Below are 72,089 nucleotides of genomic sequence, written 5' to 3'. Positions count from 1 at the left end.
TCGTACAACATCAAGATGCAATCTGTCACCTAATCGGTACAACAAACAACCAAACTAAAGAGATTGCTAAGCAAAGCAAAAAACTCATCCGGCAAAGAAAATCAAAATTTGAAAAAGCTGCTGTGTAACTAATCAAAGGTGGCGGCTTGAGTTCAATAAACCAATACTTTCCTCAAACCAAACCGATTAAAAAGGCCGTTTAGTGTCTATAGTAAATATTCTTAACGGAACCATGAAATCGGGAAAAAGATTAAAACAGAGAAATGACATGACATGCGAGATAATAAATTCACCGAACCGGTCAAAAACAGGCGAGTTCCTTTTTTTCACCGACTTGGAGCTCTGTGTTTGACAAATGAATAAAGGATATAGTGCAAATTTATCCATCAACGTTTGATACACAAATTTGCATTCATCAACGGTCGGCGCCCGGACACTTTTTTGTTTAAGTTGAAAGTGTCTTCTCGTAAAATTGCCTTTGTAGATACCCAAGTTTGCAAATACACTCGTTGTGTTTTAAGCCAAAAGTGGAGTGTTAGTATACTCAATTTAGTAAGCGAGTGTGCGACATAACTTTTGAAAGTGTTCATTCAGTCGACACAACTTAAGGTTCCAAGACAAGAAATTGACCTTTTAAAACTAACAATTCTCTAGTGTTTAATAAGCTCAGAACCCATATAATTATATATTTCGGAAAGCCCAGATATAAAGAAACGTTTTGGTTACCATAGTGTCACCATTGTTTACATAACTATCACGTGACAGGTAATTTGCATAACCTTTCAAAAATTCGGTTTTCCTTATGTTTTGTTTCAAAGCTTTCAGATAATGGGCTGAAATTTGTGTGAGTGGAAGCTGTCCTATAGATCTTCCAAAGCATGTCTCAGAATTTTTTTAAACGTTCTTAAACAATTTTGATGCCAGAAAAACTTTCAGAGCGGTGAATTTAATCATAGTTGATTTCTTTAAAATTGTGCTCAAAAACAATTAAGCAAGATATAAAAAATGTGAGACACACTTTGGAAGAGCGTTTTGACAGCTTGCATTCCAGCAAGTTCGATTTATATATTTGAAGTATTGAGATAAAACATAGGGAAAACCGATTTTTGAAAGGTTATGCAAATTACCTGTCACGTGATAATTATGTAAATAATGGTGACACTGTGGTTGCCAAAATGTTTCCCTATATCTAAGCTTTCAGGAAAAGTATACTTTAAAGCTGTTCTGAGCTTAATAACCATTAGAGAATTGCAAGATTAAAAAGGTCAATTTCTTTTCTTAGAACCTTAATTGTTATCATCGCAGAAATATCTTGAAGAAAACACAGTGTTATACATGTACTGTTATTTTACGAACTATTCTGTAAGTTTAGTTTAGCACTGACGCGTTCATTCTCTGTCATACTTCACAATTTAAATTGCTGCATAATACTAGCTACCTCGTGTTTTCTTTTCGTTTTAATTAAGACATGAATTGCAAACCACAACTTGAACTCCATCTGAATCCATTTATTTTGTTTCGTGGGTCTTTACGTTGGCAGCGCACTCTCAGCTTACGTTTTCAATATATGGGAGACTGTGAAGACAAGTGAGATGAGTCATTCCCACATGCGTTGTATCGGATGTCAAAGGATTTACCTAGAAGAGTCCGGACATTACATTAGCTTCAAAGATTGCCAATAGCCTTTGTAATTTATTTAAACTAGTTTCTTTTATTGGAAACTGATGTATATAAATAAGCAATTAATTTTGTTTGAATTCCACATTGTCTGTAAGGCCATTTTATTTCATTTTCAATGGATCAAGGTTGTCGTGGTAGTTTTGACAAATCTATTTTCCTAACAGTGAGTTAAAATAACTTTTGAGGATTTCAAAGGAAATGACCTAAAAATTACGATCGATGATGAAATTAATTGCATAGTACTAGAAATTTCATAGCAAGTACCTATAAAATGTAAATTCAGTAGCGGGTCCTGGTAAAATTAACGTAAATTTATTGAATGAAGGTACGCTTTGCATACAAAACGATGTCAATATTCTAGCTTCGACTTGGTCAGTTCAACGCGATTCGTATGTTGAATTGGGTGGCTTGCGACGACAACATCAACTAGGGCTCGTGGAACATGAGCGATGGTCTGTGGCAAGGCTGGTGTACGACAATATTCCCTTCGTGGTTTCCAGTCCGTATTGGGTTTCTCTCACTGTTTTCTATATCAGTTCCTTCCCGTTTCTTCATGCTCTGACTGATCAGAGTATATAAAATGAATGACTATATAACCTTACCTAGCCATTTGATTTATGTTACACTCCATTACAAGGACGTCTATATCTCATACAAATGTCTTGTAATTAATTAGTCAACCCAACTAATTATGCTAATCCGTTGACTTATCAGGAATTTTATGGGTTGGTCAACATTGCGAAACGAAACGTTATAAAAATCTTGGGAAATGTGTGCGGGGACGTCCGTAAACCTAGTGGACGCTAATATATTCATGATATGCGTAAACAAACACTGCTCATTATTCAAAAACAAAAAGGAAGTTGGATCGGAAAGAACTCTGGAAACTCGCATGGTTTCGTTGCCAAGCTTACGCCAAATTCACACATAACTAAGCAGACATGGCCCTACTCGATGTAGGGTTTAAAGTTGCGACTAGTGTAGTCGCATAGGCGACCGAATTTTACGAGGTTGCGACTAAAGGAGTTAGGTTAGTTGCATTTTGCGACTAAACATTTTCAAGACATTCTCCGTACGCGACCTAATTCAATAACATGGAGTGTGCATGGACGTTCAACCATGATCTCTCTAAACTTTTGAGAGCCTCATCGTAGTCTCAAAGCTGTGTAATTTCTTTGTGAATGTCTCGCTACTAATACACGTTTGCCTTAATCGTTCGTGGAGTGTTGCTACTTTGAGAAAAACATACTGCTAATTTACTTAATATTGAAAGCGGTATATTCAAATACGTGCATGAGATGAAAGGGACAAAAAAAACTAAAATAGTTGAACCTTTTTTGCAGTCTCGCCATTATATCAAGTTTATATTGTTGCATCATAGCTTGACTGAGGGAATAAATCAGCTGAACATCAAATGTCCTATAAAAAGTCTCGAACTTATAGGTATATGTGCTTGCTATAATTCACACATTGCTCTTCACATGCCAGTGCTATTATTGTAGCAAAACCCAAGTACACATAAAGGTAAAGTATTACTTTAGACTTCGAAAACAAGGAGGGAGTCTATGGCAGTGAATATATCTGGGCTAAGAGTAACTAAATAAATCGTTCGGAAAGGAAACTTACCGTCGAATGGGACAGCAAAGCTTACACAATCAGGAAGTTGGGTAAACAGCACATGGCTGCTGTGTTGGCTGACGAAAAGAACACCGTCTAGGGTAAGTTGTTTTATGGTTTTTAGCATTCGATTGATGTGTTATGCCAGTTTCGTGGCACAATAAATGAGAGAGCAAAAATATTTGTAAGTCTGTCACTCCTGTTGCAGCCGACAGCGCAGCGTTCGTCTGCGCGGGGAGAGGGTTGAGGAATTGCTGTTCCGCGAAACAATTGTAGACGAAATGCAAATCCATGTAAACACTTTTGCCGTTGCAAACTGCTTTGCTGTCTGTCCCATGTAACTGCTATTTCAAATCACACTGAATCATGCAAAATTAAATTTCGAAGTTTGTACTTCATACAGGGGTAGCAACCTACCCGTTGCCGAGCACACATTCCTGCTTTCAAAGGGCACGTACAGGGAATTGCCCTGCAAATGAGAACACAACGTCACTTATCAGGATTGTACCATGGAAACTTTGACACTTTAAAATCTTCAGGTGAGTGCATGGTTTGATTCAGTTTTTTCGCATGAGAATATAGCGAAACATTTCATTTTAAACCAGACTTACTGACGCCTTTACAGCAAACGTTAGTGAAGTCAGCTTGCTATAAATAAGACATCTAGTGTTTTGAGATAAGCTTACGTGAGGTCACATGCCATTTCGTCAGGGCTGAGAAGACGCATTTCTAGCGGTTTAGTGCCCAGGTTTCGCGTACTTATATACCTGTCAACGTAACGTGTGCAGCCTTTGCACTAAACTGTGCTGGTATACGACGTGTAATTTAGGCATCTTCCTCAAAACTTTGTTTTTAGTGTTTTGTAAATTGTTGTCAAATGCATATGTTTTTGGTTTGCTCGAGATTTATTCAGAGTTGGTGTACACTGCTCTTCGACGGCTCAAATGTATTTTGGTTAATTTTTTTCTGTGGCGTTGTATACTTGACTTGACCTCATGTCACGCTTTCACAACCGGCTATTATATTCCTTCCTATGATGTATTCACTGGAAGCATAAATACACTGTCAAAATTCCTCTATCATCGGACTTATTGTACGTCTATGCGTTTTGTATGAAATGCATTGGAGTGTTAAAAAACAGTTCTGAGTAAACTTTATTTGTTATGAAGGTAGGAAGAGCACTGAAAATACGATGCTTCGAGGAATGAAAACTTGAAAAAAAACAGAAACCGACCAGACTAGCGTTTGCTATTTTTCCGTCTCCCATCTACTCTTGACTCTCACTGTATTGTACACGCATTTCTGATGTGTAGGACTTACCATAATTGAGAGTAACAAACACTATATAATAGTAAACAATATTAGTATATTGATTCATTGTCGTCTCTCGGCGAAGAAAAATGCGACCCTCTTCAAGAAGACTGTCTAGGTCAGTCGTATTCTGTGAGGATGCAGCATACCGTTCTTTGGGAAAATATTTTGTACCAGAAATATTGGCACTTTTATGGCGAATTGGATACCCTTTGTTCGAGTGACCCTCTTTTGTTGACGTTTGAATTAAAAATTCGCGCATGCGCGAAGCAAATGGTCCGAATATTAAATACGTCCTGTTCTTTCATTCTTAAGGTAAGCTAACGATAAGTTTAACTTTTTACGTGACAAGTCAGATTATGATAATGGCTTTCGTATGTGAGTGGAACTTGCTGTATAAAATATTAGACGCTTGATTCGTGAGATTTAAAATTTCCTTCGAAGTATTTTCGTTATTTTGTAATATATGGCACATAATTACGAAGTCATAAACATTAACCCATTGTGTGTGCGATCGCGACGAGCTGTTCGTCGACGTGTACTCCATTATTTGATCATGATATAGGTGAAACGACGAGGCCAGCGAAGGATATTATACCAAGAAGTAACCCGCCTTTTAGTAAGAAACTGGCCGTCTTTTATACTGAATTTTTTGTTCAAATCTTGATTCATCGTCGTTTCGATTTTGAACATTGTTGCCATGGTTGCAATGTTTGTGCGCCTGAGCTGCGAGGCTTTCGAAACTTTTAAATTTTCGTGCCAACTTCATCGCAAAGGCGGGAAGTAATCTCGGATCTACTTCACCTAATTTTAGTTCTGTCCTGTAACCTTCTTTCCTTGCAGGTACGGCTTATCTGTAATTTTGTTTTCGTCCCTTTCACTTGGAAGTTAATCTTACCGTGATACGTGATTTCAAATTCCTGATCACGCATTCTTAAAAAAACACTGAATATGCAAAACTTTCCCGGAAGCACTGGGACATCTGATTTCTCTGCAATTTTCAATGTAAACTTTGGGTATGGGGTAAGTTTTGGTCATATTTCATGAATACTATACAAGATATTGCATGTTACAATATGTTATCTTAAAGAAGAATAAATTACCTTTCCAATGGTACCTAATAAGTTAGATTATATACAAAAACAAGCTCAGCAGATGACTGATAGGAAGACAGCTTTAACAAAAATGCATGCAAATCTGCAACACTGTGATATTGCGGTATCCTCCAAAATATGACTGTTACAGCTGTAGAGTCCCAATATTTTTTCTGTTAAAAGTTTATTTCATATTTCTGACATGTCCCTGTACCAAATAAAACCAATTTCATACAAAGCATTGCATTTTTTATTATGCCTAGCTAAAAAATTGGTAGAATTTGAGATTTACTGTAATTTGCAATGTTAAACTTTGGGGTATGGGGTAAGTTTTGGTCATATTTCACAAAAACTGTAGAATATATTGCATATTGCAATATGTCATCTTAAAGACGAATAAATTGCCTTTCTAATGATACCAAACAAGTGAGGTTATGTTAAAAATAAGCTCAGCAGATGACTTACAAGAAGACAGATTTGACGAAAATGCAATTTGGTTGCAAAATCGTGATTTTGCAGTACCCTTCAAAACATGACCATAACAGCTATTCCATCCCTATAGTATTTCTGTTAAAATTCCATTTCGTATTCTAGGGATCCCAAGGCTTCTGAAAAATACAGGTTTGTTATCCTGTGGGAGGGGTGCACGTAGACCCCCTCTAGCCCACGGACTATGTCCCTCCACAAACTGGCCTACATCATGGATGTAAAAAATAGACATCCATGCCTAGATAAGCTCACTCTATTAGCGAATATAGGCTACAGTAGAAGTCAGGTCTCGCTGCCACTCTCTACATTAATGCAGCGTGGAGGTAGCATGGAGGTAGCATACCTCCATTGATAATGCAATCATGAACTATGTCCTGTAAATCCCAGAAAAATCACACGCGCAGATACGGATACCTAGCTTATGTTACACAACTGGTAAATGACGTTATGCTAGCAAGTACTGCGGTTTTACAAATACAAAGTTTCGGCAGAATTTTGAGGTTGTGAACGGGTTACGAGTATTTGATTCAACGTTACCGACGTGGCCCTAACCGATGTATAAGTTGGGCTTAACCATGCCGGTTAAAGGACATTTAAGCCATGTCGTATACGTCGGCCTACGAGGCGGATAAGCTGACGGTTAAGTAACGTATCGATAGGTAAACAACCGACGGTTCTCTTCCGGTCCAGTCGGATCAGCCATTGAACCGGTGACAAACCGCTGACAAACCGTTGCTAAACCGGAAGTGTAAACGGCTATTTTCATACAGTGGACCTTGATTATCTTTGTGCTCGATTTCATAAATACTACTGTAGCCTTTCATCTTTTTTGCATATTTATTGCTCTACTGTTAGACTATTGCTTTGCCTTACTCTTGATAGGAAGGACAATCATTCTGCAAACAGACTGCAGCTTGAACTTTTAACACTTAACCAGGTGGAAATGAATGTGAATTCACTTGAATGGCCACCCAACACATATTAGCTATATTGATAAGTGCATATGCAGTGTTGCATTTGTAAAGGAGTTGATTAAAGAGAACAAACATTGTGAAAATGTCCAAAAGTAATCTCACCTGACTTCATCAGACATATAGTGTTATTTTCTTGAAAGTGTATGCCAAAACCTTTTGATTTGCTTTTATTTGATCTGAAATGACATACATGTGTACACACAAACGATTAGTCGTGCAGATTTATGCAGTGTTGGCTATAAAGAAACCTTCAAAGTTCAACCCTTTTGTGTGTTTTTGTGTTGGGATTTGTTGAATGTTAAAAATGTGTTGCTCTTGTTTTTAGTCCCCACGGACACCGTCCGGGGGTACTTATAGGTTTGGTCATGTCCGTGTGTGCGTCTGTCCATCTGTCCATCCGTTCACGCAGATATCTTAGAGATGCCTGGAGCGATTTCATTCAAACTTCGTACAAGGATTACTTCATTTGTCATACATATGCACGTTGATTTGTTTTGTGATACGATCCAATATGGTCGCCAGGCGGCCATTTTATTGTGATTTTTTACATGTACAGAGCCATAAGTCAGACATGTGTTAACCGATTTTATTCAAAGTTGGTAAAAGGACATTGACCAATGTCATAGATATGCACGTCAATTTGTTTTGTGATACGATCCAATATGGCTGCCAGGCGGCCATTTTATTACGATTTTTTCATGTACAGAGCCATAACTCAGACATATTTCCACCAGTATCATTCAAAGTTGGTGCAAGGACATTGACCTATTCCATACATACATGTATGCTCGTCAATTTGTTTCACGTCATGTAGCAGTATCATGTCAATTATTGAAATTTCGTAATTAGGCTGATATGTCAAGAAATACTGCATCAACTTTCATGAAACTTTGTATAGCTCACATTGCTTTAACAGTGAAAAAGACATTTATCAGTGTCATTTTAATTAATTTGTAATTGCATATGTAATGAACTATCCTAATTAGAGTGTTATATCCACAAATAGAGCGTCAAATTTGATGAAACTTGATACAGATATTGATCTCATAGTGTTGTAAATACTGCATCAAACTTTATGCAATACGGTAACGGTGATAATCTGTTAGTGTCAGGATAGTATGCAAAAATCTTTTGCAACATCCTGTCGATTAATTCCTAGTTGATTCATTTAATGACCTTTAGGATGGTGGCCTACATTGGTTTATGTTTTCATCACCATGGAACTCATTCTTGGCCATTTAGCACAATCTGTACCTGAGTATTTTTATCACATACCTAATTAATGAAGAGGACCTTATCCTCTCTGAGGACTTGTAATTAAAGTATCCATTAACAAATGGGGACTGTGTCATCAACGATGACTGGTTAAGGCTGGTTTTTGAGAAAAGAGAACTGAAAATGCCTTTTTAAAAGCAAAATAATACTTAATGACTTGATATGTTGTTTTATCATTATTGACATGTTTCTACTTGTTCACTCATTCTTGCATTCATCATTTCAATAAAATGCTGTGAAAAAATGAACCTGATGTGGCCTGCATCTGTTCACCTTGATCTTAAGGTAATATGCACCTCAACTTTTGCTCAAACTTGCCTCAGTGCAACTTTCAACCATTCTCTTACCAAAGCAAGAATAAAAATCAGGGGTCACCGTGCAAACTTTGGTACTAGAGAGACAAATAACTTGTGATTTCTCGATATTTGAAATCCAAAATGGCGGCCATCCGTGTGTTAACTCTATGAGAAAAAATAAAATTTTCGATTTTCGAAAACCTAAGACGGTGAAAACTTTTCTTTTGCCAAGAGCTTCAAAAGGAGCCCCCACAAGTGGTAGGTCAGAAGAAAATTGATAAAATTTGAAGGCCTGAATTTCTGTCCCTGAGGTGCGTTATACCTTAAAAGGCAAATATAACTTTCTGTCTTGACAGCCATACCATAGTTTTAATGTTTTACCTAGTGTACCTGCTTGGTTTGTACGCAGGAAACAAGTAGAAAACAGGCTCTATAATTTTATAATTTTGTGAACAGAATACAAAATTCCTGAAAAGATAAGATGATCACAACTTCCAGTATAAGGGATACAGTCACTCTAAATGTATACAATAAAATTAAAACTGTGCCTGGAGGATGTACTAAAAATACAGAAAGCTGCTTCCTGTCGGTAAAATCTAAAAAAAATTCAAGATTTGTGTTCTCATTTATTTTTTTTATATTTTGCAAACTAGTTTGAAGATTTTTTTCCTAACTTTCTGTTCTGATTTTTTTTCGGTTTTTGACCACCCCCTCCCAAGATCTAATGGTCCGTCCCTTACAATAGCTTTGCCCAGCAATAAAACGTGATTAAAATGGTCATTGACTTTGATGCCAGGAAAAGCTACATCATGTCCCCTCTGGCTACATGAGCTTACAGGATTCATTGCAAAAGCTTCAATGCAGTTGCTTCTAATAGGATGAGAAGTGTAGCCACCCAATAATTAACAGTTTTAGCTCTACAAGGTGAGAAGCATTGTGTGTGTATAAGAAGTGCAAACGTTACAAATAGCGTTCCTTTCTTTAAGGTAGTATGCGCCCTGAAAGTGAAAGATTTAAACTTTTGCTCAAGCTTTATTTGAGAAATCTTTCAACATTTCTCTTTCAAAGTCGGGAATAATCAGGGGCCACAGAGCAAATTTTGGTACTGGAGGAATAACTTAAGATTTACCGATATTTAAAATGGAAAATGGCGGCCATCTCTATGTTGACTCTATGGAGAAACATAAAATTTCGAATTTAGAAAAACTAAGCCAGTGAAGTTTTCTTACACCAAGAGCTTTAAAATGAACCCCAACAAATAGTATATCAGAAAAGAATTGTAAAAGTTTGAGAGTTTGAGTCCGAATTAAATCTGTCACTCAGGCACATTCTACCTTAACTGCTGCAGATTGACTCACAGGTCTACGTTTCTTTTATGGTGTATACAGGTCACAAAGAAAAACACTAAATGCTCATGCTCGTCAAACTTTAGTTTATTTCACTCATTTGGTCAACATAGTTTGACATGCAGCAAGGTCGTTAACTGTACTGTTCAATAGCATGTATACAGGAGTTCCAAATAAAGTTCATTTGCTTCATTTACTGTTGTTGGCACCTGTTGCTGCGGTTTAATTTCATTGAGTAATTGAACAAACTCGCCACTACAGCCATACAATGGAGGTATTTCTGAATACAAATAAGACAATATATCTATCTCACTTTTGTCTGCTCTGGTTCCATAGTCACGAGTATTGTATATGCTAGATAAGAAATACAATACATCTGGTTTGCCTCTCACATTTTCTGCATTTCTCTTGCTTGTAATAAAATGCAAATTCCATTCAACAGCAATATTATGAAGCTCTTGTTGTAAAACACCAATATAACAGAATCGTAGACACTCTACATGTATAGGATCATGATCATGGAACAGTCCACTGTCTCTTAAATCTTTGAGATAGTTAATCCACCAATCAGCACCCTGCTTGCGCATATTGCTCCACCATGCCTCGATCCTCTGGTTCGACGTACGTTTGCCGTACATGAAACTGTTAATTCCAGCAAGATCATCAGAATCATTCCATCTGAAATATGGTTGCAAATATTCAAGAGCAGAATTTTCTGTACCTCGGTCGCACCTTAAAACTCTTGGAACAAAACCAATTTGTTTTACATAGTCAAGAAAGTAATTTGCTATGATATGTGGGTTGTTATTGCTGGTAGCAACCTCCAACCACAAAATACGCCTACTGAAACCATCGACTGCCCCGTGAATTGCAAAACCAAATGGTTTCAACTTGTCATAGCCATCCACATGCCAGATAAAATTTGGTCCTGGTGAAACATATTTTCTTCTCAAAAGGCGATGCTTTTTACGCCTCTGGATACCGTCAGGATCAAGGATATTTAGCAGGTGTAGAACAGTATCCCGATTCACCCGCAGACCGTATTAAATTTTTAACCTCTTCCACATAGCTCTGTATCCAAGGCACTTCCCACTACCTTGTATTTCACTTTGTATGGTAGCAACCACTTGTTGCAAGTTTGATGCTGTTCCTAGACATTGTCTGCGTTTCAGGCCATATTTCTGAAGACGTCGCTTCAGATGTCGTAGACTGAGAATAACACCTGCAAAGTTACAAATGATTCAGGCTCGTAAATGTCAAAACACATATATTTTATTGATTATAAACAATTTAAAAAGTGATGGAGGAGTATCAGTATTACGACTTAATGCTACATATACTAACAAGTGCCCTAATTAGCTTGAGCGCATTGCAAATATGTATATTACTTAATTCAGATACCGCATACCGCAACATTGAAAATGTGTTCAATCATTGATTGGAATGAAACAACATTACCAAGAGCCCCAAGGTATCTAAGACAACAGCTTTTATGTGCATTTGCACATTGAATACTTACCATGAGAGATGGCCAATGCGGCAAGAATTTCTTCGTTTGAATAGCATGCACTGAAATAAGCCTGAATCAGACTCTCTCTATAAGCGCTTTCATCGGCTTGAGCATTGACTGCTGGGTGTAGTCAGGTAAAATGCAATTGACTGACGACCATCCAGAGCAAAGAAAACATACGAGGAAGACGATCTTTCTACCATCCACCTAAAATAAAGGGGAAAGGGTTGTACATTTTTAACAGTAATAAAATTTTAAATGATCATACAATCAGGTATAGACGTGTTTACATAAACTCAAAGATTAATGTTAAAAAATATCAATATATCTTTTATGGATGACGTCTTTGTTGTGATTTGTCTTTTAACTTCCTTTACTGAACCGAACGTTTCGATGGGTTTTGGCGAGTTGGTTGGTAACCCATGATAGAATTTCCACATCTAAGGTATAGAAAATACATAACACAAGGTCCGTATTAAGCATTCTCCAAAGATACGCAACTTTAAAACCAACCTTCTTAAAATGACCAGACATCATCGTACTTCAATACCCACGACACTGTTGGCAAAATAGGAAATATATTTTAGTTAAGACAAGTACAAACACCTTGTACAAGCCAGCCATCATGCTGACACTTATACTGCCAAGCAAAATTTTAGCAAATGAAAAGAAAAAATTACGCTAGGTCTAAATTTCATCAACGGAAAAGTTTGACGTGAGAAATATGCGATCAAGTGTAAGCTTAGAATCAGAAATTTAAAGTGAGAGATGTACGTCCAAAGTGTGAAAGTAGAAACGAAATTTTGAAGTGACAAATCAGACATTTTCGAAGTGAGAAGTGATAAATTTTGCAAGTGAGAAGTTGGAAATTTTTTGAAGTGAGAAGTCGGAATGTTTTTCAATGAGAAGTCGAAGCGAAATTTTGAAGTGAGAAGTCGGAATTTTTTTGAAGTGAGAAGTCGGAAATTTTTTGAAGTGAGAAGTCGGAATTATTTTGAAGTGAGAAGTCGTTGTGAAATTTTGAAGTGAGAAGTCGTAGAGAAATTTTGAAGTGAGAAGTCCTCACGAAATTTTGAAGTAAGAAATCTCCACGAATTTTTTGAAGTGAGAAGTCCTTGTGAAATTTTGAAGAGAGAAGTCGAAAATTTTTTTGAAGTGAGAAATATTCACACAATTTTGAAATGAGAAGTACGTGATAAAGGCTGCATCTAGGAATGTGATTTGTAAGATCTTGGAGTTTTACTGTAGAGAAAGTAACAAACCAAAACACATTCATGATGTTTTTGTATTGCTTTTGAAGACTAAAATATCTCGCTTTTAAATGTTTTTCAGACAGAAGGGCTACAGTATTACCCCGATATTTCTAATTATATAAGGATTAAGTTACAGCCCGAAGTATAGTGTAGCTGCCGGTCGACTTCCGTTAAGGACAGTGCTTGTTGATAAAACAGACATCGTAGAAGTATTTACACAAATTGATGTGTTACAACTTTCAATGAGTGTTAATACTATCAATCCATAAATTCGCTCATAAATGCGAGAAAAATTTATTAATTATGAGGGAATCACTGTCCTTTGATCAGTAAGTTGATCATCTTTGATCATCCAGTTGTTCAAACATATTAAACGTTGCCTCGGTAAAGCTCGCACCAGCTGCATTGTTGCACATATCAGCCGACTTACGATGATATTAACTTATAAATCGCAAGGCTTACTAGCCATCGTGATCAAGTGAATCTTAACTATAACCGTTTTACAGTGATAATAATGTCATCATTGGCGACCATCTTGCCCGGTGTCATGTGGTGAAAGGAATTATGGATGGCTAAATTTTGAAGTGGGAAATGAGTAGATTGGTCTAAATTTAGAAACACAATTTTGAAGTGAGAAGTAGTGAAATTTTGAAGTGAGAAGTCGGAAATTTTTAGAAGAGAGAAGTCGTCGCGAAATTTTGAAGTGAGAAGTCGGAATTTTTTGAAGTGAGAAGTCCTAGCGAATTTTGAAGTGAGAAGTCGTAGTGAAATTTTGAAGTGAGAAGTCGTCGCGAAATTTGAAGTGAGAAGTCGGAATTTTTTTGAAGTGAGAAGTCGGAAATTTTTTGAAGTGAGAAGTCGTAGAGAAATTTTGAAGTGAGAAGTCCTCGCGAAATTTTGAAGTGAGAAGTCCTCGCGAAATTTGAAGTGAGAAGTACGTGATAAAGTCTGCATTTAGGAATGTGATTGTAAGATCTTGGAGTTTTACTGTAGAGAAAGTAACAAAACCAAAACACATTCATGATGTTTTTGTATTGCTTTTGAAGACTAAAATATCTCGCTTTTAAATGTTTTTCAGACAGAAGGTCTAGGTAACAGTATTACCCGATATTTCTAATTATATAAGGATTAAATTACAGCCCGATATATAAGGATTATTTAGGGCCTACAGCTCGAAGTATCGTGTAAATGACGGTTGACTTCCGTTAAGGACAGTGCTTGTTGATAAAGCAGACATCGTAGAAGTATTTACACAAATTGATGTGTTACAGCTTTCAATGAGTGTTCGTACTATCTATCCACACATTCGCTCATAAATGGGAGAGTAATTGATTAATTGTGAGGGAATCACTGTCCTTTGATCAGTAAGTTGATCATCTTCAGTAAGTTGTCCAAACATGTTAAACGTTGCCTCGGTAAAGCTCGCACCAGTTGCATTGTTGCACACATCAGCTGACTTACGATGAAATTAACTTATAAATCGCAAAGCTTACACGAATTTTGGCCATCGTGATCAAGCGAATCTTAACTATAAATCGTGAGACAGTCCTACCGTGTTACGGTGATTATAATGTCCACTGTTGACGACCATCTTGTCTCTGTGTCATGTGGTGAAAGGAATTATGGGACGGCTAAATTTTGAAGTGGGAATGCGTATATAGGTCTAAATTTAGAAACACAATTTTGAAGTGAGAAGTCGTAGTGAAATTTTGAAGTGAGAAGTCGGAATTTTTTTGAAGTGAGAAGTCGTAGCGAAATTTTGAAGTGAGAAGTCGGAGTGAAATTTTGAAGTGAGAAGTCCTCGCGAAATTTTGAAGTGAGAAGTCGGAATTTTTTTGAAGTGAGAAGTCGTAGAGAAATTTTGAAGTGAGAAGTCCTCGCGAAATTTTGAAGTGAGAAGTCCTCGCGAAATTTTGAAGTGAGAAGTCCTCGCGAAATTTTGAAGTGAGAAGTCGGAATTTTTTTGAAGTGAGAAGTCGTAGCGAAATTTTGAAGTGAGAAGTCGAACATTTTTTGAAGTGAGAAGTTAGACATTTTTTGGAGTGAGAAGTCCTCGCGAAACTTAAATAATAAATAATAATACTGTAGTGTAGGCGAGAAATACGTGCCAAAGTCTAAATCTACAAAGTTGAAGTGAGAAATACGTACCAGAGCCTATAAATTCAGAAACTTGATTTTGTTGTTAGATGTATGAACGTTTTAGTGTCATTTATTACAAAATACCTAAACTAAAACTCATTTGTGATGTTTTTTATGCTTTTATGTTACCTTTTACAGGTAAAATATCTCGGTTGTAAATAGTCTTCAAACAGAAGGCCTAAGTTACAGCACTACAATTTCTAACAATGTAAGGGCTAGTTCAAGTAAATGCCTATAGACCTCTGTTGAGGAAATCTGCAGAAATCGAAGAAGTATTTACGCAATTGATGTATGAGAGATTTCTGTGAGTGTCAATATTGCCTATCCACACATTCGCTCATAAATAGTGGGGGAATGTATTAATTATGGAGGAATCACCGTCCTTGATCAGTTCGTTGATCATCTTATTTCATCGGTCATGTGTTCAAACGTTTTCAATCGTACCTCGGTATTAGGTTCGCGGCAGCTGCACACATCAACTGACTTATGATAAAATAAATGGAAATCTTACCTGCTAAATCGCGAAACATACACGATCTCAGCCGTCTCGACCATGTGTCCTGACTGCCACCATCTTGTTACAGGAATTATTGGTCGTCGACATTATGAAGTGAGAAGTTTGTCCAAGTGTCTAATTTTAGAAGCAAAACTTTGAAGTGAGAAGTCCCCATTACACGAAATTTTGAAGTGAGAAATGTGTAAGAGTTTCTAAATTTAGAAATGAAATTTTGAAGTGAGAAGTCGCACGAAATTTTGAAGTGAGAAATGTGTAGGAGTTTCTAAATTTAGAAATGAAATTTTGAAGTGAGAAGTCGCGTTGAAATATTGAAGTAGGAAGTACGATGGCCCTCAGCGGCTTTCGTAGTATCACTCAGTTCTTCTCCAGAAAATATGTCGACGACCGTTAACAGTCGATAGGTTTGTAATGGTCTGAATTCTCCCGTTACAACATAAAAGCGATCATCCTCCGTGTATTTGTTGCCGACGCTGACCGAACTCAAATCTAGAACAACCTGTTCACTCTGCGGTTCAGTCGTCTGTCTGCTGTAGTGCCAGTTGTAAATTACGTGATGTTCTATTCGTCAAATAATTCGTACAGAGAACTAGGCGTTGAGCAGAATTGATCAATCAACATTCCTTTCACATACGAGGTGTTCGTTCGCGCAACAATACAGAGTGTGAGAACAAGTTGATCTCACATTGGTGTTCTCACACTCCCAGCGCACTGGGGACGTGAGAATCAATGTTCTTTGCATGTTATCAGTGTGGTTGGACCATCAACTGCATGGCCAAGCTGAATGGCATCATACCTGCCACCTTGGTGGCACCCGTCAAACAGTTCCAATGTGTGTCTACAGAGTTATTCTACAATCCAGTAATATAATGTGATATGATAGTTGGCCACATGTACATGACATCCATACTAGTTCTCCTCGTACAGAAGCCCGCCAAAACTGTACTAGGTTGATAGATATATCATGTAAGCTTTTGGTTTTTCATTACCTAAATTTTCTGCATCTATATGTATGAGGGCGTTCTGCTTGTGAAACCTGAAGTTGTGTATTGAACAACAGGCTTAGACATAAATTTGTTTTCTCTTGCTGGATGTATTTAACCTGTACAATGACATTGGAGTGTACTTCAAAAAACGTTAGAAGACAATTTCGCCATATTCCTTTCAGTTATTTGGTTAAGATTGTACATTACCGATAGTGAAATTAGTCGAGGCACTTTTTGCCAACAATGCCGATAAATACTGACACTTCCATAGAATATCCAAACAAAGTCAGGAGCAAGAAACACTGACAGTGTCTGAATTTCTGTCGGAGAAGTCAATTCATACTATGTAACATACCATTGTGGTCAGTACTGTGTCATATTGGATGCTAAGGGATTTGCTGGAACATGATAAGGTAATGGTTAGAAGTTGGTCACAGCACGTTTGATGACTTCAAATGCACGCAGCAATGTGCCAGTGCAAGAGGAAATATCTCCTATTAGAGGGATACAGATATGGTGTAATCGCAATAAATTGTTTGTAAACGAGAAACTCACACAGGTGCAGTTCCGATGACCGTTTCCCTTTAACACAGGCCATCAATATAATGCTTTATGTAACACCTACAGAGCATTGCTATACTTGTGAATTTAATCACAAGCATAAATTTATATGACGACCATTACAGTGTGTATATCCTCTTATTGACATTTCACTGAAAGCTGTAGACTATAGGTATTTTCAATAAGTGTCAGAATTCATTGGAACACAGTAGTTTCAGATAGGTCTACCTTTGACTACCTCTACTGCCTTGCCTTGACATGCTAATGGCACTCTGTCCACTCAAGCTAGGCCTTGATTCCATTGAACGTTGAGAAGACAGAGTGTGCCTTGAGGTAACCGACTCAGTGTCTGATGGCCTCATGAAAACATGATGGGGCAGAGTCAGTGTACAACATGCAGTTCTGAGGAGGGGTTCTGGAAGTTCCCCGACAACGTCCCACTCATCCTCTTGAGTCGTGTAACACTGTATGTTTTTCTGCCGCTGCCGACTGCGACCATTATAGCCGCCCATGATGTAAATCCTATTGTCCAACACAGCCACGCCCGACATGCTCAGTCCGGTCAGCATCGGTGAAAGACTCAGCCACTCGTTGGTTTCTGGTTGTAACTTTCGCAGCTCATCACATCCACTCTGTCGCCATACGCATTTACGTGATTGCCTCCCATGACGTAGACGTGACTCCTCAGCGCAACCATCATATGGAAGCCACGTGGCACCTGCATAGATTGCAGAGGCTCCCAGCAATTGGAGGCCTCACTGGATGAATATAGGGAATTTGAAAACATCCTGTTGCTAAATCCCCCAGAGATGTATATATATTACACCTCACTCATTGAGCGTGCACTGCCATTGGTTAAACATGACTCACGTGACATGTAAAAGAACGTGATGATGCCCTCTGCGAAAGTGATTATGCCCTCTACGAATTTGATGATGCCCTCTGCATTTGATATTACATGGATGACGTCATTTTACTTACTGCGCATCCTTTCTGCGCAAAACAAATTGTCGTTCGCTTGTTGTACTTTGCAGTCGGCTGCGAAACGTCATGCAGAGCTGTCACAGTTAGACGATATTTTGATGCAAGTAAACAGCAAACGAACGAAAATGGCAACAATGAATGCAATTTCTGTGTTCAGCGACTATGCAAGCAACAAATTTGGATACGCCACGGAGTAGATCGGCAAATTTTGGCGGCAATTCCAGACTCGGCACTGACAACATTTTACGCTGAGGTCTAGACTCAGAAGGCAAACTGTACTCGAAGAAGTCTTTGTGTTTTTGTTTCTTTGCATGTTTGCTTGTTCGGTGTAATAAAAATAATAACACATGAGAGCTAGGGCAATATCACGATTTTTTGCCTGCCCTCGGGCTGGTGGTCATGATCGAAAAACTGCCTACGGCTCGGGCATCATCAATATTTCGATCATGACCACCATCCCTTTGGCAGGCAATAAATCGTGTTATAACACGCCACATGCTCATTCCGTGTCGCGATTCGCCAGAATACGTCACGTGACGAGAAAATAGATACGTCTAGTCCCCCATCGGATCGACAAAAGTGACGTCAGAGGGTATTTTTTGTAAAGCTATTTCACTAGGAAATAGTTTCGACCAAATTTGGAAAAGTGCCCGGTCACGTGACCGTCGTGTCGTCTGCAGCTTTACAACAATGGCGGGTGACTAGAACGTTATGTGCGTCCGGGATAGGTGACGACACTTTCTCTGAAACAGATTTTCCAACGTTTTCCAACATTCCAACAGCGTAGGAACTTGAAAAGCCCATCGACGGAAAAGATTAAAGTGCAACTAAGGATGTCGCTAGGTATGTTTAGAATATTTTTGAAGATAGTGGTACCACGTACGTACAACTGAAACCGCTGTGGAAACATCGCCCGGTAAACTTGTCACAATGGATTGTTGCCGTGCAAAATATCAAAACACATTAAAAAACTATATAACAATACAACATGAGCATGTGATATGTTATAAAACACCTATAGCCTGGTCTTTTATTCGGGCTATAGCGCTCGTCTATTACCCCTCGTGGCCGTGTGTTACCAGAAACACATCGCTATACCCCTCGGCCTACGGCCTCGGGGAATAGCGATGTGTTTCTGGTAACGCACGGCCCCTTGGGGTAATAGACGGGCGCTATAGCCCCCATGACCAGGCAATAGGTGTTTAATATTGCACTCGCTCTATGTGTTATTATTTAAAATATATATATATATATATATATATATATATATATATATATATATATATATATATATATATTCTGAATTGTCAGCCAACATGAAAATGGATGAAATGAATGTGTATAGACCATTTGTGCCCAACTTATGATTGAACACCTTCCGTATAGTGAATATTTTAAACATCACAGTTTGCAAGATGATCATCAATATTGAAGCGCTTCATCTTTTCTTCGGGCGGAAATTATTCCTCCAACAATGCTCATTCCTACGGTACCTTTTACACTATGTACAGTGACTCATCTAATTATCAATGATTGACTCATCTTGGAGGTAGATGCGAGATCTCACTTCTACCTCCCTGGACTAAAATACTCTACCCGAGAAGGGAAAATGAATACTACATAGTGTAAGGATGTCTGATTGAGCCAAAACATCTATGTCAATGTTTTTCCATATAAGTGTAATATGGGATAGATTAGAAGGTCATCAACGTTCACTGGTAACTTGGCTTTCCTAATATTTATTACTCGGGAAGTCAGTTATTATTCAGTGTCCACCCCTGGTATTTATGCATTCAATGTTACTTTTATTTGAAATGTTGTGAATAAGATTCCACAAAAATCATATGCTATCTTCACATTTGTGTGAGATGCATGTGAACACTCAGAGTAGTGGATTTCTACATGCATAGAGTGAACAAAATTAGCAGTTTTATCCCAGGATCACAGACTTGAGAAACTTGCGTTGGTTGCTATGATGTGAATCTTGCAATAATTCCTGTACATCACTTAAAGAAAATACCATCGCAAATATAATTCTACTGCACCGGCATTCTCTCTAAAGCTGTGTTTATTCACAGACTTGGACCAAGTCTGTACAGTGTCAATGAAAGACTAGAAACATACCTAGAAAACTTGCTTAAATTTTGTTCATAACAGATGAAAAAGGCAATGCTATAATATCCGTTATTTGACAAATAATCAGAGTTCTTCACGGGGAGGATTTTTAGGGGTGGACCATCCCTGTGTTTTTGGAGCAGTATATTCATATTTTAATAACTATTAAAAAAGAATACATTTTCAAAACATAAGAATATACACATAATGTATTGACATGGAAATTAGCAACATTCCCCTCTGTTTTCCAAGCTGTGATAAGTCAAAGGCTGCTTCGCCAGTTCGCAAGTGTTTAGTACAGTGATTTTTCTTGACAACTTACCGTAAAGACAATCATTTTGTGTGATCTTTACAAAAGGAAAGAGCAACTTTGGCCGCATTATATAATTGAAAATATTGACATGAATCCATTTACATCATAGCCAGCACATGGGCACAGCTTCTTATCATATACTGTAAAGCATTAAATATTCACTGAGATTTAATTTAGCTATTTTTGTGAAACATATGATCCACTAAATTCAATCCCAGTCAAAATGTTAAATAACAACAGAATCTATTGTTTTACTGGCAAAACTAGTTAACTTTAATCCTTGTGAAATGTCTCAAACATCAAAATAGTGAAATTAAATCACTGTGAAATTAATGATTTTACAATATAACATGACAGCTTTGTCAGTACCAATAAATTTTGCAATGTCATCCCCCGATTATTACTGATAGTGTATTCAGTAATCCAATATTATGAATCCTGATGTTTTCTACATCTTCAAATTCCCTACATTACCAAAACAAAAAATAATAGCTATAATGTACCCCTCCTGGCCTGTAATGGATGAAAGGAAACTGTACAACATGTATGTAATGCACTAGTCAAAGCTGAGTACAATATGGAGTATAACGTTTGCATGAGTCCATTATGGTATGAATATTAATTTGTAATGAATATTAATATTGTCTGGCACTGCTCTGAGAGTGGGGAGAACCCTGTACTATACAACAATGTAAATACGGGTAAAGTATTCATCTTTGCATGATCATAATGCTTCCTTAAGAAAAATATATGATCATGAACACAAGTGTATTCAGTGTTTTTGCTAAGGTTTGGGTATTAAGTAAATGATTTGACAGAACCTAGGTAACATTGCTGCTGTCTCCAATCTGACAGCATTGATACACCAAGGGGACCCGGTAAAATGACTGAGGAACCCCGTTAACATTTACCTGCTTACGGCCCTTAGCAAAAACACTGGTATTTGTTATTGGGGTAAATGTCCATTGTTCTATGCAATCCCACAGGATCACTTGCAAGTATCGACATGAAACTTTACGATGTTTGTCTGATCACAGTCTGTTTTGTCTTTCTGTCCTTTCCAGGTTGATATGCCTTTCATTGGTCACATGGGAATATGTATGTCGTCAGGCGTCATCAGAGATTTTGCGGGGCCCTATTACGTTTCAGTAAGTCAATTACTACATTGTAAATGTACCATTTGTCTACACAAAGCCCTAGTTGCACAAATTTGCAATTACCCTTTCTGTAATTTGAATACTGTGTGGAGGGGGAGAGAGAGAAAGAGGGGAAGGGAATGGAACAGCCATCGTTAATACTTCTTAATATTCTTTTTAGAGGAATTAAGTATAGATGTTGGTGTATGAGATCACAGTACAGTGTTTACATTTTTTGTCTACAAATAAAAAGATAATGCTAGAACAGTCAAAGTGTGTTGAAAATAGATATATTCAACATGGACCATGTAGTAGATGTCCACTTCACCAATGTCAGAAATGTTTTTGTGATGGTTGATAGTGATGGTTGCCAAGGCAGCTGCGAACATCATAGGCTAAATTCAACTGATATTCATACAATATGTACATAATATTCAAATCCACAAATGACTGCCCTTCATTCAAACTCAGATATCATTTGTTTCTCTTTTCACCGTGTCTGTTCTCTCACTCAACTCACAGGAAGACTGCATGGCGTTTGGCACACCGACAAGATACCTTCAGTTGAAACCATCGAATGCACGGAAAGACAACTGGGACACAGCAGTATTGTCAGCATCTGAAGAATACAAACACAGAATGGTTAGTAATTACGTTGCGAACTATAGATCTCATTTCTCACAAACACTTCATATTACCACACTGTAGATTAAAGGTTTTCATTATCTTATAGTAACGCAATACTCATACTCACCCTTTACTTGTGATCGGTGCAACAGGCCGGCATAGGCTAGGCACCTGTAACACAATTTTGGGGATAATGTGCAGCGTCTCAGAAGCTGTTATCTAATTGGTTGAGTGAATCTCACCATTATAATTGAATAATACAAATAGACCCCCCTAAGTTGCTGTGAATAGTGACAATCGGCCGATCAGATATAACCTTCTGAGCATGCTGCACATCAGCAGAGCAGGGACAGGGGCAGGCAGTTAGTGCTAATTGATATGCTAATATATGCAAAAAAAATGCAAAGGCTTAAAGCCTGTAACACAATCTTTGGCCTGACTGTGAAGGTTGCAAGTCAGACTCAGCAGTAAACTTCCCAGGGAGAACACAGGTCAACACAGGGACAACATGGTTAATCACCTAAGTTTCTCAATGGCAAAAATTTGTCTAACTCCTGTGATCCCTCGCATACATCTAGGATTTTGCTAGAATTATTTGAAAACTTAAAATCAGACTCTTCCCCTTGACATTGAGAATTGGCATCCATGTGTGTTTCACATATCTGTTCAGTTTTGCCTCATGGTTATCTAATAAAAAAATGGAATCTTTTGCTTGTTTCTTGAGACTTATAAGAACTTTCACTGAGCAAAGTGTAATAATTCTTTAATCCTTTCAGGCCCAACTTTCCAGTAGTAATCAGAGCTACCACAGGGTACATACCAGTATGGGAGTAAGGCTTGAAATAAATAAATGAAAAATAGTTGATTCCCAGTATTGTTCTCCAATTAATTTTACCCAATATTTTTAAAAATACAAAAAATCTTTGAAGAATTTGAAAGCTTTGTTCACAAATAAATAACAAACTTTATAGCATGAGATTGAGACTGCCATTGTTTTAATAAAAAGCACAAGTCTAGACCATATAACGATCTGACTCAATGCACACACTAGGCATGCTGAACAGTCATGATTTATCAGTGTATCATATATGCCGTCAGAGGCCTTTGTCATGTACAAAGTGGGAAGAGCCCTGTAATAGTATCAAGCTTTGTTAAAAGAAATTACAAATCTCCTTTGTTTACAGCATAATCTTTGTTGTGACAACTGCCACTCACATGTTGCTATGGCGTTAAACATGATGCAGTACAACGGCAGCACTTCATGGAACATGGTGAAGCTCTGTTTCTTGATTTTTGTCAAAGCTAAATATGTCAAGTAAGTAACAAGTTCAAATGCAATTCATTAACCCTCAAATCATTTCCAATATAGTAATATATTTCTTTTTCAGTAAACTGTATATGAAAATGTTCAGATGAACTTTTGCAAAATCTTGATACTCAAATTGTACTTTATTATATTAAAATGCACATACATGTAATAACATAATTACCAATATTCCTCTGGACTTATCTAATACTTCATGACTACTTCTTCTCCATTAAAAACAAAGCAAGAATGTACGATCTCAATTAATTTTTGCAATACAAGGAAAGTCTCATTATGAATGCGACTTCATTTGTTTCTAATAAAAAATGTAGACATCACAGAGACAGTCAATCTACTGTCAACTTTTCTATCAAAACAATGAGCAAGTTCCAACCCTTTCAGATGTGTACTTCACAAAGAAATTGGGTGTTTTGGAAAGGTTTGAATAAATCATGTATTTTTCGGGTTGGTTAAAACCTATATGTGTGTTTGAAACACACAGGAAGTATTCCAGCTGACACTGCTTCAATGCAAGCTGTGCAGCAAAAACCTGAATTTCTCGAAATGAATGGCATAATTGATGAACAGTGTCTGAAACACAGAGATATCCAAATATTTATGAAAGATGGGTGATGTAAATTGATGAATCAGTGCTGAAAATCACATAAACAAGTGCCACAGACCTCGCCAACCAGGGACCCGAACACTACTGTGAAATCATCAAGTCCAAGCATAGGACAAAACTCACACTATGTTACCAGTGCAGGTCATTGACATAGCGTTTCTTAACCATTTGTGGAGGGGACTGTCCACAACAACAGTAGTTTTTAACATTTGATTGTGTTTTTGAACATATGCTGATAAAACTTGCAATAATTTTGTTTTGTATGCCTTGCTCTTCCTTGACCTAAACAAAACATTAGCCTTTTAACACAACACACACTGATACAAAACAATTCTGATTCTGGACCAATGCTAAGTCATCAATGACGACATTGGATGTTACATACATAGAGACTGTGTTTATTGAACCCCATACATATCACATCAGTGTGGCTTTTTTCTTTTTCACAAATAAAAAAATTTGGCAATACATAAAAGCTACAGCAGATGAAGCTTTTGTAATCCCTATAATTTTGTAGTTACAAGATTCTTACTTTCATGAAAGTCCTAGAAAAGCCTTGAATTTAAAGCTCCCTGAAATTTCCGAGAAAAGCATTTGAAAATGAAATTGAATCCTGGAAAGTTGTTGAAAATTGATAATCTAACCACAATTTTCAAAAATGACACAATGATCAGCTGTGATATCGTGGAAATCATATCCAAATTGGTTTATATAAAAATGATATATTGGAAAAAACAATATCTTGAAAACGGTATTTTGAAAATAAAAAGGTCCTTGAAAATTGCTGAGAATGTCCTTGAATTTAAAGTGACTCTGAGTATGTGAACCATGTAGTTTAGTTATCGTTTGGCCATCTCATCTTATAATGTGAGGAAATATGGCGGCTAACAATGCATGTCATGTGTGAATTAGTAGAACACAGTGCAAACATAGCTTAATATGTGATCAACTCTTTCACTTTTTTATCCCTCTGCAGTTTCCTGGCCATTATCAAGCAGTGGTTACCGTTTACCATCTTAGTGACGGTCATTGTGTGCCTTGTGGTGGTGTTGTGAGTTCCAAGGAAGATAAATACTGGACGGAGTCAATGCAACCAAACTGAACTCTTGCTGTCATGTACATTATCCGATCACGTGGCTTGTTTGAGTATGGAATTATACACTTGTGAATGGGGGTTGCAGGTTAAACTTGGAAGGGCCATTCTCTGCACAAGTACAATCCGTATCCGTATGATGAAAACGCATTTTGTCCTAATGTGAATATAATGCTTAAATAAACTGTTTTGAAAAACACATTTTTGCAATTGAGAATTTTTATGTCTATTTCAAAACAAAATCGGTAGACCATTCTCAAAGCAAATGTGACAATATTTCTCACAGAGTGAAGATTCATTGAAATTTTTGTCATGAAAATTTTCTTCCAAGGCAACGAATTTAATTAGAAAATTCTAAGTTTGCAAAGAGGATGCATTCGCCTACTCAAACTTTTGATATTGAAGTCTCTGAATTTTTTGGCAATAATATATGTAATGTTTTATGTTTCAAATTTTAATTACTATCTCAACTAAATGCCTTGAGAACAAATTTCAAAGCCTGTTTAAAATATTGAGATTTTACAGAATCTATCACTTGTCCCACAGTTGATTTTAAACTTAAAGGAGTGTGCAACGTAAAGTGTATCAGCATTGGCTGTGATTATTGCTTGCTTTTGCTGTGTAATATCAGTCCAACATATAGTCTGTTCACAATTGTCAGAAGCATATTGTAAACTACAGACTTATCAAGCAACATACTTCTCTTTGTCCACATACAGATTTTGCTGCAAATTTTACCCTTTTACTGATATGGTAATATATGACAGCTGTCTGCCTATCAGATGCCTGCTTGTTTTGTTTGGTCACACTCTACTGGTGACACCCACCCAATGAAGAGCCTTTACAGTCATGTGACTCAAAGTTGTGCCTACACATTGAAAGCTCTGTTATAATCAAAATTTATTGTGTGTTTTTTTGTTAGAAGTTGTAACTAGGTTGTGCCATAGTGGCATTGTGATGTTGAAAGTTTGCTGTTTGAGTTAGCATCCATTTTGCTTCAGAAAGCTTAGAGCCAGAATCTTTCCACAAAGTTTCATTACCAACCAGTGAACTAAAGCTATGCAAATGTATCTATTTATTACACTCAGCAATTTTTATCATCAGATTTCGCAAGCTGTTCAGTTTTCTACAGGACAGAATGGCAGAACACAGCCTTCACAGAAGAGAAATAGATGATACTTTTACCAAAACATTGAATTCTTTTCACTGTGTTTATCGTTGAACCATTCTTGTACATAACAATATCTAACTTACTCTGATTCATTCATGATTAACTGCACATGTGTATATCAAACACCGGAGTTTGCTCAGTTTTTTCATGCATTGAACATTTACAAGTAAATCATTGATGTTAGGTTGATTTAAGGTAGCATGCGCCTGGAAAGTGAGAGACTTCACATTTTGCTGAAATTTTCCTCAAAGAAAATTTCAACCATACGTTCTCTTACCAAATCAAGAATAAAAAATCAGGGGTCACTGTGTGAAGTTTGGTACAAGGGGGAACATACAACTGTAATCCAACAGTTACTGATATTTGCAATTCAAAATGGCCGCCATCCCAGTGTTAACTCTATGTGGAAAAATAAAATTTTCCATTTTCGAAAAACTGGGAAGTTGGAAATGTTTCTTACTCAAAGAACTTTAAACTGAAATCCCACAAGTGGTAGATCAGCAAAGAATTGTAAAAAATTGAGAGTCTGAATATATATCCCTGAGATTGATTCTACCCTGCTTCAGAAGGCATTCTGCCTTGATGATTTGAAAATCTGTCAAACATATTATACCCTTTTTACATCTCTTCATATTACCACAGTACATGATGTAATGTAAACTTCAATATCTAATGTAAAAATCTATTACCAGTGTTTTTGCAAAGGGTAATGCAGTTGCCTTGGTCCAACAAAGAGAAATCCTTTTCCAGGAGAGGGTTACACCAACTTTGGTGGCTGTTTATCACCTTTAGGTAGTCTGCACCTTGGGGGACAGATATTCGGATTCTCAAATATTTGTTTAAAATCGTCTGATATTTTCATCAAACTTAAGTGAGATCACTTCAATGTAAGCAAGGGTAAAGCTCAGTCACTTCGACGCCTAGTGAAAACCACCAATCATTAAGGCTCTCTGGTTAATAATTTTTATCATATGAAAGAAAATTCAAGACCTGTGCACAACTGATACCTCTACCCTTAATACAAACATGACTTTCCATACCAGACCACACTGTGATGTGTCAGATAAATTGTATAGGCGCCAGTACTTTTATGTCCATATATTTTAAACAAATATCAGGTTTTAATCAAGATAATCTGCATTGTGGAATTTGTATTTAGAAACGAGGGGAGTGGTTTATGTAATACGTTTTCTTTCCATTTTCAAAAAACACAGGAGAGTAGTTTAGAGCTTCATCAACTATACCCTAACAAGTATAACAGGTATCATATACACAGTGGTGTTAACAATTGTCGTTGCGAATAGCCTTCCATGAGATGTGTAATTACCTTTTGATGATGTGGGAAGGCCAAGTAAAGCTGCATGTAAAATAGACTTTAACGGTGTCAACATGTATATTTCTATAACATTTAAATAAAGATATCTTTTAAACCGAACATTTTGAAGAATCTCTATTTTCATAATTTCGCTATAGAGAAAAATACTTGGATGTGGTTGTGAGCTTCTGACCGCTGGTGGAGTTGTGTGTCGTGGTTTAGCAGAGCGCCACCTAGAGATTGATCGAGCCGCTCCTGCTCTTAGGCGATATGATATGCAGACAAGAAGAGTCCTTGGGTCGCATCGTTGTGGACGAACAGTGCACACTTACAGAATGGTGTTTGTAGTTTGTTCCCTAGGGTGCTCTCTCTCTCTCTCTCTCTCTCTCTCTCTCTCTCTCTCTCTCTCTCTCTCTCTCTCTCTCTCTCTCTCTCTCTCTCTCACATATACACAAACAGTGTCACATTCTCACATGGAGGAATTGTTTTTGCATTATCACAAATTTGCAAGTTTTCTGAATCCTCTGCCAGCTTACAGATCGCATAAGTACGGTTATTTCAGCACTCAAAGGTATATATCTTTGCATTTCAGCAGCAGGTCGCAATAACCACTGGCCTCTGCCGTACGTTTGTCATAAATGAGCCTCAACAGGTGTCAGCGGTTCCGTGGTAGCTTCTTTTGGACATCTCCTTGTACACTTCCTCTGCATGCCGATCTCGATAAACTTGCAAGCATGGATGTCACAGGGAACGACTTTCCTTGGACAATATCCCATTCCGGCAGTTGTCAGTATACTCAGGCTGACGTCGCCAAAAGCAGATATTTTTTATTTCGTTAAAGGAAACCGTCGTCGGAACTGCGCCTGTGCGAGTTTCTTGTTTACAAACAATGTATTTCGTGCACGATATCTAGAATGATGTGCCTCACCGTTCTAGCTGCAACATTTAAATTATACGATGTAGATTATGACAGACATGTTTTAACTTTCATCAATTACCATCGTACCCTGTACAGTGTTTACATCGGTCGTATAGGTCCCATACGACCTTTGAGCGCAGTTCCGACGACTGTATCTCTTTAAGATGTGAGAGGTGAATGCAATGTCAGTGAAATAAATGTGAGCAAGCAGCCGACTTGCGAAAATTTTCACAAAGTGAAGAACCAGCTTATAATTTGTCTCTATTGAAGATGTCCAAGTTGGAAGCCATACAAAGGGTGATCTTCGATTTGATACTCGCACATGAATCCCGGTATTTTGTGAATAACCTTATATTATGGAAACTGCCGATGGCTAATAACGTCCTAGGTTTCAAACGAGGCGCTATTTTGTGTGCACCATTGTCGGGAACCAGCCAAAGTTGTGATGAAATATCCCCATGTCTGAAATTTTAAATGCTCCCAGGGTAGACTCTCGTATCGATATTGGGAGACTTCAACATTATAACCAGTTGGAATGGAGATACTTTATTTTTTTGTCATTAGTAGGGCCACTTCAAAAGGAAATCAGGGAAAATTTTCTAGACCATCCAGCTCTCAAAGTGTTATTAAACGTAAGCTAACACTCGTCACGGAATCCACTTTCAATGTGTCCGATTTCAATTGACCGATATATATATATATATATATATATATATATATATATATATATATATATATATATATATATATATATATATATATATATATATATATATATATATATATATATATATATATATATATATATATATATATATATATATATATGTATATATATATATATATATTATATATATATATATATATATATATATATATATATATATATATATATATATATATATATATATATATATATATATATATATATATATATATATATATATATATATAGCAAAGCTCCTTGTGTTGGGGGGACTTCGGGACGAATGTTAAGTATATACACCTCAGAGTCTGTAATTTAAAATATGCCGTCACTTCAGAGGGATAACGAAATAGTTCTGGGCGCTGGCCAGCATAAACACCCGACGAGACGAGGGAATTTACCGTACCAGTAAATGAATACATCGGATTTTTCCCCGCTTCACCTTGGGGTCAAAACAAGCTGACGCTTTTGTTATGCGTCTTTTCTTTAGGGATGGACCATTAGGTCTTTGGAGGGGGGGGTGGTCACAATGAAATTGTGAATTTTTTTTTACTATTGTAAATTTCTGAAATTTTTTTTTCCAATTGAGATTAGCTGTGCAAATTTTTTTTTCAGAGTAAATTTTCAGATTTATATTTTTTTTTAGTTCGTCGCTGTCTGAAGATAAAGAGGGCAAAGATGTGGTGCCAAGCACCACAAGCGGCCACGCAAGCGGTCACGGAGGGGGGGGGAGGTCAGGAGAGGGGTGTCCCCCTGCTGCTGTTGGAGCTTTTGAAAAATAGAGATTAAAATGGTGTTATTTGGTGGCCCTTGGGGAGTATTTTTGCGGGGAGGTCAGGAGGGGGTGTCCCCTCCTGCCGTTGGAGCTTTTAAAAAATAGAGATTAAAATGGTGTTATTTGGTGGCACTTGGGGAGTATTTTTGCGGGGGGAGGTCAGGAGGGGGTGTCCCCCTCCTGCCGTTGGAGCTTTTGAAAAATAGAGATTAAAATGGTGTTATTTGGTGGCACTTGGGGAGTATTTTTGCGGGGGGTGGTCAGGAGGGGGACACCGTTGGAGCTTTTGAAAAATAGAGATTAAAATGGTGTTATTTGGTGGCACTTGGGGAGTATTTTTGCGGGGGTGGTCAGGAGGGGGACACCGTTGGAGCTTTTGAAAAATAGAGATTAAAATGGTGTTATTTGGTGGCACTTGGGGAGTATTTTTGCGGGGGGTAGGTCAGGAGGGGGTGTCCTCCCTCCTGCTGTTGGAGCTTTTGAAAAATAGAGATAAAAATGGTGTTATTTGGTGGCACTTTGGGAGCATTTCTTTCGGATTACACATCTTCCTCTGAAACATGGTCTTCTTGCTCCTCAGTAGCTTCTATAGTTTTGAAAATTGACTATTTTGGTTTCCTGGCTTCCCTTTCTACTGCGTGGTGAAGTGCCTACATTCACCCCATCAAACATCATGCATATCTCATGATTTACAATTGATTTTGACAAGCTGAGAAGCTAAAATAAGCTAAATAATAAAGTTAAATTTGCATATTTGTGTTTTTAGAGCAATTGTTGCCCTTTTTGATCAAAACATCTATTTCTCTGTAGCAGCATGTCCAAATTGATTGGATGTATATAGATGTGTTTAAATTTCAATATTTGTCTTTTTAGGGCAATTTATGCCATTCATGGTCAAAAATCTGTATTCTCTGAAAGGGCTTGTCCAATTTCTTTGAAATTTGCTCAACAAAAACGATTATTCATGCAGATTTATTCAGTATTTGCTATCGAGAACTTTCAAAGTTCAAGCCTTTTGTGTGTTTTTGTGTTGGGATTTGTTGGATAGATGGCATTCTACGTAGTGTATTGTTGAATGTTAAAACATGTGTTGCTGTTGTTTTTGAGGCTGTTTTTGAGAAAAAAGAATTGAAAATGCCTTTTTAAAAGCAAAATAATACATAATGACTTGATATGTAGTTTTATCATTGACGTGTTTCTACTTGTTCACCCATTCTTGCATTCATCATTGCAATAAAATGCCGTGAAAAAAATGAAACTGATGTGGCCTACATCTGTTTACCTTGATCTTAAAAGGCAAATACAACTTTCTGTCTTGACAACCATACCATAGTTTCAATGATTTACCAAGTGTACCTGCTTGGTTTGTACGCAGGAAACAAGTAGAAAACAGGCTCTATAATTTCATAATTTTCAAGTGATCAGAATACAAAAGTCCTGAAAAGATAAGATAATCACAACTTCCAGTATAAGGGATACAGTCACTCTAAATGTATAAATTAAAATTAAAAATGTGCCTGGAGGATGTACTAAAAAATACAGAAAGTTGCTTTCTGTCGGTAAAGGTAAAATCTAAAAAAATTCAAAATTTTAAAGACTTTTGCAGATTTTTTTTTTACGCCTTTGTCTTCTTATTTATTTATTTTTTATTTTGCAAACTAGTCTGAAGATTTTTTTTTCCTAACTTTCTGCTCTGAAATTTTTTTTTCTGTGTTTTTGACCACCCCCTCCCAAGATCTAATGGTTCGTCCCTTACTTTCTTTCATCCCATGATGTAGGGGCAGACAGCAGGACCTGTAGGCTAAGCTTTGTGTGTGTAACGATACAGAGCTAGCATTTTCTCTGTTCCTCTAACCTAAATTTACGCGTTTCGACCGGGTTTATGTTTTCATTAAAACGACTTTTCCGCATGCGGGAACTGTTATTTCATCGAGAACACAACACGCATCCTGCATAACGTCTTGTGACCCAGTCACAAGACGTGAACAATATACGGTGCATGCGTCCAGCCCATTATTAGACTGGCCCCGTCGCTTGGCGTTTCTTGGCACCAGCTACTGGCTGTAGGCCAACACATTCACTCCACGATATATGATGCAACAGCCTACAACAACTAACGCGACAGTCTGCTAAAATTTATTCCTTCAATTTATTGTGTTGGTACATATGCCCCTAGACTTTGGGCAAGTGTAGTCACCAAGTGCAAAGACGAGAAACGTGCACGTGGCTCATCCTTTAAACGTAAAAGTGATTATGAACAGGTAAAAAGTCCATTGACCTGAATGATCTCTGCACTCTCTCAGAGGTGTGGCAAGGAATCGTCGAGTTCGTACTGTGACAGCAGAGCCATAATGTAACATCTATATACACAACCTATCAAAACATACTTCTAAATAGCTCTATAAGATTCTTAGTGCAGGTTAAAAGTCAACTTGCTTCCAACTCGTATTCACGTACCTACACCCTACCTCCCCATCAGTGAAAGTGGAAGCTACCGAAATCTCCATTTACGACGTAACTGAAAGCAGTGTTGAATTAGTTGTGGAGAACAAGCGCAAAAGATGGCGTACTACTAGCAGTCAACTCATCAATGGGTGAAAACGTTCAAAAATATCGTTCCATAGCTGGGTGATTGGGACCGTAGCGAAAGCGTTCAGTACTTCCGAGGCGATGCAACCCTGCCGTATGGTGACAACTCATTGATACACCAGGTGAGTGAGTGTTGTCAAGTACAAGTGATAAATGAGGCCATAGGCCTAATGAGGTCAAGCGAACCGGAGCTGTGAGACTCAGATGAAACACGATTCTGTTTGTTTACTACAAGGACTGAGCTTAAGTTTCCTGACGTTTATAAAGACACACTGACTAACGATAAGTTTCTGTACGTAAAATTGGTCGCCATTTGAACATTCATCATGATGACGCAAAAAATAGTAATATATCAAAGGGCTGCTATTCTTTAAAGGGAAGAAGTCGTCGAAAATGCGCCTGTGCGAGTTTCTTGTTTACAAACAAATGCATTTCGTGCACGATATCTAGATGCACCTCATCATCATAGCTGCAAACGTTAAAATTATACGATGTAGATTATGACAGAAATGTTTTTACTTTCATCAATACCATCTTACTTTGGATACAGTGTTTACATTGGTCGTATGAGTCTTATACGACCTTTGAGCGCAGTTCCGACGACTGTAAACCTTTAAAATGAAACCATCAAATTTATAAGCAGGGAATACTTGTTTATTTATTTATTTTCTGCATTTTCTGGGTTTTCTACTGCACTGTTTATTGTTCAAATGAGTTCGCAACTTCTAAAATTCTATAGTATACACTTGACGCATGCATCTCTCTATGTAAAATGAGATGATGAGTGTCGGTGACGCCCGTTATCTTGTCGGAACCTCTCCGTAGATTCCGGATAAACTTAGGAGTACTTCTATACATTGATTGATCAGAATGTGGCTCGTCTGTCCCCGATGTCTGTCGAACGAGACAAGTACAATGTAGATTGTTTTATTTACTCCTGTTTTCACTACCATTCGGAATGCCATCAACAGATATAATTTGCTATGGTGATTTATACCTTGTCGACGCTATTCTATTTTTAGTGGGTGGGGATTTCCAAACGTACGCCAACAATTACACAACAAACGTCGTTGCTTTACAAATGATTATAAAGCCTTCTTTGTGTCACGGTTCCACCTCAAGTGATGCTAGATATCAGAGCTGTTCAAATAAATACACACTAGACTGGCTGCTGCATAATTTACCATATAAGGAACTTAAAGTACTAGTTTGTTTTGCTTGCTGAAAATGAGACAAATTTACAAAAGATGATTGACCATCTACAAGATTGGTGCAAAAGGTGGCGTATGATGATGAACAAGTCCAAAACACAAATTGTTCATTTTCGAGATAAGGGACAAGTGAAAACAGACTTTATTTTTCAATTTGGTGGTACAAATCTTGACGTAGTTTCTCAGTATGAATATTTGGGTTTAGTTTTGGATCAGTTCTTAAATTTTGAAGTGACTGCTGAAACCCTAGCAAGTGCTGCAGGTAGAGCTTTGGGATCAGTTATTTCTAAGATACGCATGTTTAAGAATTTTAGATATAACACTTTTACAACTCTATTTCATTCTTGTATTACTCCAATTTTAGACTACTGTTCTGCAATTTGGGGCTACAGTTTCTCTTCAAAATGTGAGTCAATTCAAAACAGAGCGATTAGATATTTTCTTGGCGTCCATAAATTTGCCCCTATACTTGTTAAAAATGGAGATATGGGTTGGACCCTTGTCTATTGAGGAATAAATTGAACATGGTAAGACTCTGGAATAGATTAGTAGTTATGCCTGATAACAGAATGATTAAGCAAGTTTTTACTTGGGATATCAGTTTAAAATATAAAACTGGGCTAAAGATATGTTTGATTTATTTTCAGAAATTGGTTTGCAGGAGAAATTTGGTAATTTAGAGGTTTGTAGTATTCCTGTCATGAAAGATGCATTAAAAACGTTGTATATTAGTAACTGGACATCTCAACTGAGTGAAAAGCCCCAAATTGCGTACATATTTGATGTTTAAGACGGAATATGGAATGGAGAAATATTTACAATTTCCCATCTCTAGATCAAAAAGATCACTTTTAGCACAATTGAGAGTTGGTATCTTACCTCTGAAAATTGAAACTGGGCGTTACACGAATGTGCCTAAAGAGGAAAGACTATGTGATTTTTGTCCAAATGTAGTAGAAGATGAGCTCCATTTTATTTTTGATTGCACACTTTACAATGTTATTAGGAAACAATTGTTCTCTAAAGCCAGAAACTTGTGCTCTGTATTTGATTCATTTGATGTACAACAGAAACTCAAATTTCTAATGAGCGACATGCCATCCCAATTGGCATCCTATGTCTATCATGCATTTTCAATGAGACAAGAAGCTTCTTATACTTAAATTACATTTCGAGCTATTCATATCTATGTACTTTATTTACTGTTTCAGTGTCTTGTAAGCCCTTGGGGCTGGGTGTGGCAACCAAGCTGTTTAGACCACACATGACACTTTATAAATAAATATAACATAACATAACATAACATAACTAGTAATTCGGCGTCTCAAAACGACACTTCAATACAATAAATTAAACCAAGAAAGTGCCTATAAAACAAAACGGTTATACAGGTATGCACACAAACGGCCAAACAGCAATAACATACTGTACAGGAGGCAACAGGTCAAAATTTTACTCATGATTATTGACTGACAACCAGCATGTTCAGTGGCCACCAGTCAGTCCTTTGCCACATATCGTGTGTCCCAGTATGGCTTTTTTGTAAAGGCTCATAGTTTGCTTTCGCGTCACATAGCACTGATCAGCACCATTGTTGTAAGCAAATATAAATAAGCTTATGTGGACGACAGTTTGGACGTAAATTATACTATTTAGAAGAATTAATTGCGAAATCGGTACTTTATTACGGTACCATCGTATCCACGTTATAATTATTGCAACGAGGCCAAACAGCCTGCTTTGTGGCGGCAACAGACGGTACGTACTCTACGCTTTCACCATCGTTTTTAGATCATACGTGGCATGTCTATGTCGCAATGTGATACATTATTCATCACACTAGTTAGAACCCACTATTTCGTCACACATGCAAATTACACTTCAGCAGCTACCTTCTAGGGTCATGTGTTGACCCACTTTCCCCTACATCGGCCTTGCAGGTTTTATGATGGTTAGGCTTGCACAATACTTATTTGACATCACACATATAGTGTATCGCAGCAGCCTATAAGTTGATTTGCGGGGCGTCGACGACATAGATATTTCGAGTGGCGTCATCAATTAAGGTATTTTAGACATGGGAATTTCCACATATCATCATCACAGTCTGGTAATAAGAAATCAAGATCAGTATCGATTGCCAATAGTGTAGCAAAGCTCATAATTTATCGATAAAGTTCGTAATGACTCACACAAGTGCACTATAGTTGCTTTTGGCATTTCTAAGGCGTGCAAGGCAGATATTCGCGCTCACTTCACCATTTACGTGACAGTCTGTCCACCTTGCACAGTGATGCAGGGACCCATCCGCCAAAGTACAGGTGCAACCAAGTGTTAAGGTGGCGGTAAAGGCTAGAGCGTCAGTTATAAACTTCAATAAAACTATTAAAATATAAAAGTAGTCAACATTCTCTGTGGAATAAAAAAAACTAGACATTTGGGGTCAAAGGCATTGCAGAGTTATAGCCTGTTGAAACTTCTGAAAAACTGACCAAATAAGAGGAAGTTGGGGAGTCCATAGTGTATTAACTATGGTAGAGGTCCCCTAGCTTTTAAAAAATGTTTGAAAAGGGAAAGTCATTTTTTGCTGTTTTTCAGGAAAGTTTGACAAGGCAGTGCTTGCATTCAGAATGCGTGACTGCTATTGTAAATGCGGTCTTAGATTCTTTGAGTGTCAAAGAGGTGTCAAATGTGAGATTAACCAAAAAGACTGCTCTGTGACTTCAAAAGAGGGGTGCAAATATGGCTTGTTTTCAACATTTTTGACAGAATAACAGTTTTCCTACATAATTTTATGCCAATTTAATCCATGGACATGAATTTTACAGCCTATTAACAAGGTTACAGACAAGATGACTACGGCACAATTTTCCTGTATTTGAAGTACTTTTTGAAAAATCACATTTTGAAATTTGAAAGAATTTTTAAATAATTTTTTGATATGTAAACCCATGTAAAATCATAAAAACAAACTTTATTTACAAATCCTGCCGTACACATCTTACAATTAATAGTGTCAATATATTTATAACTAATTTGGTAGTATTAAGTACTATCCAATTATTATTAAATTCAAATATGTAAAACAATATGAAAAATTAAATTTTAATATTTACTGGTGTCATATTTCAAACAAAACCATGGCTGCAAATATACAATTTTTATATTCTTTAGAGAAAATATTAAGTAAGGGAGTTATCCTGAAAATTTGAACTTAATATCTTGATTCTAACACTTGAAACTTGACATTAACTCTGAGAAAAGACTTGGTGCAAAATAGCCTTTACCGCTACCTTAAATTGTGTCAATTTTATATTATCATCACAAAACATACCCCATATCTTGACTGTATAGAGGGTAAGGTGAATTTATTGGTAACTGTGCTGCCGCAAGCATATGCGAAAAACATGCCCTTCCACTGAATTTTAATGCCAACTGCCCTTCCAGTATCTATGTCTGTCCGCTCCCCACTCCCCACAACAGTTCAAGCTCCCCGCTGCCCTCTCCCCACCACAGACGCTGCTTAATCTCTCTGAAGTTCTACGAACCACAGCATTCCCCTCCCTCTACCTATTATCCAGTACCCACTGGCAGAAATGTTCTCCTCACTCACTTTTAAAACTGGAATTTCGTCCCTGTCCGCAGTAAAAATAAAACTTTTTCTCCCTGCCCACTGGTTAAAAAAAATTGCCCTATCACTGAAAAAATGCGCACTAACACCTTTTTGCACGAACACCTTTTTGCACGAATAACTTCGTTGGCTGCGCCTGATATATTGCCTCGACTTCGTGATCACCTCATCATTAACGCGACAGTCTGCTGAAGTCAAGATTATTTCTAGTCCCACAGACTTGAGGCGAGTTAAGAATTGATTTGAAAGTTGCAAAATAAATCACAATATTCATCAATTGTGACAACTAGGCAGAATATGAAAATATATCACCTAGCATTTCAACAATAACAATTCTCATGCCGGTTGTTGTCAACGGTCGCAGCTAGTTTATTCATACGGGGATCATTTGACTCAAACCATAATTTATACCACTACGCATGCGCAGTACTGGTCATCCTGTTCAGAGGTTCACCCAGATTAACCTTCGCCATCGGTCACAGAGCTTCGCGAAAAGATCCACCAGGTCGATAAATTCCAAAGCCGGTGTGTGTGCCAAAGCATTTGATAGTTATTTTTACTGCACGTACCAGTCAATTCTTCAAGTATCGATGACTCACCGCCACCCGAATGAACTCATTCACCTTCAGAGCGATTTACAAACAGGGATATTTTTACCAGAGTAGTAAGCTTACACGTAAGATTAAATTAACTGTTGGAGTAAAGTTAGCCAGTTTTACGTGGAGAACGGTGTTCAAATGTTGAGAAAAGCTACTTCTCTGAAGTCGAAAGTGGTGTGAGTAAATTCAAGCGTTACTTTTTCTGTTTATTGGTCACAGTGTCTCTGGATTCGAATGGAGGGTTTTAAAGTTGGCTTACGGTGTTTTAATGGAACAGACAAGGCGGCTTGTGAAGGAAATTAGGGTCAGGTGAAAGTAGAAATGAAAAGAGAGCCGCAAATAACAACAAAACACGCCCTCGTGAAAATAATATGAAAAAACGAACATGAAACTTGGTATAGCGAAAGTGAAAGTGAAAGGGCCCTGAAGTGATATTTAAAATAAGTGATTACTTTCCTGGACCTTCAGTCACTTTTCCGGGTTTTTTTCAGGATGTACAATAACTGTTCAATATAACTGGTAAAATACCTATGAACATGGCAACAGACGAGGCTGGCCACGCCAAAGACATGTTTGATGAGGTACGTTACCTTCTAATACTCTCACTGCCATTCTGTCTATCTAAGAGTTTCCCTGTCTTCCTCTGTCTCTATGAAACCTGACAAAAAGCAAACAAAACAAAGAAAAAGAGTTGTGTTGACATCGTGAAACTGAACATGGAAATTTTGTGTCTAAAGGTTCCTACTATACTGTGCAAATGTACGACATACGGACTTGTTTCGGAGTGCAGGAAAAATAGCGTGCGCGCGCATATCGTCGACACATCTCAACCCCTTTCGATTTATTCTGACACAACCGCAATGCCACGATGACATGGTGGAATTCTAATTATAATTCATCTCCAGATGTTGAGACCTCTCCCCGAAACACTACTGGTTTTAAGCATAGGTAAAATGAAAGGCTTTCACCTGAAAAAGACGCCGCCTATCGTGTGATTTGCTCGGTCGCCCCTTCTTGTTAACATTGGAGACTAAAACGTACCAGGCTAGCTTTTGTATTGATTTTTGATGATCCACACAGCATCGATAAAAATGGCGACATTTGGTAAAGTTGCCATCGCAGAATATCCCGAGATTCAACATGCGAGGAATTGCGCTCTTGGGCCAATAATGTGTCATTTAACTTTTAAGGATAGGTCAATTATTTATTTCTTTTAGGATACTCTATTTACGGCTTTAAGCGAAAATGACAACGAAACGTTTCATAGCTTGATTAACGCCTGTCAAGATCTTAATATTCTTGGACCGGTGAGTACTCAAATCCGCCTTAATTTTTAAGATAATGTAATTACATGCATGACTAACTCTCAATTAAATTATTTTCTCATTCTTAAATGAAGTCACGTAATTGAAGTAGTTTTTGGTTATTTAACGTTTTCTTTTTGGAAATAGGACGGAAATCACTTTTTACATGTATCTGTTGCGAAAGGTAATCTGGAAATAACAAAGCATCTGGTCGGTATTGGATCTGACGTCAACGCTAAAAATGAGGTGAGTTGCATTTTCCGAAAGAAGCTGCGAAAAACGTGATTCAATGGTAGTTGTTGCTGCACGTGAATGCGTGAGCGCCACCTATCAGTGAGTATGGGAGATTGTAGAGTATTCCCACAGCTGTTGTGCAGGCAATAGCAAGCCTGTTGCGAAATGATTGTCGCATGGTGTAAATAAATATTGTGTTTGATTCGGTCGACACGATCTAACTCCCTCAATTTCCTTCATAAACACATTTTGTAATAGAGAAAAAGTCTATCGTGTGACGACAACAAAACAAGACATGAGTGTGACGAGCGGGGTAGATGATCTGACAGTAAGATATATTTGTTCGACAATGCATTCGCCATCAAAAACTTTTCTATCGACGAAATCCCATTCAAGTAAAGCAACCAGAAACATGACATAACGTAGGTGATGAAGCTTCAAAGAGTATTTTTGTGAAATATTGTCACAGTAATTATTACCAATTAGTAATTATTATTGTTGAAACTCTAAAATAATATAGTATCCCAGTGATAGTAGTGAATCGTGGGTTGCGTAGCGTGCACCGCAGGCGCTTTTGAAAATGACACCGACAAACCGCTAGCTGCACCCTTCGTAAATGTCTCCGACATACTTTGGGCCTTGAAAATTTACAGGAGAGATTTTAAACACCACACGACAATGAAATTTTGAAATAAAAAAGTCATAAATATCCGAAAATCAATTGTAGAATAACTCAATAATTTTTATCACAACAGAATGCTAAACTTTTAGAAAAAATAATAAGTAAAAACCATTCTCTTGGTTTATGTAGAATCACAACACTCCATTGCATCTGGCAGTGGAGAGAAACGACAGCGAGATGACGCTGTGCCTTCTTCAAAATGGCGCCGAGGCAAACATTGGTGATAAGGTAAATCTTCTCAAAAGCCCATCGTCGCAACCTTGACCTCAGATAACTGCCACAGCTTTGACATACCATTGGTGGCAACATGTTAACAATGCTCTCATTGACGTAGAGGGCGTTTCACACTATCCTATCGTTCGTACCTGTTAACATGTGATACTTATGCAGGAATAAATCCACCCATCCTTATATCGGCCAGTGAAAATTAGGGGGGGAATAGGACCTTTCCTCATGTACAGAATTCCATCAAAAAGACCGAAAGTTTTCCATTGTGTAACTCTGTTTAAAGTTTAATTGAAAACCTGTCCTTTGTAAATAGCGATTTTATTCAATCACTTTATATTAAATTTTGTGCATGTTGCAGTCCAATATGACGGCTTTACACAGAGCTGTCAGGAAAAACAATGCAGAGATATCGCAACATCTGATTGACAATGGTGCTGATGTGAATGTCCTGACAGAGGTAAGATATTCAACTGAGCCCTGTTCATAGCTAGTTTATTGGTAATGAACTTGATACGGAGAACTTTAGGCGGCAAAACTGTCACGATCAATATTCCCCTTAATTTTGTCACGTGTGAAAAGTACTGTTCCAGCCGAAACGTATGCTACATAAATCATGCACGAGAATAATGTAGTGTTTGTACTCGGGCAGGTAGATATGAGGGCAGTAGACTATGGATGACGATGAGAAAGTATTTCATTTAACATCAATACTCACCGTTACTTCAACGATGTGAAAACTAGTCTTGGTAACCAAGGGTAACCCCCGTTGAAACAATTTAAGCACCGTAATAAAAAACTCGAGTGGTACATTTACTCCAAACTGCAAGTCATAGCTGTGGTGGTAGTAATCTGACGGGTTTTCTGTCTTTTACGTGCTTCATTTTGACTTCGACGACTTTTCTCGCCACTACAGCTATGGTAGATTCCATAGATGAGCAACGAATCTGTACGTATAGACAGGGGACGGACACGCATCCAATTACGGTGTGGCAAAATTCATCTATAGCCTTGTTATAGAGGGACTTACCGTATTCAGAGCCAAACTCCCGACAAATGGTACCTGAATACCACTGGCTTTTAACTTTTCCCAACATGACTACTAGACAGCTGTGTTTTTGTTGCCGTATAACTGCACGTCACTGCAGGCACATCAGCGATGACTCTTAACTTTTATCGCATGACAAAGACAGACCGAGAGACTGTGGTCGTACCAAGACGTCGGTTGGCAGATTACGAATCGGTCTAAAAATACAATGTGCACTGGCAGCTTGCACACGGACTCGGTTACTCGTCCTTTGAACGCTCCATAGCTATGGTCGTTTGGGGAGGGGGGGGGGCGTAAAAAGACCCGTCGGATAACCACGCATACAGCTATAGGCCAACAGTTTTGACACTCCAAGCTGCATCTTTCTTTGACAGAAAAGGGAAAGTGCTTTGCATACCGCCGCCTTGAAGAACTATCCAGACATGGCGAGGCTATTGGTGGAGAAAGGAGCTGACCTGGAAACTTTGAACTTGGTAATAACCCTGCGTGTTTGTGGCAAAGATTAGATCATATCATACATACCAGAACATCGCTCTGACATGTCGGCAGTCAAAAAAGAGATCAAGTGAAGTTGAGAACGGAATATCTATTGAAAGTACATGAATTTATTCTAACAATGCCGCAGTCACTCCAGGCTCACAGAAATTAGCCCCCAGTTTCAGGCTCAATACTCTCGTTCATTGGCATCCTACATGAATTTTGAATTCGATGTGACTATTCCAAGACTCTTGATCGTTGCACATTTTAAGGTCCTGAGTAGTTTGTGCCTCGAAAGTGAAAGACTGAAAGTTTTGCTCAATTTTTCCTCAGTGCAACTTTCAACATTCTCTTACCAATTTAAGTATAATAATCAGGGGTCACCGTGCAAGTTTTAGTACTAGAGAAAAAATAATCTACAATTTATCAATTTTTGAAAATCAATATGGCTGCTATTCCATAGTTAACTCTATGGAAAATAAATTTTCCATTTTCGAAAACTATGATGACGGTGAAACTGTTTCTTACTCAGAGAGCTTTAAGATAAGCCCCCACAAGGGATAGATAAGAAACGAATTGTAAAAATATGAGAGCTGGAATATCTGTTCCCTAGACGCATTCTAACTATAAGTATGACAGTGTGTTATTCCAATTTCAGGAGGGCTTTACCGCTATACAAATTGCAGCGGAATGTTGTCACTTCGAGATTGTGGAGTATTTATTAAAGAAGGGAGCTGACAGACGAGACATAGACAAGGTAAGCATTCTGAGTTATAATTATTTTATTTTATTTTATTTTATTTTATTTGCTCATCAACAGCGCCATCAGGCAGCCACTTACAGACAAGAAAATAAAAAAAGGATAAAATACACTAAAATTTAAACAACAAAAAAGTACTCTAAAAATCAAACAATGACAAAAACAAATTAACATGTCTTTTAAAAGTTGAATGAGATTCTTCAAAAACATCGACATCGCAAACCTTATCAATCAGATCATTAAAAATTCGTGACGTACGTCCAATCAGGCCATTTTTTGTAACATCAACTCTACAATAAGGGATGTGTAATAGAGGTCTATGTCTCAGAGTGTCTATGTACGCATAGACCATAAAAACCTGTACAATCTGTAGAGTCATAAGAAGATAAAAGGCATTTACGCACAAACATACAATCAAATAGTTTCCTACGTAAGAACAAAGGTTGAATTTTAAAAAGATTACAGAGCAAGTTATAGTCACAATTGCACCAAGATGAAAAGTCACTGTGACATCCCTGTTTATGATGTAAATATCTAAGAAAACGTTTCTGAATTGACTCAATACGGTTTGCCTGACCGTCAGAAATTGAATTGAAAATTACAGCGTGTTTGTACGTCGAACAATCTGGTAAGCTGATTTTTCTTATCAACCAGTGGAATTCTGCACTGCAACGCTGTCGCCAGATTCCGGTGTCATGAAATGTTTAATGAGAGAGAGAGAGAGAGAGAGAGAGGAGAGAGAGAGAGAGAGAGAGAGAGAGAGAGAGGAGAGAGAGAGAGAGAGAGAGAGAGAGAGAGTGTGTGTGTGTGTGTGGTATGAGTATGAGTATTAAGAATGGCTTACATTTATTCGGTTTCAGTATAAACTGCACCTTGCAGCAGGAAGAGGAGACCACCAACTGGTAGAGCAGTATCTTCTTGAAGATTACGACATTGAGTTCAAAAATGCTAAAGTAAGTTGAAAATACATTTTCGCGAAATCACTTTAAATTTGTAACGAAATGTAAGCCAACTTAAAACATAGTCTGTAAGTGAAGAACTTCGATGTCAGTGGTATCAAAAATCCCAAGGCACACAGTTTCAGTATTGTATGTAATTTTGTGCGAAAACAATTACGACTAGAATACCAAAGAGAGTGCCGCTACGGCAGCAAATGTATTCCCATTCAAACAGTTGCAGAAATCATACAAATACCTCCTATCCATCGACCTACCAACAACTCATACCTTCTGCGTGCTTGTGTCTTACAATATCGGCTCGTCCCTTCATGCTGACATGTGAAATTTAAGACAAACTCTCCTCCGTTCTCCCACTAGCTGGGACACACTGCGCTACACTGGCCGCAAAGAATGGCTCTGCAGAAGTTATACAGACTCTGCTGCAGCATGGCGCTGAAGTGAACTCAATGGATATGCTGGTAAGTTTTCAAGTGTTTCTGTTTGCTTTTTTTGCACTTTCTTGCATAACTAACCCTGGCTTTAAATCTGAACAATTTGTCTTTCTTTCCAATTTTAGTACGGAGATAGACCTTTACACAAGGCGAGTTACGAAGGGCATGCAGATGTTGTCAGGGCTCTCATCGAAGCTGGCGCAAACAAGGAGAGTGTAAATCACGTAAGTTTAAAATTGGTCCAGTATACATGCCAACGTGGTACATCTAGTCGTTACAAAATACCAAAATCAATTGTTCTTCCAGGTACAGAACGGTATTGATCAGCATCGCTATCCTGGCTTCCCGATGAAAGTGTGCTTTTCCAATTTCTCCAGTAATAGAGTTGTCGCAGGGGCGGATCATACCTGTGATATCTTTCTATTTAATTCATAGGACGGTCACAGAGCAGTGCATGACGCAGCGGCGAAAGGTCACCTCGAGGTCATAAAGATCCTCTTGGAAGAAGGAGCTGACAAGAACGTATTAAATGCTGTAAGTCAAACACAGTCTATTTAAACAGGTGAACGATCTTTGCACTTCGACAGAAACAACTGTAGTGCATGATAACTAGTAGACGTGCATGGGAATTAAAATGTTTACACGTTGTCGTATCAAAAGTCAAGATCATTACATCCTCAATGTCCTGATAACTAATGGAGTACTCTCACCCATCCGGGGGCTCACACGTCACGTGACTTTTGTAGAATATCGTCAGCATTTGTCTTCTGACAAGATCTTTGGATTAAGAGGACGACAGTTGGCGTGATAAAGTTGTATGTATGATATTCTGATTTATAACACACCGCATCCGCAATCTCTATTATAATCCGCCAATTGATAGTCACGTGGGATGCGTTCTTTTTGTGCTGATCCACGTAAACGACGTCATCAGGCATCATTTGTTGGAACTGTTCCGAAAATGATGCCCGCTGACGTCAAAAACGACATTGACGCATGCGCGGACTGGAATGTAAACAAAGATGTCGTCTGCGGCTGATCGAAATGATAGTCGAGAAATTTCTAGGTTTATCCTACTTTCTGAAGAAGAATTGAATGCTCTGGTTTCCAACAAGGACTCGAAACGGACGAAAACTATAATCAAAGATGCATTGAACGTTCTGCAGAAGTATTGCGATCCTGTTAGGAAAAACTTTTTCTTACTGAACCACTCCAACATATTACATGCGACAAGTTTTGTGTATGGTACGTTCTTATGCATGACTGCGGATGAGGTGTGTTATAAAACACATATTGACTGGCCATGAGGACAACAGCATACGTCTTTAACCCCTCGGGCCTGTGAGTCACCCCCAAAAACAGACTGTTTCCCTCGGCCTTCGGCCTCGGGAAACAGTCTGTTTTTGGGGGTGACTCACAGTCCCTCGGGGTACAGACGTATGCTGTTGCCCACATGGCCAGTCAATATGTGTATAATGAAACATCTCTTCTCACAGCATGGCGAGTCTCCACTGATCCATGCAGCAGAATTCGGTCACGCTGATGTCGTCAAGGTCCTCCTGGACGCAGGTGCCGACAGACATTTACCGAATGACGTGAGTATACCATTTATTCAGCACATCCATCGAGTAACAATCAATTAAGGTATCAGGTATCACCTCCCCCAAATCTCCTCTTAAGGCAAAATGATCCACAGAGTCAATGCTGGCTTTCACAAGATAAACTAGAAAAAAATCAATGGCACATTATTTAAACACTATAGTGGGTTTCTGTTTGGTGCCACAACTCTTTGCATGAGACAGTTTTCGCGGAGAAAACATCTTCTAACTTTCAGTTGTGATTGTTACTAAAAACAGCTACATTGTAGATCAAGTGCAATCACCTGTCCAGACAGAGTTGCCTGTGCAGGTTTAATGTAACTAATACAAAGATTGGAACCTTGGAAAGCTATGGTGATACCCAAGCTAATCGTTTATATTGTACATACAATGTGTCTGTCTCAAATACAGAGTTGTGGCACTGAATTGAAACCAACTGTACTCGCTTACTAGCATATCACAGGCACCGTATTCAAACGAGGTTATCGCCTGGACGAGATATCAGCGCCGCATAGTTGATAATACATATTAAACGTCTACCCTTTCCATGTTTTTAAAATGTAAGGTAGAGCTGCACATTGTCAACACATTTTTTTGAAAGGAATATTTCTAATCTAAGATGACAAGAAAACCCCTCATACTACATATTTTCAATACGCAGAGAATCTAAAGTGTAGTATGGTAGCAATAGTTCACTCAAAGGATGAAGGGGTGTATATTTGGAGTAAAAAAATCTCAATTTTTGTAAATTTTTATTATGATAAAAATTAAGTCAAAAACTTGATGTATTTTCTACAATGTAATAAATTCACTTAAACAAGAATATATGTAGAGAAAACGACTATTTATTTAGGATTATGTATCCTTATTCTAAAATGGCATGGGTTGAAAGACTGACACTCAAAAAAGTGATTAAAACATGATTGGCAACATGAAAATGCCTCTTAATCTGTTTTGGGTGCATCGCACTTTCCTTTTACGTGAATGAGATCGATGTGGTGCGGAAATGGTGATGAAATCGACTCTGAGCCTCACATGGCCTTCAAAGAACCTCATTCAAGCCCCATTTGTCTTTACGTTCATATATACGTTTGTATGCGCTATTAATTATTGACAATGGTGTAGACTAATATTGCAGTGGTATATGTTGAGAAACAAGTCTCTTTGCATATTTTAATAGTACGATTTAATTAATATTAACAAATGTTTATGACTCATTTGATTTTCAGTATGGAGTTTATCCAATATGCCAAATAGCAAGACGATACAATGTAAGTGAATTTTAGGGCAACCCGCCCCCCCCCCCCCCCCCCACTTTGAAAAATGTCGTCATTGACGATCCGATTCTGGTCATATTGATAACTTCTACTTTGTTGCATATTCTCATTATGCATATTGTCATAATTATGCCTTGCTATTATGACAACGAAAGTACATTCAACAGTTGACTTAGAAAAAAATATGTTTCATAAGGTGCACATTTAACTCGAAAGACAAAACAAATTATAATCACTGGCTTTTGGACTTCTTGATGTGTGCAAGACATTGAGATAAATAGAAGACGTGACAAAAACTGAAGCTTTATCGAGTATGCATTGTTTTATCACCGCAGGATTATGTGGTAGAACATCAAGGAAACACTGCAGAGGAAATCTTTAGCATGTTGAAGACTTTATTTCACTTTTTGGAAGCAGGCAGCTATGTAAATACGGAAACTAAGGTTTGATCACGATAATATCCTGTACAAACTATGTATACGCTAAACATATAGATACAAAGAAACGCATGCATACAACGCTTAATTACCATATCTGCTGTACGAACGTCTATCTCTACCATCTTCCAACCTCTAAAAATATGTTTTTACAGAAACCAAGTGTATGTATGTATGAATGTGTATGTATGTATGTATGTATGTATGTATGTATGTATGTATGTATGTATGTATGTATGTATGTATGTATGTATGTATGTATGTATGTATGTATGTATGTATGTATGTATGTATGTATGTATGTATGTATGTATGTATGTATGTATGTGTATGTATGTATGTATGTATGTATGTATGTATGTATGTATGTAGAGTAAATAAATGTACTGTACTTCTATTATTACAGGAGACTCTATGCAAGCTGCAGAACATCGCAAAAATAATTTGTCACCGACGGAATGGACAAGTTGAAGTTCATGACATCCCTGCGAAAGATATTGATGACAAAGTTCAACACGAATTCGGTATTGGTAGCGAACTGTCAATAATGATATTTGGCATGGAAAGACAAATCCTCAAGACGATCATAAGACTTTTCGGAAACAGACATGTGAGGTCTTTAATACTGGGCAATATGGATGTAAGTTCGATCAACGAATTGGAGGGTCGTTTGGGAATCTCTCATAGTGTAGTTATATTCAACGCCACATCCTTCAATCAGTATGTTACCATGTCTTGGCTGTTAGGTACAGTGAAAGTTGTCTGTTTCGTAGCTTGTGACCTTGTTGTGCCTTATAAAATCCAATTTCTCGGCAGACTGAATGTCTTGAATGTCAGCCATTGCAAGCTAATGCCTAAGTCAGAAAAACTGTCAAATTGAATGGAAGAAAACACCAAAGCTTCTCGACAAGAACGACAAAACTAATTCAACCTAGACTTCACTCGGTCAAGGAACTCTTCCTAACAATAATGGTTTGACAGATCTCCCAGAAGACATCGGAGACATTCAGGGACTTGTGGTGTTTTCTGCACATGACAATAATATTCATAACATTCCATCATCATTGATCAATAAATCAGATTACGAAACATTTTCAATTCATAATAACCCTGCAGTGCTTATACCTGTTGCATTACAGGAGGAAGGGAAGGACGCCGTTCTATCTTACTTACGAGAATTTCTGGCTTCGAGATTAGTACCCAATGACACAGTGAAATTAATTCTCGCAGGTTATGAAGGGTCCGGTAAAACAACTCTCGTGAGGGCGCTGTGCAAGAAACCAACTGATGTCGACAAGACAGATGGGATAGAGATGGCAACCATCAAAAGGAAGGAATCTGTTGTAAAGTTGGTCACTTTTGATTTTGCTGGGGATGTGGATTTTTTAGAAACTCACACCCTCTTTGTTACCGACGACTCCTTAATTATAGTGACCTTTGACCTCAGTAAATGCGCTGTCGGAGACAAGTCGTCGCGTGCAAATTCACTCAATCAGTATGGTAGGGTGCTCTTGTGGCTGCAGACGATACACGTATTCGCGCCTAATGCAAGGGTGATTATTGTCGGCACGCATGCCGATATATCGATGTTGAATCCAAGTGTTCTCGATTACATTTGGCAACAATTTTCCGACATATTTCGAGCAGCTTCTAGACAGCATCAAATTGATCACCATGACTATTATGTGCTCGATAACTGCTTTTGTGCCAAACGTCCGGGTCCTATAAAAGGGTGAGCGACTTCAAAAATGATTTGGCGGGATATGCTACTTTCGACAATCGTTCATGGCCACCACAGTGCAATAAATCAGCCAAACATAGTGCGCAAGCGCTCGAATTCAAACTACCCCACATCGTAGGATACTACGAGGTCAGCAGCGTTAAAAATTTTCCAGGACAGTTGCGAAATGACAGCATAAAACAACTTCGGCAAGCCCTCGCACGCGAGGCAGAATCGATCATATCCGACCTCTTACCGAAGATCCCCGAGTCTTGGTGTAAATTCAGGAAAAAGTTAATGGCCGTGAAGGTTGACCAAGCCTCAAATCCGGTGATGCGTTATTGCGAATATGAAGGTCTCTCACAGGAATTTTTTGGTGAAACTGGGGCCAACGCGTCACTGAGAAATGCCACCGCCTTTCTTTGTTGCCATGGTAACATCATCTTTAGGGAAGGCACAACTGGGTTAGAGGAGGATGATTTGGTCATATTAAACCCGGAGTGGCTCGCTTCGCTCTTGCGAACTTTGATATCGTTCAAAACCAACTTCATCGACGATAATGGTATTTTGACGATGGAAAACCTGCAGCGAGCTTGGGTCAGTGTCAAGCCCGAACACCATGACAGTCTCATTAGACTTCTGATTGACATGGGCATATGCTTCAAGTTCAATGACTCTGAGGGCACCTTTCTGTTCCCATGTAATTTGCCGATAGGACAGCCTGGCTTTGAGGATTGGCCAGCCTCCCCAAAGAAGGGAGAGAGGCAGCCAGTCAAATGTGCCACTTCAGTTTCCTTCCGCCCTGCTGTTCTGTGACGTCATCGGCACGGTCAATAAAGACCGGGCATTTATAGTGAACGCACCGATATATTATGCTAATCAGATAGTCTACCTCTCGAAACAACCGGCCAAGCATTGTGGGAAATGCCGCAAAGAGTCGCATGCGGCACGTGACCCTATACATCACATCCGCCTTGAGCTCCTGTACCATAGCAACAGCATCCTCATCACTGTGAGAGGAAATCAACCCTGTTGCTCCCTTGAACAGGTAGTGCACCACGTGATCAACGTCTGGCAAAAAGCAGAATATCGAGCACTTACCCTGCACAGGTTCATACCTTGCCCAAAGTTTATCGACAAGGGAGAATCCTTCCCAGGGAACCTCGACAGAAAGAACTTCAGCTGCTCCCGATACCAGGGACACCGATACAACAGCTGGCGGGAATATCTGTCAACAGCCGGGCAGGGTGATGTAATAAAAATGACCGACATCGTGAATAAACTGCACAGAACCCTCGACGACAGGGAATGTCCAAGATTGTTCCTCTTGCTACCGATCAATGAGGGCAGCTACGCCGGAGTAGAACGGCTCGGCTTCAAAGTGTTTTCACGCGTCAGGGACGGATTTGCCGTCCACTTGCTGTGTGAATGTCCCGGTAATTACCATTTTCTCGGGACACCTGGTTATAGGGTCAATAAGATTAACAAGTTTGTAAAGAAGTATGGTGCATATGTGTGCAAAGTACTCAAATTTATCGGCCACTTAACGGGAATTGAGGCCGTGGCGGGACCTACCCCCGTGGCAGCGTCAGTTTTCGCTGCGACGACCGTGTCGTCCGTGGCTGGGCCCCTATTGGAGTCGTTCCTCGAGGACTTCGGTGACAGTTTTCCGACTTGGCGAAGGCAGTCGAAACGCCGACCAAGGAGTCGTTATTTGAATTTGGCAAGCACGACGGCGATCTTCTGTCTCGCCGAGAGCTTGCCAGATTCCTTGGAACAGCGGATGAAAACAGGCGACTCGGTGGTTTGATACCGATTGTGCACGGTGAGGGCGTGGTTTGGGTTTGCGAAAAAGATGCAAAGCTTTTACTCAGGCGGTAACTGTAGTTCAAATCATTCTCAGATCACATTGACATGTTCGATGAATTTTTCGTCCGTTTTTTCTCTGGAGACGATAGAAAACACATCATAGCATTCATATAGGTGCTGTAAAAATGTTGTTTTGAATGAGGCCACTATACCATCGCGGGCTAGTGTAATATTGTCATTTGATCGAACATTTACTCCTTGATTGACAAATAAAACTATTTAATATCTGTACCGCAGAGAGGGATGTTATAACGGTTTGCATATTCAGTTATTTTAGGATATTTACTGCTTCTGGTTTAATGACTTGTTTACTACAAAATCAAACTCAAGTTCCATAAGAAAACTATGTGAAACTAGAGCGAGAATTCGTTCATTGTGTCTTGTAAGTATGGCAAAACGCGTACGAGTACCGTTTATTGGATAAATCGGACGATTTAAAGATGGCGTCCTCCACTCTTGCCTGTCATCCACTAAGCTTGAATCGTTATTCAGTCCAAATCTGCGACCTAACGTAAGGGTGCAACCGACAAGTAGGCCTACAGCGAAACGATTCTTTTCAACTGAAAACTCACAAGCCTTCAGTCTTTTCAACCCTCACAAAAATCCGTGCTCACTTACGAAACGGTTGGGTGGGATTTTGAATGGATATTCGATATAATATGACCACGGCCCTTTGTGGAGGGACCGTGATATGACATTACCTACAATAGCGCATTAAGAGCATAGACAGTAGAGGGGGAAGATCCCCGCTGCTGTCTATGAAACAGCCCTTAGTTCACAGACGTGCTCTAACGGACAGGTAGTGCATGTTAAGATTTCTATCAATCTCACCGATTTATGACGAATAGATTGACCTTGCGTGGCATGCGGCAGTAAATCATTAACTTGAAGTACATGTCACAATGTTTACTTTTCCTGTACGTCAATCAAAGACTACCATTACTTCAGCTATGAAAACAAACTTGCCTGCGGTGGTTATGTGGGGGGAAATAAGAACTGAGTTCCGATTTGCTGTTGCCTCGTGTTTACGCACCCACTGTAACAAACTCTTGTCATATTTTATGAGTACAGAGGATACTCAATGATAACTTGAAGCCTTGAACGTCCATATCATTGGAAAGGATTAATATCATATCAATGGTGTGTATCTTGAGTTCTATTCATGTCGTCGAAACAATTTTTTGGTTGGCATGAAAAGCAGACGCTAAGTCACTCATGAATGTTAGTGAACGATTACTTGAAAAGTCACACTTTTATTTGGCGCCATTTACAATTTTATGCTGCATCTTGCCATGCTATTGTAGATTTTATCAAAGTTGTAAAACACTCATGGGCATTTACTTTTGTACTGGAAAATGACTCTTACATGCCGGGTGAAAGGTAGTCTTAGGTACAGCTACGCTGGTCGGTCGAAATAACAGGATAAGTAATACAGTTTGTTCCTACATCCTCGTTCACGCGCAAAGTGATCTGTAGATGACGGTTGTTGGACGGTTTGTTCAACCCCGGGCATCTTCCCACAACACGTATACCATATCCGCAACTGTAGCCCCGAGTGACAAAAGTCCGCTTAGTTGATACCGAGAGATTAACCCTTTAAGTGTTGTAATTTTCACAGCAAAATTTTAGTGCAATATTCAACCATTTTTATGCATTTTCCCGTAATTCTTTTAATAATTTTGGACCAGATGGACAGCGCTTTCCATACGCTACAGTTTTAACCAAAAATTTGGGAAAAATCTGGGAAAAATGTTTGGACCTAAAAAAAATCGTCTGCGTTATATTTCATAAAGTTGACAAAATTGACTTTGGCACTCAAAGGGTTAAACCTTCCTGATACATTCATGACGTCAGCGGCTTTATCATATTACCAATCATCCGGCTGTTTCTATCTAGCGTACAACTACTATATGAATGATATAGTTATCCATGTAGATGAAATTACTGGTCATAGATGGCTAAAAAATTTATAAGTATATAACGTGGTTATCAGTGAAATCCTGTACATATTTCACATATCTTCATCGGGTGCATGTAAGATTAATATTTTCAGTCAATGCTTCTTTGAAGTCTTTCTCTTCACAACATTTTCTCAATCCATTTTACCAAACCAACCCACAGATCGCATGTCGATCTGTCAACAGATGTGCCGATAACTCTTACCCATTTCGGGGAAAAACGCAGACTATTTTAGTTGTATTTTTAAGCAAATGATGATACCCACTTTGTATAGTACGATTATCAATATCATATATAAATACTGTCAAATACTTAATACAAGCGCCAAAATCATTCAGTATATATAATTTATATTTAATGTGCGCAGCTCTTTCCGCTTGTATGATGTCATTTCCTGCTTGCATTGGACCCACCTTGCTGGTCGTGTAGATATTTTATTCCATTGCGTTTGATTGTGAGGTGTACGATGAATATTCAAACTTGATGAGCTGTATTATTTAAAAATATTTAAGACTTTATGGAATAAAGCAAAAGTAATAATGGACTCATAGTTTCATGTATGACTTTATTTACAAAACAGTTTTATAGTCACAGCTCTCCAAACGTTTGACTTCTCACCGTTGATCTTTTAAATGACGTCATCAATCTCCCTTCTGATGTAGTATTATTCTTGATAGCTATATGATGGTGACTAGTAATCAGCCATCGCACGCACAGGTTTCACAGTGTTCAAAACACTTATTTCAGTCTCATAGAGTCGAATGCGAATTTGTGATAGATGTTCGGACTATTTTTACAATTCTCTCTCATCAACCACACGTTAGGGCTCATTTAAACCTCTTGGAGTAAGAAAAAATATCGTCATAATTGAAAATTTTATTTTTCCCCATAGAATTAACACAGGGATGGCCGGCGGCTACTTTGATTTTAAAGCAACGATAAATGTTAGATAATTTGCTTCAGTACCAAAGTTTGCGCGGAGACCCATGATTTTCATTCTTGATTTGGTAAGAGAATGGTTTAACGTTTCACTGAGAAAAAGTTTGAGAAAAATTTAAATCTTTTACTCTCTAGGCGCATACTGCCTTAAACTGTGTCAAACTTAGATCTCGACAAGATCCACTAAAATATTAATTGCACGGGTGTCATACTTTTGGGTTATGTATATTGCACAACCAGTCGATTCTTTCACTCTCAAAACAAATTGACCTTAGTTTCTTCAATGTTCAGCTGTAAAAGAACAGCTTTAGTCAACAGAATGAGCTGAGGTATGTACAGGTTTTCAGTGTCATATTCGCATGAGGCGAACCTTCCCTAGCCAGTTACGCAGATGAAATCACGGCTGTCAGACTCGGCTTCATCCAATTGCACTATCTGGAGGACAAGAACAGACCATACTATAGCTCAGAAACACGCAGATCCCCAGTCTCTAACAACGATGAAATTTGGATTTACCGGTCGTTTCTGCCGAGGCGACACGTTGGATTTCACGAAATACGACTAGCGCTTCCCGTCTCCCATATAGAAGACGAAAGGACATTTGAAGAGGCCGGCAAACACAGGTGCTCGCTCCGGAAGTAAGAGACAGGCATTCATACATCACAGTTCATACCAGATTCGCAAAGCTTATAGTCTGACTTTCCGGCTATCACAGCATTGTCGCCCTCTTCCTTCGCATTTCTTCGTTTTCTGTCAACAGAAAAGGCATAAAATGTGTGTATTTGAATCTATATTCGCGACGCAATTGCAAGGTGAAAAAAAGTGTTCGAAACGCATGCCAGTATGATTGGTGCCTCCATTTTCAATTCCATAGGATATTGCGAGGTTTGATAATTTTTCAGTGCTTTTGTCCAGTGTATCAACAACAACAATAACAATAACAACAACAAGAGTGTATCAATGGTCGGTTGACATCACGAAATTAATGTGTACTATACTTGGAGAATTTGAATTTTTAACCGAGGATAAAAAACACCGTTTACATGCACCCCAAGATTCTCAAACCGGATACCAATTCAAAAATGTATCGACGTCTGTACTGTGTAACAGTCAGAACACGCAAACGATATGAAAGCAGCACATACACTTACTTGTGTAGTTTTTCAAACTCTTCAATCGTCGCCGGTACGGGACGGTTTTTCGTTTCCGGCACTAATAACACCAAAGCCCCCGCTAACACTGTCAAGGATCCCATGATGACGTAGGGAAGAGGCTGCCATACATCCGATAGCAATCGCATGAAGGGCATCAGGATTGTGGATGTGCGGCTTACGAGAACACAAAGGCTAAAACCACTGTTACTGCAACAAAAATGATGAGATGGAAATTTCATCAAGACCAAAACTAGATTCCAAAGACAGTTTGCGTACTACACGTATATACGATGGCTGGTGCCGCGTACCCAACCCAAGAACTCTTCACTGATATTGAGATAAAATTCATGCCCCTTTAAAGCACCGTTATCCATCCGTTATTTTTTATGGATTTCAAGGTGTTTGACTCATAAAAAAGTAAATATCAGTATGTCTTGTCATACTGGCAAACATGTCGAAATGCTTTGTGTTCAACTCGAGGTCACGGTCTGTACGAAAATGTTCACCATCCTTGTTGTCCACAGACTGAAGTTGAGTTCGGCCTAGGATTCATATGCAGAAGATATCCATCGTATACGTAACAAATGTACTTGTTAAAATTGCATTGTTACAATGCGAACAACACGCGCACGTATGTTACAGAGCAAAGAGAGCTCTCGCCTACAACACTCACCTGCTTCAATTATTTTGGCTTTCCTCTCGTTTTTATTGGATAAAATTATTGCATATCGCGTTGTGGCCCGCTTGTATGTATTATTATCATTAATACAACTTACCCGACGACAGTTGGGTAGAGCTCGGCCACGTGAACAAAGCTGGACCAGAAGGCCGCCGCAGCCCCGACTTTAGCTATCAGTGCGAATGCAGTGCCTAAGTGTTGTAAAGCTGTGAGAATACAAGTAAGATCGTCATTGAAAATTTCTTCACATTTAAATTGTCAAGACAATGGAGAGCAGGCTATAACATGACGATTGAAACTTAAAACCACATGAAAGTACATAACGATCAACTTTCCACGCACTCGACACATCTTAGGATAAGCTTGAATTGTCCTTTGTACTCGTAAAGCATTTGATGAGTCTGTCGATGGAAGAATTCAAAGGTTTTTCCGCTCGGTGAACCAAAGACATGTATTTCTGTTTGCAGCGAGCGTAGACCCTCTTTATGCAGGGCTACTTATGCCACGATATATCACGAGATTAAGACTTTCAATGTGCGGACCATTTCTTCTTCAGGTGTACTCATTGCTGCTCGGAAAAAAATGTTTATTAATGCCTAACATTATAAAAATATCTTTGCACGACCCAAGCCTACAAGGTGCTCAATAATTGATGAATATTCAAAGCCAAATCGAACTGAACTCACCGTTCTTTGGAAATGGACTGAGGAAACAAAAGATGCCGCAGACGATACTACACACTCCGATCGGCTTAGGGCGCCCCCAGCGGTGGAGTGCGTAAGACGATAGTAGTATAGCAAGCACTTCAACCAGTCCAGACAGGAAGAAATTGACATATCTGTTGCCGGCAAGTGACGTCGAAAACACCGATAATCCAAAATAAGGCAACACAATTGAAAAGCTGGATAAGATATAAAATATAAATAGAGTATGGTAGAGCAGCTCAAAAAACATCAAAACTATTTGTGTCAGAAGGGATTATTTCTGCGAAGCGCCCGTTGCATGTTGTTGTTCACGTGTCTGGCAATATTATAGGATATACTGTTGCGAGACGAGCTCAACACGAAGTGTGAAAATATGTTCAACTTGTTGCCTGTTTCGCCTGATGTATTATATTATCTCAGAGTTATTTTAACTCAATTCAATTAATATTGTTCGTCTAAAAAGGGATTTTAAGAGCACTATATTGGGATCTGTGTGACGTGTTTGCTTGCATTTAATTCTTTGTGTTATTTTGATGTACTGTTCTATCGACAAAAACACCATCGACGAGCAAATGATTGCCCTGTTATGATAGAACACGCCTTGGGGATAGTCATTCGTACTCTCAAACCGTTATAATATTTTAGTCTACTGTTTACTTGGACTAAATTTGCATCTGATGGAGTATTAACGTTATCGTCGCTTTATTTTGTGAAAATCCAAATTTTTAATTGTTCCCGTTAGAGTTAGCACAGGGATGGCGACAGTTTGAATTTCAAATGTTGGTAAATATTGTTTTTTCCACCTCTAGTACCAATGTTTGCACGCTGACCCCCGATATTTATTATTGATTGCGAAAGGGAACGATTTTAAGTTTCATTTAGGGAATTTTGAGCAAAATTTTAGGTCTCTCACTGCACTTTCGTGGCGCGTTCTACCTTAAGCTAAGATGTTCTATCTATACTTCCTTCAGTCGAACTGTATTACATCCGGGATACTTTTCATGTTAATCTATAACTAGCAACAGATAAGCTCATGATTGGCTCGCCTTTTAAACAGTAAGTATGTCTTAGTACTCTTACATTAGTTTCGTTCTGTCTTTCATGAGTTCACATATGTGGACATATTTAATTCGGTGACTAAGAGACAAAGAAGGAAAACATTCGGGAAGAATTTTGATGACATAAACAAAGTCGCATTATGAAATGTAAACTACTTACCATAAATACAGAATGATCAGGGTTGTTTGGCAAAGTTTCGGCGTTTTGAACAGATCAGTGTAGTTGTAGTGGTTGCTTTGTGACTTCGAACTTTTCTTCGGGTTCTCTGCCTTTTCCTTCGTCGAATTCTGAGTTGGTAGTGAAAATAAGAGATCTGTAGGAAGCATTCATTTTAATCAGCCTTTGTATTTAGCAGTATGAATTCGTTTGGGTGAAGATTTCGTATAATCTAATATGATGGTGTCATTGTTGCTCCACGACTGGTCAAGTAGGATGCTGTCAAATGCTGTGTATTTATTATTATTATTATTATTGTACTTGGGCCTCAGCCCAAGTACATTTGTTTTATTCCGTGGGAAAAAACTGTAAGGTATAACCATTTCTGGCTGAGACCAGGGAGGGCAAAATGTATTGGCTTCATCTTTCTTGGCATAATAAATGGCGTAATGATGTTAACTGAATGGAAGTGCTGCTCTCAGCCAGTCTTGAATAAGTGAGATGTGAATATAAATGCTTCTCTATCTGAGTTTTTGCCACAAAATCTTCTGAATATAATCAAAATGTGCATCGAAATGCAACAATTAATGCACCCTCCGTTTACTAGGCATGGCACGACCTTGCTACACCCACTGGACGAGCCAAAGTGGGAGGGGTAATTTCGGTTTGGTCGAACAGGAGGGCTCGAGACCAGAATTTAACATTTAAACTTGAAACATGTTTAATCACTGACAAGATGTGGATTAGTGTTAATCAAAGAGAAGAGTTTGAAAAGGAAAGGTTTTATATCCCGGACACAATGAAAAACATTCGACTGGAAACTGTACCCCGGTTGAGAATAGTAACGCCCACAGCGAACACTTATCCTTGAGCTGAGAAAACCGACCATCATTTCGAAATAGAGCTGCAGATTCGAGAAGCTCGTTAAAAATAGCTAGCTACACCCCGTAAAGGGGTGGTTTCGAGTTATGAGGGCAAATTTCGCCTCCTTCATTTAGAAATCGTACGTTTGTTTTTCCAGGGGAACACATCATTTGACACAAAATTTGCATGAAAAGGGGTCGCCAGTAAGCACGTGGTCAAATCTGGCATAAGAAACAATATGAAATGTTGGGTAAAGCCAGTCCAAAATAAACTGATTTGAACTTTGTGTGTTTTGTAATTTATACCCTGCAGTAACATGACTTTTTTTTGACAACATCACACAATGTAATACGTTTTGAAACTGAATACTCCGACGTATTCTGTGTCCCCTTTGCTAAAAAATACGGTATGCCGATTACCATGTAAGGAGATAATGACGTCAAGACAGATTTGTAGTGCGTTTGGTCTTGGATGGTGCACGAAGTTTTGTCGAGGTAGCTTGTGTATTATTTCCTAAATGGGAGATATTAGGGTCGATCTAAAAGGCCGAAAAATGTTATGATACTCTAAGCGAGCTGAACTCCAATGCGAATGGTTGGATAATTTGGAGGATGTCTAGACTGATCTCGTCTCATTTATTTGGCGGTCAGTATTGAATTTCAACTGCGTCACAAGTTTGCGTCGAACGGTCAACGAACGATATTTTAGAAATCTGGAGACATGATATGGCACATCGCAGTTTTATTTTAGTATTTTATATTTTACAAAAGATGTAAGAAGCAATGATTTTGTTGAAAATTCTGAAAAAAATATAGGAAGATTTGATCGCGAACACATTTTCACTTGGGGGTCAACTAGCCCTGCGTACGATGCTGTGTGTTCCGCTACAGCTAACCGCCTCCGCTCACCACAGCCCTGCAAAGACCCGTACGTTGGGTCGGTGACTTCAAATCCATTTTGGGACTTGACGTAAAAAGCCAAATTACTGCCGAAATTCAGCGTTCTTGGGCCCAAGTCGTATCCCAGCCTACCTCAGCTACTCGATCGCTTCCAAAAATGACAGTCTTTTATTCACTTCTCGTAAATAACCGTCGATGTCGGCAACTCTCTCGCTGGCCCTGCGTACGATGCTGTGTGTTAGCTGTACAGCACATAGCATCGTACGCAGGGCTAGGGGTCAACATGGGGTCGCAGCCATGTTGCCTCAAAACTTATTTCTGTCTGCACTCAAAACTCAAAATGTCGCATATGAACCTGAAAAATCGATGTAATTTTGCCAAACTTCGGCGAATTTCAGCCTATAGACAAAATTTCATCTAGGTAAGGTAAATTTACTGAAATTTGATCGACAAATAATCCTGAGCTTGAACGTGACAGCTCGCCTTCTCTGGGAAGTCATGCATCCGGCCACAGTCGCTCGAGAGCTATTCAGCTCTGGGACTATTCGCCCCATAGACGAGTATACAGAAGCGAGAAATACCTCGCTTCTGTATACTCGTCTATGGGGCGAATAGTCCCAGAGCTGAATAGCTCTCGAGCGACTGTGATCCGGCCAGCTGCCCATATGGCCGGGTGCATGAGATTGTTTTCAAGCGACGGCGGCAGACCGTACGGGGCTCTGGATATGAACCTACCGCCGGTGTAGCTGTAATAACTGTTGCGTTGTTTTTAATCACCACGGACGAAGTCCGAGGGGACTTATAGGTTTGGTCATGTCCGTGCGTCCGTCCGTCCGTTCACGCCTACAGTACCCAACCCCATACAGATGCACGTCGATTTGTTTCACAATGCTATCAAATTTAGCCGTGTTAGAGGACTTTTTAGTTTACACCTCCATAGACTCCCATGTATAGGGCAGTTCTCCATAGACTCGCATGTATGATGCCAAGAAAATAAAAATTTAGTTTCTCATCGTATTCATATTGCCTAAAGGATGCAGTGACACAGTTTTTTTGTCCCCACGGATAAAGTCCAGGGGGCTTATAGATTGGCTCATATCCGTCAGTGAGTGCATCAGTGAGTCCATCGGTTCACGTAGATATCTCAGACATTTTGACAAAATATCATGTGACCTTGGTGACCTTTGACCTCAAATATACATTATTGTCCATGACTCAGTAACCACAAGTGCTAAACCTTTCATATTTGGTATGATGGGACACCTTATGATGCCACATATTGTACCTCATTAATTATGTGCATATCTTATTTGAGCGAGCCAATAGAGCTAGAGGTCTGATTTTTGGTATATAGGAATAACTTAGCAATACAATTATTATGACAAAATGTGACGTGACCTCAATGACCTTTGACCTCAAATATATATATTTGTCCACAACTCAGTAACCACAAGTGCTACATCCTTCATATTTGGTATGATAAGACACCTTATGACACCACATATTGTACCTCATTAATTATGCGCATATATAATTTTGAGCGCGCCAATAGAGCTAGAGGTCTGATTTTTGGTATATAGGAATACTTAGCAATACAATTATTTTGACAAAATGTCACGTGACCTCGATGACCTTTGACCTCAAATATATATATTTGTCCACAACTCAGTAACCACAAGTGCTACACCCTTCATAAATGGTATGATGGGACACCTTATGACACCACATATTGTACCTCATTAATTATGCGCATATATAATTCTGAGCAAGCCAATAGAGCTGGATGTCCGATTTTTGGTATATAGGGATAACTATACGGTAGAAATCTAAATATGCCCGTCTAAATATTAGACATCTACCATCGAGAACAAAAGAAATTTGCTGTAATTTGAATATTTAAGGAGTTTAAGCAATTCCCGCTATAAATAAAGAACCCCTGCCTCAAACTCCACAAAAGTTGCTAGACATATTTTGCCGTTGTCATGCCATTGCTTCGTTTAATAACCAGTTAATCAAATGCCTCATTGACAGGAGGAAATTCAAGACCATATTTGAATAGTAGTATATATTGTCCTCAAAATTACTCTATCACGGCCCAAGTACTCATTGCCTTCAGCAATACTGCCTTGTTGTACTTGGGCCTCAGCCCAAGTACATTTGTTTTCATTCCGTGGGAAAAAACTCTGTAAGGTATAACCATCTCTGGCTGAGACCAGGGAGGGCAAAATGTCTTGGCTTCATCTTTCTTGGCATAATAAATGGCGTAATGATGTTAACTGAATGGAAGTGCTGCTCTCAGCCAGTCTTGAATAAGTGAGATGTGAATATTAATGCTTCTCTATCTGAGTTTTTGCCACAAAATCTTCTGAATATAATCAAAATGTGCATCGAAATGCAACAATTAATGCACCCTCCGTTTCCTAGTCGATGGCACGACCCTTGCTACACCCACTGGACGAGCCAAAGTGGGAGGGGTAATTTCAGTTTGGTCGAACAAGAGGGCTCGAGACCAGAATTTAACATTTAAACTTGAAACATGTTTAATCGCTGACAAGATGTGGACTAGTGTTAATCAAAGTAAAATTGTGAAAAGGAAATGTTTTATATCCCGGACACAATGAAAACCATTACGACTGGAAACTGTACCCCCAGTTGAGAATAGTAATGCCCACAGCGATGGAGAACACTTATCCTTGAGCTGAGAAAACCAGACCATCATTTCGAAATAGAGCTGCAGATTCGAGAAGCTCGCTCAAAATAGCTAGGTACACCCCATAAAGGGGTGGTTTCGAGTTTTGAGGGCAAATTTCGCCTCCTTCATATAGAAATCGTACGTTTGTTTTTCCAGGAGAACACACCATTTGACACAAAATTGCATGTAAAGGGGTCGCCAGTAAGCACGTGGTCAAATCTGGCACAAGAAACAATATGAAATGTTGGGTAAAGCCAGTCCAAAATAAACTGATTTGAACTTTTGTGTTTTGTAATTTATACCACAGCAGTAACATTACCTTTTTTGACAACATCACACAATGTAATACGTTTTGAAACTGAATACTCCGACGTATTCTGTGTCTCCTTTGCTAAAAAATACAGTATGCCGATTACCATGTAAGGAGATGATGACGTCAAGACAAATTTGTAGTGCGTTTGGTCCTGGATGGTGCACGAAGTTTGTCAAGGTAGCTTGTGTATTTATTTCCTAAATGGGAGAGATTAGGGTCGATCTAAACGAAGGCCGAAGAATGTTATGATACTCTAAGGGACTGGTCAGTTTCTTCGGCCTGGGGGGGCCGGTGGATTATTTTTTGCCGACGTCAAAAAGTGGCTGACCCCCCTATTCCAAATTTTGAAAACAGGGTGACCCCCCCTATTTCAAATTTCTAAAACAGGGTGACCCCCCCCCCCGGGCGCGACAAAGGTAAAACAAAAGATGGACATAAATTATATATATATATATATATATATATATATATATATTATAATATATATATATATATAATATATTATATTTTACATTTTACGTATATTTATATTTTAATAGTCATTCTATGTTTTAGTGAAATTGTTGACATGTCAGTTGTAAGATAGGAATTTCAAAGTGTCAATCTTAAAGTTTAAATACAGTACATTTTGAATGAGCTGTATTTTGAATGAGCTGTGAATGTATTTCACACTTTCTCTGCTTAACCAGATGTCCTGAACTGTTGTACAGAAATGGATGTCCATCATTAATATTAAAGAGGAAAAAGCAGTGAATCAAAAACTTTGATGGGTGTTAAGACTTGCCAACCATCCAATTAAATCTACTGAGGAGCCATAGAGAGCTTTTTTAGCCAAATCTGATGTGTACAGTGTCTGAGAGGACCTTTCTTGTGTAACATTGAAACCATAAAAGCACAGCTAATAATGACAAAAACTGCCTTTTTTAACTGTTATTTTGTTCATAAAAAAGCATCTTTCTAAAGAAAACCTATGAAACAAAGGAAAATAATTGCATCAATGAGAAGGAAAGATATCTTGTCATTTTTCTATCTCTAAAATAAGTCACTGTATCAAATATATATTGTGAAATATTTGTGCATGTTGCTTTCTCATACTGAATTCTCACAGAGAGAACAGAAAAGTATCAGGAATTTGTCATCCTTTTCATATGAAATGCAGATTTCATAATGGTACACTTTCACTTAGCAAACATCAAGATATCTCTGAAAGTATGGCGCCCGAAGGGCGCGCCAAAAAATATGAAACATCCTGATATCTCTGATATATATGCCTTGTATATTAAAGTCATGCACCTGAAGGGCATGCTGAAAGATGTATGATATATTAAAGTAATGAGCTTGAAGAGCATGCTGAAAAATATTGAACATACAGATATCTCTGATGTATGTATGCTTGATATGTTAAAGTTGGGCGTGCTGAAAAATATGACTGATTATTAAAGTTACGCGCCAGTAGGCGCGCCGAAAAATACAACTGAATGATGAATTTTGTGGCTGACACTAGCATTTTAGGCAATGATGAGCCTGTGTCAAAATTCAAAAACACACTGACCCCCCTATTGGGCATTTCAAAAACATGGTGACCCCCCTATCACCAAAGTCAAAAACAGGGTGACCCCCCCATGAATCCACCGGCCCCCCCCCAGGCTGAAGAAACTGACCAGTCCCTAAGCGAGCTGAACTCTAACGCGAATGGTTGGATAATTTGGAGGATGTCTTGGGGTCAACTAGCCCTGCGTACGATGCTGTGTGTTCCGCTACAGCTAATCGCCCCGCTCACCACATGGCCACAGTCCTGCAAAGACCCGTACGTAGGGTCGGTGACTTCAAATCCATTTTGGGACTTGACGTAAAAAGCCAAATTACTGCCGAAATTCAGCGTTCTTGGGCCCAAGTCGTATCCCAGCCCACCTCAGCTACTCGATCGCTTCCAAAAATGACAGTCTTTTATTCACTTCTCGTAAATAACCGTCGATGTCGGCAACTCTATCGCTAGCCCTGCGTACGATGTACGCGGGGCTAGGGGTCAACAACATGCAACATGGGGTCGCAGCCAGCCACGCCATGTTGCCTCAAAACTTATTTCTGTCTGCACTCAAAACTCAAAAATGTCGGATATGAACCTGAAAGATCGATGCAATTTTGTCAAACTTCGGCGAAATTTCATCCAGGTAAGGTAAATTTACTGAAATTTGATCGACAAATAATCCTGAGCTTGAACGTGACAGCTCGCCTTCCTTCTCCGGGAAGTCACGCATCCAGCTGCCCATACACAGTTGCCCATATGGCCAGGTTTATGAGATTGTTTTCAAGCGACGGCGGCAGTCGACCGTACGTGGCTCTGGATATGAACCTACCGCCGGTGTAGCAAACATCTTTTTTTCTAAACTTAAAATTGATAATGATATGACATTTTTGTGAGGCTAAACCAAGACAGCCGGCACCAGACGTATCGAAAAGTGTTTTCCATCTCGTTCCATGATATAGCGCACTCGTTCCGGTCTTGCCATGGAGGTACAACTGACTCCATGCTTTTGTCAATTTTATTGATACCATAATCTACAGTGAAGCAGAGGGACTGTGAGTGAAGGGACTATGCATAATCATGGATCCTAAAAACGGAGTGCCCTAATCAACACACCGGAAGTATTTCAGATTTTTCGCAGCATTTAGGAGCAAATACTTTTTGAAAATAAAGACGTGGACATTACAACTCTCAATATTATCTTACATATTATAGTCAGCTTTCTCTTTTGAAGTTACTGGGTAAAAGGTGAAAATTTCATCAAGGCAATGGGCAGCACACTTTTTCAATTTCCTGAATTGTGTGCGTAATGTTGTGTATCAATTGAGTGTTTGCTTATATGGCTGTGAGTGTGTGGCAAATGCTAGACTCTTGTACCTGGGAAAATCATTTCTGAACTCGAGCCCATCGAGATTGTTATTTTATCATCCTCCAGATGAGAGTAACATGTCTATATCACGTCCAGGCCTTCACACACGAAACAGGCCGCCAACAAATAGCCCGCTATGTCAACTGCTATGTTGGTCACGAAATGGTAATTGTGTGCTAGTGATATATGACTACCGAGCTTAATTACAATATGACATATTTGTGAATTCGATAAAAATGGAATAAAAATCCTGAGAAAAGACAAATGAAGGCCCGGCTGTTCAGCTATTCAAGCTATTAGCTGATTATGCCGCTAATGGCCGCTGTTCTTAGCGAGCTTTTAGGGCCTACTTGACTACCAGCTGACCAGTGACGAGTTCGTAGAAGGACCAGCTATTCAACTATTCAAGCTATAGCTGTTATTAGCTAGATATCAGCCCGCTATTCAGCTAACCAGTGGATGATTTTTGTAGAACCTAGAAAGTACTATTAAGTTCTCGGTGTGGTCGAGAAAATAAAGCGAGTATCCGACCTGGTCGCAAATAATTGGACAATCATGTTTTGGTGTCTATTTTCAACCTTTTCTGTTCAAACTTACATGTAAAAGAATGTATTCAAAACTTAGCAGAATCTGAAAAATAAGATCAATCTGGACCGTAAAATGCGACTTTTTTTAATAGCAATGACTTTTCAACTTCGTGATTGTTGGAAGTCGGCGCCCGACGCCACAAAGTACTACAAGGGGAGACTTTGCGAAAAATCACTGGCTGCATGTTCTCCTTGCGCGCTGAAAACTCTGGAGTGTTCGAAAGACTTAACTGCTGATCAATTTTGATGATGGATTCGAGCAGAAATAAATTCTAGAATTTTAACAACTTCGGCGTTTTATGCCGATCGCGAGTTTTCAACCCAGTAGGTCAAGAAAACAGAAAGGTTGCATACATTGGACAAAACTGAATAGCACTGGCATCGCGATATTGTTATATCCATGTGGATTGAATGTATAAACAACAAATTTAAAATATTGTCAGGGAAGGAGTGTTGTTTATTTGTCAACTGACAGATTATACTGTACAGTTTATATTTCGTAGGTGTGAATTCATTTCCAATGGTTTGGTTCAATAAGTAGAGCCAAGGAAATGATTTTTACCATGCCGTCATCCACCTAAAGAAAAGAATGGAGGACACCCCCGTGATGTAACTTTTCTGGTCCAGGGTGATTCTCTAAGTTGGTCGGTACGCTGAACATTCATGCCGCGCGGTGATCACGCGAATCACGTGATCAAATGCATGATGTATATGCGGTGCGGCTGGCCAACCGGAAGGAGGAACATCAACAGCTATACACCTCAAATATTCATTGTCGCTCTAATGTTTACAGTATGACATGGCCTCTCTAGAAATACTTTTTGATTCGTCTACTTCATCAGAAGAAATACTTTTTGATTCGTCCTCGTCCTCAGAAGAAAACGTGTTCGATGATACAACGATCACGAGATCGAACGAAGTAATTGTAATATATGACAGCTCATGCACTGATGATGATTCTGACTCAGCATGCACTAGTTCACAAAATACCGCCATCGACTCAGTTGATGGACGTGCTTACCCACGCACTAAACGCGTACCAACGTCCACACCGAAGAAGAGGCGCATCAGTGAAGGTAAGGGACCCGCTTGATGTTTTACGTCAACCCTGTTGCGAAGATCGGTGCCTCAGAAATCTGACTATAAACGAAATGCTTGAATGTGATCGACATATGAAGAACCTAGAGAGTGCACAGTCTAGACAGAAGCAGTTCATAGTAAGATGCTTTCGCGAGAATTCTTACAAGAGGTTCATAAAATCAAAACCTGTGGCTGAAACAAATTTGAGAATAGCCGGGAGACCAGTGTGTCGACAGGCTTGGCAAATGGCATACAACATTTCCGATTATCGTTATGCAGAATGTGAAAAGTTATTTCTGCAAGACATTGTAACTGTTCGTCACGGCAATTCCGGTAAAAGTCACATGATGGACAAAACTACAGATGCGATTGCCTGGATGCGTTTCTATTTCGAAAGAATGGGCGACTACATGCCCAATGATGCAAACAGGGTGATCCTCCCCTGTTCGTGGACCAAGCTCATGGTTTACCAACGAATGCGAGACGAGTTCATTTCACGAGGGGCCAGTTCCAGAGATATGATCTGCTATGATTATTTTTGCAGAGTATGGAAGATCCACCTCCAGGAATTCGTTATCGGAAAGGTAAGATTTTACAGTGACACTGTGCCAAATTCTTCTCACGTAATTTGTAAAGCTTGTCGGACAATAGGAAAATCATTAGAGCAATCACTAAGTGTTATTCTAATGACTTCCCTCGAGGCCTCAGCCAGCCCTGAGCGGGACCCACTTAAAAAAATTCGTACTGGGGTCCGGGAACCTGCCAATTTGTGTGCATGGATGTTGAGATTTTAGCAGAAAATTGTATGGGACCGATTTAGTTGCGCGGTTTGAAATCTATTATATTTATAAAGATGCAAAGACCAAGCATATGAGCTATAAGCGTGTACAAATGTACTCCCATGGCCCAAGAAACCAATGAACATCAATAAAAAATCGACTATTGTACATTGTCTAAAGGTGTGAAAGTCGGTGGAAAAAAGCACATGGGGATGCGGATGGCCTGCCGTGGCATTTGGTAGTATGAAGTCGGCCTCGCGGCCGTGCACTGCGTTTATTGGCAGACATAGTTTGACAATAATCGGAAAAGAATAAACGGAAAAAGAGAACACATCACAACAATTCCCTCTTTTGTCGTTTACGTACGCACCGATGCGTTTACACACTTATTTCCAACCAATTTATCACTGGACCGATCACCCTCACACCTCCTTGACCACCCCTAGAAATAATTGCATCGTCCAAAGGTGACGCAGACACCAGTACGCCATTTTGTTTTGTCCATGACTTTTCATGCTGCGTCTGTGTTCCTATCGCGCCGGCAAACTGACGTGCAGCATGTTTCCGTTGTTGGTCACTTCCATGCACCAACGCATTGAAGATTTTCACGGATTATTGTATACAAGTGGCTTGTAATACTACTCAATTACAATACTACGTTTGCTTCTTTGCCGAAGGTAAGCATGGGTTCGGAGTACGAAACTAGCACGGTCGAGGCCTGGGGGCCGGGGGGGGACCTGCCTAAAGAAATGGTATGGTTGTGTTGCCGACACTGCAAAAATCAGACCGCATTTTAGACCATTTCCTAAAAATAACCCATTTTTGACAATTTCCACACATTCACACAAAAAATGCCACACTTTAGCTCCGATGTCACAATGCGCATGCGCGAGTGAATACAATGCAGTGATGAGTCGGCTCTTACGCGGCTGTTAATGGCGGGGGGGGGGGGGGGCACAGTACAATATTTTACCCACAATTCTACAAACATACAATTGTACAAACATATTTGACTGATGGAAATGAGACCCCCATTTTAGACCTGGAATGGAAGACTTTTTACACCACATTTTAGACCGACCTGCTGATAAAAGCCCACACCAAAGGGTGCCATGTGTATGTATAGAAAAACATTGGAAGGTGACCACAAGCTAGTAAACCGTTCCTTTATGAAACTGGCTCATACATTCGGAAGAGAGAAGGTGTGAAAATTTGATGGTAAGGCTTCTTCTCTCAAGTTTCTTCCGGTTTCGCGGTAATGAGGGTTTACATGCCTGTGGAGGTGACTATGGGTGACTGTGGTCGAAACGATCAAGTGTAGGAGTTTATGTGGGCCACACACCACAACTCATTGAGGAAAGGAGGGGCTATGGAACTGCAGCAAGTGTTAACCCCTATATTAACATTTTTGTGACATCATCTGATCACCTATGTATTTTTCTTTATTAATAGGGCAGCGAGTTTGTATGCTGTGAAACATGTGTTCGACTGGATGAACAGTTTGCAAAAGCAAGAGCCGAGTATGAAAGAAGTCGAGTCAAAGGTCTGGTTGCACTTCACTTGAAACAAGTAGAGTAAGTAGTCAACAGAAAAGAAAGTTATTCAACTACAAATCTTACAACTAGCTAAGAAGCGACTCTATGTACATGCATACTTCAGTCTGAAATAATACCAATCATTTAGTGAACACTGATTGGATGCAAACATATATATAGGGACTAACAAGCTTAAAATAGTTAAAGTCCCAGTTTCATCCCCATTTGGTGATTTTCTTTTTCATTATTCTTGTTTTGTTGTCAAGTTACAAGTTCTTGTTCTACTCCTTATATGTAAAGCATATTGAAACATAAAGTATTCACCTTGTAAACTTGGCCTGTAAGTGTGTAAACTGCATTGTCAGGCTAGAATTAAAATGTCAACATTAACAATGCATTCTACACATATTGATATTGTGTTGATAAATCAAACATGCTTTCAGGAGTAGAAAAGAATTTGCCATTGACACATAAAACAAAAATAGTGAAAAATCACAAAAAATGGCTGATACTTGGCTTTTGTAAACTACTCCTTTTTTTCTTGCAGTTTTATAAGTACCCATGATAATCAAGTTTGAAAAACCTGTATGGTCACATTTCTGCACCACACACTCATAAGCACAGCCAATACCTGTGTGTGTGTGTGTGTGTGAGAGCTCATTTGTATTGCAGAAATAGATGTGAAATTGGTTACATATAAATTGTAAAGAAGCATGCCCACATCTGATTGATATAGTAATTGACAATTTGAAACAATTTTTTCCTTTAAAGGAATGAACGTAAACGCTATCACTACCACCGTGAGAAAGCAGAAAAGGAACCAGATGAAATTATGACCATCATTCAAGATGGCATGGATCAAAGCAAAACAGATATACCCCACCTGATCAAAGAAGACAAGGCAACATCAAATTTGTTGAGATTGCGGACACATGTAACAGGTACTGGTCAGAGATACCTTCGTTTCATTGCTCTTTTTTGCATTAAAACTACAGGTACACTTCCACCTAGTTGTTTGTTGAGAATGAATTTGTTCATCGTCAGTAAGTCCCAACAACATAATATCACATTTATAACTAATGTTTTTTTAAATGTTATTATTAGTCCCTGCAGAAGAAGTCTGGGAGGACTTATGGTTTGGGTTTTGTTCGTAGTGATTTCCCAGAAGTGCCTGAACCAAATTCATTGAAAATTGCCACAAGGTTAATGTGCCTAATGTACATATTTGCGTCACTTTATGTTGCGATGCAATCCAAGATGGCCGCCAGGGCCCACTTAACATAATTTTAATATATGGGGCCCTAACTCATTTATGCTTCAGTCAAATTTGTTCAAACTTGGCACAAGGCTTATGTACGATGACATATTCACACACAAAATCTTTTGTTGCAATACAATTCAAAATGGCCACCCAACAGCCATTTTATGTAATTTTCATACTTTTCTTTAAATGTGATCCATAATAGCTGCCAGGCAACTTCTTTATTGCACTAGTTTCATACATATCTGTCACCATTTCTAAGACATGCTTGGACTGATTTGGTTCAAATTTGGCCCAAGGACCATGTATGTGATATTACAGTTACAAGGATGTTAATTATTGTCATGATACAGTATAAAATGGCTGTCAGGTAGCAGTATTATTACAATTTTTCTTGTTGATTGTCTATATTTAGATATCCTGAACTGTTTTTATTCAAACTTGATACAAGACCAGTGTACATTGACATTAATTCTAGATGCCATTTGATCCAAAATGGCTGCAAGCAAACTTGGCAGTTTTACTATTCCATGTACAAATTCATCATTTTTTGTCAAAAATGATAATAACAAAGTACCAAAGATTTAACCAACATTGAACTAGCGGGGCCTGTGTCATCATTGATGACTTGTTTTATGTTAAGCTTCCATTTTGTATATTTATGTTGAAAATATGTGAATTTTAATCCGAAGGAAGTTCTGCCAATAATTTTAACTCATTTCATTTTTAGTACTCCCTGGTGGAGTAGGTTTGTTTTATAGGAAATTGAAATGTGTGTAACCATATACATGTCTTACTTGAATATCACAATTGTTATCAGTTTGGGTACAGTGTCCTTTGCCAGTTTTATTTTTCATCTTCAATTGATACGCAATCTTTTTTATTCACAAACCACACTTTTTTGTCATCACTGATTAAAATATCATTTTCTTCAAACAGGCAATATACTTCACACTGGAGTGTCATCTGGGAAAATACCGTATGTTTATATAGACATGAATCAGTTCCCACACGACAGCAACTTAACCATGAATATCCTACTAGAAGTACTGGTAGAATCAAAAGATCATCTAGCCAAAGCCTTGTATCTGCAACTTGACAATTGTTTCCGGGAGAACAAGAACCGATTCTTGTTGAGTCTCATGGCATTGCTGATACAACTGGATATATTTGAGGAAGTAAGTGCTCCATTGTTAAACCTATGGTAAATGCTAGGGACAGAAGTTATCAATCCAAAATGAATACCTTTCATGAAGACCAAATCTTCATTTTAAGTTTACAAAAAATAAAAACTTCTGTGTATTGGGTTAGCATACAAGATGGGTCATTTTCATGACATCTACATGATCTTTCT

General features: G+C 38.7%; 4 protein-coding genes and 1 long non-coding RNA gene across 5 annotated transcripts in view; 4 read left to right on the top strand and 1 right to left on the bottom strand.

Annotated features, from left to right (window-relative positions):
- The first annotated feature begins 17,594 nt into the window (after nucleotides 1–17,594).
- Nucleotides 17,595–25,328, top strand: LOC139128083 (transmembrane protein 222-like). The gene is made up of 5 exons (XM_070693937.1): nucleotides 17,595–17,606; nucleotides 21,522–21,605; nucleotides 22,116–22,235; nucleotides 23,405–23,535; nucleotides 25,128–25,328. Exons 1-5 carry the CDS (start codon nucleotides 17,595–17,597, stop codon nucleotides 25,204–25,206), a joined length of 426 nt encoding a protein of 141 aa, XP_070550038.1. The 3' UTR covers nucleotides 25,207–25,328.
- Nucleotides 25,329–38,696: 13,368 nt separating this feature from the next.
- On the top strand, nucleotides 38,697–46,331 carry LOC139128113 (serine/threonine-protein phosphatase 6 regulatory ankyrin repeat subunit B-like). The gene is made up of 12 exons (XM_070693953.1): nucleotides 38,697–38,741; nucleotides 39,378–39,467; nucleotides 39,612–39,710; nucleotides 40,510–40,608; nucleotides 40,967–41,065; nucleotides 42,028–42,126; nucleotides 42,789–42,887; nucleotides 43,751–43,843; nucleotides 44,406–44,504; nucleotides 44,716–44,814; nucleotides 45,777–45,875; nucleotides 46,290–46,331. Exons 1-12 carry the CDS (start codon nucleotides 38,697–38,699, stop codon nucleotides 46,329–46,331), a joined length of 1,062 nt encoding a protein of 353 aa, XP_070550054.1.
- Nucleotides 46,332–47,108: 777 nt separating this feature from the next.
- Nucleotides 47,109–48,267, top strand: LOC139128104 (uncharacterized). Its single transcript, XR_011551191.1, has 3 exons — nucleotides 47,109–47,149; nucleotides 47,491–47,598; nucleotides 47,999–48,267. It is a non-coding gene; the product is annotated as an uncharacterized lncRNA (long non-coding RNA).
- A 5,461-nt stretch (nucleotides 48,268–53,728) lies between these two features.
- Nucleotides 53,729–58,016, bottom strand: LOC139128100 (organic cation transporter protein-like). The gene is made up of 5 exons (XM_070693948.1): nucleotides 57,835–58,016; nucleotides 56,599–56,813; nucleotides 56,010–56,118; nucleotides 55,231–55,440; nucleotides 53,729–54,829 (listed from the first exon to the last, which is right to left on the bottom strand). The coding sequence occupies exons 1-5, from the start codon at nucleotides 57,999–58,001 to the stop codon at nucleotides 54,733–54,735; spliced, it is 798 nt and encodes a 265-aa protein (XP_070550049.1). The 5' UTR covers nucleotides 58,002–58,016; the 3' UTR covers nucleotides 53,729–54,732.
- A 10,404-nt stretch (nucleotides 58,017–68,420) lies between these two features.
- LOC139128110 (uncharacterized) overlaps nucleotides 68,421–72,089 on the top strand; it is an 11,194-nt gene continuing 7,525 nt past the window's right edge. The window contains exons 1-4 of the mRNA XM_070693951.1: nucleotides 68,421–68,616; nucleotides 69,392–69,513; nucleotides 70,246–70,415; nucleotides 71,675–71,913. The gene's annotated coding sequence lies outside the window, so the exon portion shown is untranslated. The remainder of the gene's footprint in view (nucleotides 68,617–69,391; nucleotides 69,514–70,245; nucleotides 70,416–71,674; nucleotides 71,914–72,089) is intronic.

This window comes from Ptychodera flava, unplaced genomic scaffold, assembly GCF_041260155.1.
Source record: "Ptychodera flava strain L36383 unplaced genomic scaffold, AS_Pfla_20210202 Scaffold_43__1_contigs__length_1316584_pilon, whole genome shotgun sequence".
NCBI lineage: Eukaryota > Metazoa > Hemichordata > Enteropneusta > Ptychoderidae > Ptychodera > Ptychodera flava.
This window is presented reverse-complemented; position numbering and strand designations above follow the sequence as displayed.

Coding starts and splice junctions, on each gene's coding strand:
- LOC139128083 (XM_070693937.1), top strand. Junction 21,606..22,115: donor CGGGGCCCTATTACGTTTCA/GTAAGTCAATTA, acceptor CTCAACTCACAG/GAAGACTGCATGGCGTTTGG. Junction 22,236..23,404: donor AAGAATACAAACACAGAATG/GTTAGTAATTAC, acceptor CTTTGTTTACAG/CATAATCTTTGTTGTGACAA.
- LOC139128113 (XM_070693953.1), top strand. CDS start 38,697: ATGGCAACAGACGAGGCTGGCCACGCCAAAGACATGTTTGATGAG. Junction 38,742..39,377: donor CCAAAGACATGTTTGATGAG/GTACGTTACCTT, acceptor TATTTCTTTTAG/GATACTCTATTTACGGCTTT. Junction 40,609..40,966: donor AGGCAAACATTGGTGATAAG/GTAAATCTTCTC, acceptor TGCATGTTGCAG/TCCAATATGACGGCTTTACA.
- LOC139128100 (XM_070693948.1), bottom strand. CDS start 58,001: ATGCTTCCTACAGATCTCTTATTTTCACTACCAACTCAGAATTCGACG. Junction 55,441..56,009: donor CTCTACCCAACTGTCGTCGG/GTAAGTTGTATT, acceptor TTTTTGTTGCAG/TAACAGTGGTTTTAGCCTTT. Junction 54,830..55,230: donor GAGTTTGAAAAACTACACAA/GTAAGTGTATGT, acceptor TTCTGTTGACAG/AAAACGAAGAAATGCGAAGG.